The sequence below is a fragment of the Miscanthus floridulus genome, chromosome 12 (assembly GCF_019320115.1).
Source record: "Miscanthus floridulus cultivar M001 chromosome 12, ASM1932011v1, whole genome shotgun sequence".
NCBI classification, from domain to species: Eukaryota; Viridiplantae; Streptophyta; class Magnoliopsida; order Poales; family Poaceae; genus Miscanthus; species Miscanthus floridulus.
Window position 1 is genome coordinate 54,361,546 of NC_089591.1, and position 72,089 is coordinate 54,433,634.

At 46.2% G+C, this 72,089-nt stretch overlaps 3 protein-coding genes and 1 pseudogene across 4 annotated transcripts in view; 3 read left to right on the forward strand and 1 right to left on the reverse strand.

Moving 5' to 3' along the window:
- The first annotated feature begins 24,328 nt into the window (after positions 1–24,328).
- On the forward strand, positions 24,329–36,189 carry LOC136496595 (uncharacterized). Of its 2 annotated transcripts, none has more exons than XM_066492314.1 (14): positions 24,329–24,954; positions 25,954–26,092; positions 26,484–26,703; positions 26,789–26,889; positions 27,379–27,500; positions 27,581–27,672; positions 28,160–28,265; positions 28,723–28,877; positions 30,182–30,300; positions 30,435–30,565; positions 31,089–31,186; positions 31,315–31,529; positions 31,664–32,090; positions 35,425–36,189. In XM_066492314.1, the coding sequence occupies exons 1-14, from the start codon at positions 24,490–24,492 to the stop codon at positions 35,510–35,512; spliced, it is 2,478 nt and encodes an 825-aa protein (XP_066348411.1). In that variant the 5' UTR covers positions 24,329–24,489; the 3' UTR covers positions 35,513–36,189. The 2 variants fall into 2 exon arrangements, with proteins under 2 accessions (XP_066348411.1, XP_066348410.1); XM_066492313.1 differs by having other exon boundaries at positions 24,330–24,954; positions 30,179–30,300.
- Positions 36,190–45,764: 9,575 nt separating this feature from the next.
- Positions 45,765–47,838, forward strand: LOC136496888 (serine/threonine-protein kinase OXI1-like; annotated as a pseudogene).
- Positions 47,839–67,967: 20,129 nt separating this feature from the next.
- On the reverse strand, positions 67,968–71,107 carry LOC136496373 (uncharacterized). The gene is made up of 2 exons (XM_066492034.1): positions 70,805–71,107; positions 67,968–69,196 (listed from the first exon to the last, which is right to left on the reverse strand). Exon 2 carries the CDS (start codon positions 69,181–69,183, stop codon positions 68,716–68,718), a length of 468 nt encoding a protein of 155 aa, XP_066348131.1. The 5' UTR covers positions 69,184–69,196; positions 70,805–71,107; the 3' UTR covers positions 67,968–68,715.
- A 24-nt stretch (positions 71,108–71,131) lies between these two features.
- The window catches only part of LOC136496371 (pentatricopeptide repeat-containing protein At1g06710, mitochondrial-like), a 4,735-nt gene continuing 3,777 nt past the window's right edge, over positions 71,132–72,089 (forward strand). The window contains exon 1 of the mRNA XM_066492032.1: positions 71,132–72,089. This exon is cut by the window's right edge and continues 2,149 nt beyond it. Within this exon, the coding sequence (XP_066348129.1) occupies positions 71,371–72,089 (719 nt within the window). The 5' untranslated portion in view covers positions 71,132–71,370.

Here is a 72,089-nt window from a genome sequence, read left to right on the forward strand (position 1 = left end):
GAAGCTCACGATTCTAAGTACTGTATCCACCCTAGAGGTTCAAAAATGTATCAAGATTTGAACAAACGCTTTTGGTGGAAAGGCATGAAGACAGACATTGTAGGACATGTGGCACGATGTGACACCTATAATAGAGTCAAGGCTAAACATCAATGGCCTGTAGGTTTGCTAAAGCCTCTTGACGTTCCCGAGTGGAAGTGGGAGAGCATATCCATGGATTTCATAGTTGGATTGCCCCGTTCACAGAAAGGCAATGATTCCATCTAGGTGATTGTTGATCGCTTGACCAAGATTGCTCACTTTGTACTAGTAAAGACCAAGACCAATGCTGAAAAATTAGCAGATCTATATATTGAGCATATTCTCAGACTGCATGGAGCTCCCTCTCGTATTGTATCTGATCGTGGTCCTCAATTTGTGTCCTGATTCTGGGAAGCTTTGCACAAGTCCATTGGAACCAAACTTGATTTTAGTACCGCTTACCACCCACAGATAAATGGATAGACAGAATGAGTAAATCTGATCTTAGAGGACATGCTTCACGCTAGTGTACTGAACTATGACTCTGATTGGGAGAAATGCTTACCCTATACTGAGTTCTCTTACAACAACAGCTACCAAGCCAGTATTAAGATGTCACCATTTGAAGCTTTGTATGGCAAACCATGTAAGACACCTCTGATATGGTCCCAACCGGGAGAAAGATCATTCTTTGACTCCGCCAAGATTCAAGATGCCGAAGAAGGAGTTGCTCAAGTGAAGGAGAACTTGAGAATTGCTCAAAGTCGATACAAGAGCTATGCTGACAAAAGGAGAAGAGAACTTGAGTTCAATGTGGGGGACAGCTCACCTACGAACTTGAGCTATCCGAGGAATTGATGGGTGTACATCCTGTATTCCATGTCTCACAGCTACGCAAGTGTTTGAGAGTACCCGATGAAGTAGTTCCAACTGATACACTTGACATTCAAAATACACTTGAGTATAAAGAACATCCTATCAGAATTCTAGGCAGAGATATCAAAGAGACCTGAAGCAAGACTATTCCTATGTGCAAGATCCAATGGAGCAATCACACTGAGAGAGAAGCAACATGGGAGAAAGAGTCTGACCTTTGGCTACGATATCCTTACCTCTTCAAAGAGTACGTTACGCTTTAATCTCGGGGACGAGATTTTGTTAAGGGGGTAGGACTGTAACAACCCAAAAATCCACACATCAAAAATCACAACTACAAAATTTTTCTTAAAAACCCCCATGTAATGATGAGTGATATTGTAGGAGCCAACCCTAAGTGTTGCATTAGAAGTAACCCAACTAGACAATTTCATGAGCATGGCATGCCATTTGTTATCATGATTATTTAAATACTGACTAATGAAACATAGCATACATTGTCAACTTAAATAGAGATTTGGATTTTCATTTGTTTTATGTAATGTCTAACAACACCTTTAAAGAAATAAACCTTAAAGTAATTATTAGTCAAGACCAAGAATAATTGTATACAAAATAGTAAATAAAGTTCCTAATATATATAAATAAAAGTGTTGTGGACCACACATCTAATAATCCAATGGATGAGGTACACCAACCTTGAACTCAAGAATTCCAAAAACCAAATTTGAATTCAAATGAATAAGAAGGAAAATAAAAAGAAAACAGAAAAAGAAAAGGAAGAAGAAGGCCTCGCAGGCTGGCTCAGGCCTGCTCGGCCCAGCTTGCATGCGCGGCAGCTGCCCAGCCCAGCTCACGCGGCTAGCCCAGCAAACCGGCCTAGGATGCCGCTCACGCCCGCGCGCTCGTCAACCCTGCTAGCTGCCGCTGCCACTTGGCCCCGCACATCACCTGCGCGCCCCTTTCTCTTCGCCCATAGACGCTGCCAACAGACCCCACCCATCAGCCTTCCCATGTTCATCTTCTCAATGCCACTGCCAGCCGACCGGAGGCCGACAGCGATGGCAGAGCAGGCCAGGGGGTCATGCTCGGGCCATGGCGTTGCCCCCCCCCCTTGGCGCCACGCCCACGCAAACTCCATGCCAACCACCCACGCCCCGCAATGCCGCTCGATGCGCTCGGCGCAATCCCTAGCCGTCCGCCTTTGGAGCTCAGAGCTCCGGCTATAAAGCCATGGCCTCGGTTGCCCTATCGTTCGTCCCATCGCCCGCCGCCACTTGGTGGCCATCCACTGCGCGCCCGAACCAAGAGAGAAGAGGGAGAAAGGGAAGAAAGGGGGGAGAAAAACGCCAAAGTCGCTGTGGGGGAGGAGGTCATCGGAGTCAAAGACGACGCCAGCGTTGTCATCATGGACGTGGGTCGGCACAGCACGGCTTCCGGAGCTACATGGCTGCAACTCTTCACTGCACCGCTATCCCCTCTTCCACAACACCCACGGTGAGCCCCCTTCTGGTCTCTCTTTGCCCACCACCGCCGAACCTCATCTCGTCGGCCATGGCGCTCCACCCTGGGAGCGTGAAGGCTAGGGCTGTCTCCGGTCCGTGGGAACACTTGCACCCATGCGCACACCCGTGACCACACCGTGACCACCCCACCAGAGCCCCATAGCGCACCCGCATACCTCGCCATCGTCTTCATGATTGTCGTGGCCACCGGGGAGCCCCTAACGGCCACCTTGAAGACGAAGCCCTGCCTTGAGCCGTGGATGCCTTCGCCGTGCACCCACAGATCTGCTAAAGCCCCTATCTGCCCAGTCGAGCCACCGGTGTAACAACCCAGAAAATCCACACACCAAAAGTCACAACTACAAAATTTTCTCAAGGATCCCATGTGATGATGAGTGACATGGTAGAACCCAACCTAGAGTTGCATTAGAAGTAACTCAACCCAGATTAACACATAAGCATGGCATATCATTTGTTGATTATGATTAATAAATTTCCTTCAAATAACATGTTGCATACAATGTTAACTTAAATTGTGATTTGGGATTTCATTTGCTTTATGCTATGTTTAACAATTCCATTAAAGTAATAAACCATAAAGTTATTATTAAACAAAACTCCCAAAAATTCCAATAAGTAAGTCACCTCAGTTTTAAATTCAAATTCTAAACTAAATTTGAAATCAAACAAAGGAAAAGAAATGTAAAACGGAAAAAGGAAAAAAAAAGAGAAGAAGAAGGCATCGCGGGCTCGGCCTGCTCAGCCCACGCTGGCCAGCCACCCTCAGCGCGCGCACGGCCCAGCTAGCGGCCCAGCATCGCCCGCGCGCTCGTCAGCCCGCTTGCGGTCGCTGCCACCTTGGCCCGCGCGTCAGCCGCTCGCCGCTCGCCCGCGCGCTTACCAGCTTCGCCCGCAGCCGCTGCCAACGGACCCCGCCTGTCAGCGCTACTGTGCTTCTTCCCCACGCCGCGCTCAAACCACCGCGCGACAGAGCCCCGACAACGGTGGCAGGGCGGGCCAGGGGTCATGCCCAGGGCATGGTCCTGTCTCCCCCTTGGCGCCGTGCCCACGCAACCCCTCGTGGCCGTAGGATGCAAGCAAGCCCCGCGATTGCCCTTGATTCCAGTCCGCCGATCACCGAGCTCCATGGCCGAGCTCGGCTATAAAGGCCACAGTCCTCGGAGCCCTAGCGCTTGTCCCGTCGCCCGCCGCCACCTCGGTGGCCAACCACAGCCCAACCCAAGCCAAGAGAGAAGAGGGAGAGGAGGGAGAAGAGGAGCACGCCGGAGCCGCTGTGGAGAAGGAGATCGCCGGAGCCAAGCGCGACGCCGTCGTCCACATCACCGACGCGGTTCGGCATGGCACTGCACGGCTTCCGGAGCTACACGGCCTCGAGTCGACACGGCATCACTATCCTTTCTTCCACGCCACCCACGGTGAGCCCTTCCGGTCTCTTCTTGCCTGTCGTCGCCGGACCTTGCCGTTCGGCCATGGCGCTCCATACCAGGAGCGTGTAGGCCAAGGCCGTCGCCGGCTACTGGGAACACAAGCACCCACACACACGTCCGTAGCCATGCCGTGACCACCCCGCTGGAGCCCCATGGTCCACCCGTGCGCCTCGCCGTCGTCTTCATGACCGCCGTGGCCACCGGGAAGCCCCTAACGGCCACATGAGAATCCGAGCCCCGCCATTTAGCCTGAACGCCCTTGCTGTGACCCCAAGAACCCGTAGAGACCTACACGCCTCCACTGTGACGCTTCTCCGAGGACGTAGCCGCCTCATCGACACCGCCGTCATGCTCGGGAAGCCGCCGCCGTGGCCAAAGCCACCGGAGCCCCTGGAGGACCCCTCGCCCTGCCAAACATACCCGTTGGAACGTTGTGTCGCCCACGTGCACCACAGAATCAGTCTATGCCGCAGCCCAGCGCCGTTTCCCGCACGCCGGTGGAGCTCGAGCCGCCGCTCGCCGTGGCCAGCACCTTGGGGAGCCTTGGCCGCCACCTTGACCCCACAGACATAGTCGCCGTGGCCCAGGGAAGTTTTTCCCCTCCCCAATCGAACACCGGCGCCACCGCGGAGGCTCGCAGCGAGCTCGCCGCCGGCCGGAGCACCGCCACGGGAGAAGCAGAGGGCTTCTTCCCTCACCGGCCAACTATGGGTGAGCTCGGTGCACGTGAGCCGAGCCAGGGAGAAGGGACGGTGGACTTGGTCCACTATGGACCAGTCTGCGGTCTATGGACCAGCCCCCTTGGTCCACCGTGAGCCACACCCACACGACCACAGCTGTGGACGCAGCCCGATATGAGCCCATGACTGTGACGTGGCAGAACCACAGCGTGCCACGTGTCTGGACCGGTCCAGCCCAGACCGGCCCAACCCAAATCCCAATTCGAGTCGGCCCGTGTTGACCGTTGATCGGTCAACGCTGACCGTTGACCTGGCCCACCTGTCAGAGACACAGACACCATGGACCCACGCGTCAGATGCTGACGTCATGGTGACATCACGCGAGACCCACGTGTCAAAGGCCAGCACAGCCGAGATGACGTTATGCTGACGTCAGCTGGGCCCCACCTGTTAGCTCGGATCCGTGACGATGGCGTCATGATGACATCATGCTGACGTAAGCGTGTCGCGTGGACCAACCACATTGTGACACGTGTCAGCCCAAGAATAATACAGCCTTTTTCATTTTCAAAAATGGATTTAAACTTCGGAAATTCATAACAAATTCATACGACCTCAGAAAAATATGAAACCAGGACCAAAATTCATCTAAAATCGAGCTCTACGCAATGAACCCACGTTTGAGTGCATTTGGCTCTTTTGAATTTTCATTGCTTCTTTGTGCTATTCTATAGACGTCGCTGACGCGGCTGTAATACGATCGTTGCAGACTCGGAGGAGAACCTGACGGACGAGGATCATGAGTACCGAGAGGAGTACGGAGATGACTACACTGAAGGTGCCACATCCCACCCAACTTCGTAGCACCTATTACGCATGGCTAATATAGAACTGCTAGTGCCTTACTATGTGGATATATTCACACTGTGATAGGACTTGCATGGTAGTATGCTTTCTTGATGGCCTTTACCTTGACGCAACCTTGTCCCTGCTCACCCAACTGTTAGGCTAGTCACACGCTTGCTACTATATTTCATTACTTATTACTTCTACTATGCTTACACTACATTGATGCGTGATGGAAACTAGTATTATCTGGACTATGGGGAGAGTGCTGCGTGTGTGACTTGGGTGCGTGGAGGGTGAGGGTTGTGTCGACCAAGTTGGAGTATACGACGAGCCTAGGGCAAGTCTTGCCGTAGGGTGCTACCTGGGCACCCCTGGAATGGATACCTGTGGTGGGTAAATGGATACCTGTAGTGGGTAAATGGTATACGAGGTGGCCTTGGGTGTGAACCTATGGTGGGTGGAGCCCCGGGTGGAGGTGCTGTGGTGGCACGGTAAATGGAAACCCTGATGGAGACATTCTGGCTTGGTCATCCCTAAGGACTTACTAGTACTCAGATTCACCGGGAAGCCTTACGTACCACTCGCCCTATATGGTGCGGGACAACCGGACTACTTGGTAGGATATTGCCACTACTGCTAGGTTGTTAGCGGACAGTGTAAGGAGGTACGGGGTACGGAGGATCTCCCCCACACCCTTTCGAGACTTCATGGAGACCTTGTGGACCCGGCTCATGACTCACAGTTTCAGCCACCCCAGACCAGACTTGGGGTGAACCAGGGCTGAATGGTAGAGTGGCACTATCCTAGGCAAGCAAGCGGCCGGAATCAGCCCAGTTGACGACGGTCAGCGAGGAAGGCGGATCTTGTGGTTATGTAAAACCTCTGCAGAGTGTATGGTTAATCGATCGATACATGTGCCGACTTGTCGGCCATGGACCTTTCCTGGGTTTCGCTTAAACTAGATATGAGATGAGTCCTTCTCTTCTTCCCCCAGGGAGTGAGTGTTCGGTTGTAGCCAGGGGCTACAGGTCTTGAGACAGTGCCGAGAGGGAGTTGGCCTGTCGACTGAGCGATGGTATGGGTGTGGTATGGTGAAGGTGTGGAGATGGTGGTATATCGGTCCTAGGGTCGAAACCTGGCTTTGGAATGGGAATGGGTGTGGTAACGGTGTTAAAACCTGACTATACTATTATATACTTGATATGCTAATACATAGGAAACCCCAGCCTTATAGGTTCCTTTTGAATATATCCGACTTGCATCCAAATTACCACAAAGCAATGCTCATAGGGTTGGGAGTGGCCAGTACAAATCGTATTGATAAATTTTGGCATACAGGTTCTGCTGAGGAGTATAGCTCCGAGGAGTTTGATGGTTGAGGGATTCGTTCCTACGCTCGAGTTTGGCGATCTTATCTTCAAGCTGTTCTGAATGAATGCTACTTTTGATTCCGCCAATGCGGCGATGTAATAATTTATGTAATTCCGCACTATTTGTACTCTGATATTATCGATGTATGGATGTGATCATCGACTGGAATTTGGGTAATATGATCTACCACGGTCTTATTACGCTTTGACTCTATGGATTTCCCATCGTGGAAATCGGGGTTGTTTCAGTTGGTATCAGAGCCATACTTGACCTTAGGACGAAACCCTTAGAAATGGACGATAGAATAGGACGTGAACAGCCCCTCTTTCGGTTATATACCGACCCTGCATTTACTTTTATGCAAGGCTTATCTATTATTGACCTGCTAACGCATGTCCCCTTGAAACATGCAGATGGAAACGAACGTCGACTGGCCGCCTCTAGGACCGCTACCTCTGGACCACGCCAAGCTTACCTTTGACCTACGTGAGCTCGGGGGTTTTGCACAGACCCTCTGCCGAGTTCTCGTCACGTTAGGTGTTCCCAAGGAGCTTGTCAAGGTCACCTGCACCGGGAAGCCAGCTAAGGAAGGGGGAATCGAAGGACCGATTGTCACCTCAGTGGAGTTTCCAGCTAGCACTACCTTACCTTCTATCCTAGCTTTCACCGAGTTGACTATAGAGGACACAGTCGAGGAGGGACTACTGGCTATCTCACACAAGGCACTTCGCAGAGTGATGAGGGACCACTATGAGCACCTAATGACGACAGAGTTTCGTCTACTTCCCCAGGCCCTCGACCTTAGCCTTACCCCCAGTGAGCAGAGTTTCGCAGCAGGCAGAGTTATCCTTGCAGAGGAGGACAGATGCCTTCGAGTCTCAGCTATTCACCTACTAGAGCAGGACAGGTACGTGACCCAGCTTGAGCAGAAGAGACGACAGTACCAGGCCCTTCTGTGGGAGCACCAGGAGCGAGACTCGCAGGGAGCACAGGAGCGGGCTAATCTACTTGAGATAGTGGCCAAGCTATAGGACGAGCTCAACCATCATGATGAAGTCCACAGAGCTAAGGTCGCTGACCTACAGGACAAAGCCGCCGACCTAGGCAACAGGAACTGCTACCTCGACAGCAAGGTCTTGGAGTTGTAGAGAGAGTTGGACGACAAGAAGGCCGAGTTCAACCGTAGAGGGGACAGAGAGAGATCCAAGGGGATTGACATGCTGAAGATCCAATCTCGGAACAAGACCCTGACTCAGGAGCTAGAGGAGTCCAGGAAGAAGGCCGTTCACAACCAGGGTCACCTGATTGAGGCACTCAGGCAGACTGAGTACCTACAGGACAAGTGTGAGAGGACTTGGCAGGCTTGGCAGAAGTCTGACAGGAAGCGCCTCAGGGAGATGAAGGGTATGTGGGATCAGCTACCCAAGGAGATTCGCAGCAAGACGAAGCCTAGGATAGAGGAGTTTGAGCTAGCCCCGACTCGCCTCAACCTAGACGCCTGCCCTACCCTACCAGGAGCCAAGCCTACTGAGGAGCTTGCCGAGGCCTTGAAGTACGTGTCCCGACTTCACAAGTCTGATGGGGAGATCGAGATCGAGAACAGTCGTATCCCAGCTGCGGTATACGAGTTGGAGTAGATGACCCTGCGTGGTCATGAGTCATGTCAGTAGCTTCCATGAGTTGTACCCCTTATGAGATGTATTATGAGACAGTATGCGTAGAATGATTCTCGCACGTCTTCAAGTGTAGCTACTGGAGATGATGCTATGTAATAAAAACCATGTAATGAATGCTTCGGATCTTATTGCATCTTTATGAATCTTACTGCTTCTTTTGTAATGAGTGTTGGATAGCATAAATGTTTTTCTTTAAATCGTTGAAATCATGTAATCATATTGAATTATAAGCACATATGGCACAAGCACTAAACTCTCTATGATCCGTGTTGCAGATGCTGAATCGCCGTTCTATTCGCTTAAGGTAGCGAGGACGTGCGCCCACCCCTGGACCAGTTGAACCCAATGGGGGACGTGGTGGCAACAACCATGGTCGTGGCCGAGGTCATGGACGTGGAGGGATACCCTTCCACCTGGAGAATACCCCGCCGCCTGAGGAGAACGTTCCTCCACCACCACCACTGAACCTGGCGGAAGTGATGGCACAACAGACCCAGCTTCTTGCAGCTCTTGTTGAAGGAGCAAACCGTCGCCAGGGAGGACAACAGAATGACTTCCAAAGGAAGCTAGAAGGATTCCTGAAGCTACGGCCACCTTCCTATGATGGCACCGATCCTGACCCACTGGTAGCCGATGACTGGCTCAAGGAAATGAAGAAGAAGCTTGACCTCACTACTTTCACCGATGATGAGTGTGTTGGGGCTGCCACACACCAGCTCACGGGTGCAGCACGCGCCTGGTGGGACAGTTTCAGTGACTCCCATGAGGACCCTGCCCACATCTCGTGGGATGAGTTCGTTGAAGCATTCACTGAGTATCACATTCCCAAGGGTGTCATGGAGGCCAAAGCCGAGGAGTTCCGCAACATCAAGATGGGAAAGGACAGGGTGACTAAGTACACTACCCGTTTCACCAACCTTCTGCGCTATGCACCTTCTTGTGTTGTGAACTCTGAGAAGGAGAAGCTGTACTATTACCGCAAGGGACTTAACCCGCACATCAAGCTGAAGTTTGGCGGTATTGAGAGCAACACATTGCGTGCTCTGGTGGATCGCTGCATCCAGATTGAGAAAGACCGTGCTGAAGCTAGAGAAGAGTACAGGAAGAGAAAGCGTAAGCCTGAGGAGTCCTTCCATGGCCGTGATCGCAAGAGGTTCCGCAGAGATGCACCAACCAGGGAACGCTATCGCCACAACAGGGAGGACAACCCTGGATCGAGTAGAGGTAGTGGAGGCTACACCACCAAATACTCCCGCCCTGCTCAGGATCGTTACACCCGGGACCGTTATGCTCAGGACCGCAACACTCAGGATCGTTCCAACCGCCCCCGCACAGCGAATGAACGCCCAGCACAGAATCGCTCCGCAACAGGCACTGGAAACTGGAAGGCACCCACGCCAACCCCTACAGGCGGTGCGCCTTTCACCTGCTTCGCTTGTGGCCAACCAGGTCACAAAGCCGCTGAGTGCCCTCAGAACTCAGCTACACAGAAGTCTCAGTTCAAGGGATCTGCTACTCGTGGACGTCTCAACCATCTGGACGCCGAGGAAGCACAAGCTGCCCCTGACGTGGTATATGGTATGTTTTTAGTTAATGGCAATACTACATCAGTTCTATTTGATTCTGGAGCAACTTGTTCATACATATCATCCAAGTTTGCACGAGCGCATGACCTGCCTGTAACCCCACGTGAAAAGCCTATCATCACCAGCTCACCCTTAGGAGATCTAAAGTGCACCCACATATGTAAAGGAGTGAGTTTTACCATAGAGGGTCTTACCTTTGAAGCCGACCTAACCCTATTACCTTCCACTAACCTAGATGTCATCTTAGGCATGGATTGGTTAACTATTCACCGAGGTATCATATCATGTTCACCTAGATACGTCCAAGTGACCCATCCATCAGGCCAAGTTGTTAGATGTGAACCCCAGTCTAGAAAATCCACCTCTATCCTATGTGCCCTGAAAGCAAGTTCAGAATCTCAAAAGGAGGAGGAGATAGTTCATGATGTGCCAGTAGTCAGAGACTATCCCGATGTATTCCCTGAAGAATTACCGGGTATGCCACCAGACCGTGATGTAGAGTTCATCATTGATCTGTTACCAGGAACGGGACCCATTGCCAAGAGACCCTATCGCATGTCAGTTGATGAACTGGCCGAGCTCAAGAATCAACTTAATGAGCTCATCTCAAAGGGATATATCAGACCCAGTGCTTCACCCTGGGGATCCCCTGTTCTGTTTGTTAGGAAGAAAGATGGCTCAATGAGAATGTGCATTGATTACCGGAACTTGAACGCAGTCACCATCAAGAACAAGTATCCCCTGCCAAGGATTGATGATTTGCTTGATCAGCTCAGAGGTGCCAAGTATTTCTCTAAGATTGATCTCAGATCTGGCTATCATCAGATGAAGATTCGAGAGAGTGATATCCCGAAGACAGCCTTCGTGACTAGGTATGGGCAATTTGAGTTCACTGTGGTGTCCTTTGGACTCACGAATGCTCCCGCATACTTCATGAACATGATGAATAAGGTTTTCATGGATGAACTGGATAAGTTTGTGGTAGTATTCATTGATGACATCCTTGTTTATTCACCCACCGCTGAAGAACATGAACATCATCTAAGAACTGTGCTTGAGAAACTAGCCCAACATCAGCTCTATGCAAAGTTCAGCAAATGTGAGTTTTGGCTACAGGAAGTTGCCTTCCTAGGCCATGTACTATCAGCTGAAGGTGTTGCAGTTGACCCAGCCAAGATTGAAGCTGTAAAAGAATGGGAACAACCCCGTAATGTAACAGAAGTCAGAAGTTTCTTGGGATTGGCTGGATATTACCGCCGATTCATCGAAAACTTCTCCAAGATAGCCCGTCCAATGACCAACCTTCTGAAGAAGACCAAGGAGTTTGAATGGATGCCCGAGTGCGAACAAAGCTTCCAGGAATTGAAACAGAAGCTTACCACAACTCCTGTGTTAGCATTGCCTGATATCAGCAAAGACTTCGTGGTCTATTGTGATGCATCCCGTCAAGGACTTGGCTGTGTATTGATGCAAGATGGAAATGTGATAGCATATGCTTCTCGACAGTTGAAAGAACATGAGAACCGTTACCCTACTCATGATCTTGAGTTAGCAGCAGTTGTGCATGCTTTGAAGATTTGGAGGCACTACTTGATAGGCAACAAGTGTGACATCTACACCGATCACAAGAGCTTGAAGTACTTTTTCACTCAAGAAGATTTGAACATGAGGCAATGCCGTTGGCTGGAGTTGATCAAGGACTATGACCTGGAAATTCACTATCATCCGGGGAAAGCTAATGTAGTCGCAGATGCTCTCAGTCGCAAGAGCTACTGTCACACTTTGATCACTAAATCCGTACCACCCGAGCTCAAGGAAGAGATTGATGATTTTCAACTTGAGATACTACCGCACGGCTTGTTGAATGAGCTCCGCATACAGTACAATCTCACAGATCGCATCCGTCAAGCTCAGAAGAATTGTGAAGAGATCGAATATCTCCGTGGTCTGATGAAACTAGGCTACAAGACCAACCACCATGAAGATGTACAAGGAACCATCTGGTTCAAGGATAGAATTTGTGTACCTTCCGATCCAGCACTACGAGAGGAAATTCTGTTAGAAGCTCATGATTCTAAGTACTGTATTCACCCTGGAGGATCAAAGATGTATCAAGATTTGAAGAAACATTTTTGGTGGAAAGGTATGAAGACGGACATTGCAGGACATGTGGCGCGATGTGACACCTGCAATAGAGTCAAAGCTGAACATCAAAGGCCTGCAGGATTGTTAAAGCCTCTTGACGTTCCCGAATGTAAATGGGAGAGCATATCCATGGATTTCATAGTTGGATTACCCCGTTCACAGAAAGGCAATGATTCCATCTGGGTGATTGTTGATCGTTTGACCAAGATTGCTCACTTTGTACCAGTAAAGACCAAGACCAATGCAGAAAAATTAGCGGATCTGTATATTGAGCATATTCTCAGACTGCATGGAGCACCCTCTAGTATTGTATCTGATCGTGGTCCTCAGTTTGTGTCCCGATTCTAGGAAGCTCTGCATAAGTCTATTGGAACTAAACTCGATTTCAGTACCGCTTACCACCCGCAGACAGATGGACAGACAGAACAAGTAAATCAGATCTTAGAAGACATGCTTCGCGCTAGTGTACTGAATTATGGCTCTGATTGGGAGAAATGCTTACCCTATGCAGAGTTCTCTTACAACAACAGCTACCAAGCCAGCATTAAGATGTCACCGTTTGAAGCTCTATATGGCAGACCTTGTAAGACACCGTTGATGTGGTCCCAACCTGGAGAAAGATCGTTCTTTGACTCTGCTAAGATTCAAGATGCCGAAGAAGGAGTTGCCCAAGTAAGAGAGAATTTGAGGATTACTCAAAGTCGATACAAGAGCTATGCTGACAAAAGGAGAAGAAGACTTGAGTTTAACGTGGGAGACTTTGTCTATCTCAAGGTATCCCCGCTACGTGGGACTGTCAGGTTCCATGTGAAAGGGAAGCTTGCCCCTAGATTTGTTGGCCCATATAAGATTTGCAAGAGGATTGGGAAACTCACCTACAAACTCGAATTACCTGAAGAATTGACAGGAGTACATCCCGTATTCCATGTCTCACAGCTACGTAAGTGTTTGAGAGTGCCCGATGAAGTGATCCCGACTGATACACTTGACATTCAAGACACTCTTGAGTACAAAGAACATCCTATCAGAATTCTGGGCAGAGATACCAAAGAAACCCGAAGCAAGACTATTCCTATGTGCAAGATCCAATGGAGTAACCACACTGAGAGAGAAGCAACGTGGGAGAAAGAGTCTGATCTCCGGCTACAATATCCTTACCTCTTTGAAGAGTACGTTACACTTTAATCTCGAGGACGAGATTCTGTTAAGGGGGTAGGACTGTAACAACCCAGAAAATCCACACACCAAAAGTCACAACTACAAAATTTTTCTCAAGGATCCCATGTGATGATGAGTGACATGGTAGAACCCAACCTAGAGTTGCATTAGAAGTAACTCAACCCAGATTAACACATAAGCATGGCATATCATTTGTTGATTATGATTAATAAATTTCCTTCAAATAACATGTTGCATACAATGTTAACTTAAATTGTGATTTGGGATTTCATTTGCTTTATGCTATGTTTAACAATTCCATTAAAGTAATAAACCATAAAGTTATTATTAAACAAAACTCCCAAAAATTCCAATAAGTAAGTCACCTCAGTTTTAAATTCAAATTCTAAACTAAATTTGAAATCAAACAAAGGAAAAGAAATGTAAAACGGAAAAAGGAAAAAAAAAGAGAAGAAGAAGGCCTCGCGGGCTCGGCCTGCTCAGCCCACGCCGGCCAGCCACCCTCAGCGCGCGCACAGCCCAGCTAGCGGCCCAGCATCGCCCGCGCGCTCGTCAGCCCACTTGCGGTCGCTGCCACCTTGGCCCGCGCGTCAGCCGCTCGCCGCTCGCCCGCGCGCTTACCAGCTTCGCCCGTAGCCGCTGCCAACGGACCCCGCCTGTCAGCGCTACTGTGCTTCTTCCCCACGCCACGCTCAAACCACCGCGCGACAGAGCCCCGACAACGGTGGCAGGGCGGGCCAGGGGTCATGCCCGGGGCATGGTCCTGTCTCCCCCTTGGCGCCGCGCCCACGCAACCCCTCGTGGCCGTAGGATGCAAGCAAGCCCCGCGATTGCCCTTGATTCCAGTCCGCCGATCACCGAGCTCCATGGCCAAGCTCGGCTATAAAGGCCACGGTCCTCAGAGCCCTAGCGCTCGTCCCGTCGCCTGCCGCCACCTCGGTGGCCAACCACAGCCCACCCAAGCCAAGAGAGAAGAGGGAGAGGAGGGAGAAGAGGAGCACGCCGGAGCCGCTGTGGAGAAGGAGATCACCGGAGCCAAGCGCGACGCCGTCGTCCACATCACCGACGCGGTTCGGCACGGCACTGCACGGCTTCCGGAGCTACACGGCCTCGAGTCGACACGGCATCACTATCCTTTCTTCCACGCCACCCACGGTGAGCCCTTCCGGTCTCTTCTTGCCTGTCGTCGCCGGACCTTGCCGTTCGGCCATGGCGCTCCATACCAGGAGCGTGTAGGCCAAGGCCGTCGCCGGCTACTGGGAACACAAGCACCCACGCACACGTCCGTAGCCATGCCGTGACCACCCCGCTGGAGCCCCATGGTCCACCCGTGCGCCTCGCCGTTGTCTTCATGACCGCCGTGGCCACCGGGAAGCCCCTAACGGCCACATGAGAATTCGAGCCCCGCCATTTAGCCTGAACGCCCTTGTCGTGACCCCAAGAACCCGTAGAGACCTACACGCCTCCACTGTGATGCTTCTCCGAGGACGTAGCCGCCTCATTGACACCGTCGTCGTGCTCGGGAAGCCGCCGCCGTGGCCAAAGCCACCGGAGCCCCTGGAGGACCCCTCGCCCTGCCAAACATACCCATTGGAACGTTGTGTCGCCCACGCGCACCATAGAATCAGTCTATGCCGCAGCCCAGCGCCGTTTCCCGCACGCCGGTGGAGCTCGAGCCGCCGCTCGCCGTGGCCAGCACCTTGGGGAGCCTTGGCCGCCACCTTGACCCCACAGACATAGTCGCCGTGGCCCAGGGAAGTTTTTCCCCTCCCCAATCGAACACCGGCGCCACCGCGGAGGCTCGCAGCGAGCTCGCCGCCGGCCGGAGCACCGCCGCGGGAGAAGCAGAGGGCTTCTTCCCTCACCGGCCAACTATGGGTGAGCTCGGTGCACGTGAGCCAAGCCAGGGAGAAGGGACGGTGGACTTGGTCCACTATGGACCAGTCTGCGGTCTATGGACCAGCCCCCTTGGTCCACCGTGAGCCACACCCACACGACCACAGCTGTGGACGCAGCCCGGTATGAGCCCATGACCGTGACGTGGCAGAACCACAGCGTGCCACGTGTCTGGACCGGTCCAGCCCAGACCGGCCCAACCCAAATCCCAATTCGAGTCGGCTTGTGTTGACCGTTGACCGGTCAACGCTGACCGTTGACCTGGCCCACCTGTCAGAGACACAGACACCATGGACCCACGCGTCAGATGCTGACGTCATGGTGACGTCACGCGAGACCCACGTGTCAAAGGCCAGCACAGCCGAGATGACGTCATGCTGACGTCAGCTGGGCCCCACCTGTCAGCTCGGATCCGTGACGATGGCGTCATGATGACGTCATGCTGACGTAAGCATGTCGCGTGGACCAACCACATTGTGACACGTGTCAGCCCAAGAATAATACAACCTTTTTCATTTTCAGAAATGGATTTAAACTTCGGAAATTCATAACAAATTCATACGACCTCAAAAAAATATGAAACCAGGACCAAAATTCATCTAAAATCGAGCTCTACGCAATGAACCCACGTTTGAGTGCATTTGGCTCTTTTGAATTTTCATTGCTTCTTTGTGCTATTCTATAGACGTCGCTGACGCGGCTGTAATACGATCGTTGCAGACTCGGAGGAGAACCTGACGGACGAGGATCGTGAGTACCGAGAGGAGTACAGAGACGACTACACTGAAGGTGCCACATCCCACCCAACTTCGTAGCACCTATTACGCATGGCTAATATAGAACTGCTAGTGCCTTACTATGTGGATATATTCACACTGTGATAGGACTTGCATGGTAGTATGCTTTCTTGATGGCCTTTACCTTGACGCAACCTTGTCCCTGCTCACCCAACTGTTAGGCTAGTCACACGCTTGCTACTATATTTCATTACTTATTACTTCTACTACGCTTGCACTACATTGATGCGTGATGGAAACTAGTATTATCTGGACTATGGGGAGAGTGCTGCGTGTGTGACTTGGGTGCGTGGAGGGTGAGGGTTGTGTCAACCAAGTTGGAGTATACAACGAGCCTAGGGCAAGTCTTGCCGTAGGGTGCTACCTGGGCACCCCTGGAATGGATACCTGTGGTGGGTAAATGGATACCTGTAGTGGGTAAATGGTATACGAGGTGGCCTTGGGTGTGAACCTATGGTGGGTGGAGCCCCGGGTGGAGGTGCTGTGGTGGCACGGTAAATGGAAACCCTGATGGAGACATTCTGGCTTGGTCATCCCTAAGGACTTACTAGTACTTAGATTCACCGGGAAGCCTTACGTACCACTCGCCCTATATGGTGCGGGACGACCGGACTACTTGGTAGGATATTGCCACTACTGCTAGGTTGTTAGCGGACAGTGTAAGGAGGTACGGGGTACAGAGGATCTCCCCCACACCCTTCCGAGACTTCATGGAGACCTTGTGGACCCGGCTCATGACTCACAGTTTCAGCCACCCCAGACCGGACTTGGGGTGAACCAGGGCTGAATGGTAGAGTGGCACTATCCTAGGCAAGCAAGCGGCCGGAATCAGCCCAGTTGACGACGGTCAGCGAGGAAGGCGGATCTTGTGGTTATGTAAAACCTCTGCAGAGTGTATGGTTAATCGATCGATACATGTGCCGACTTGTCGGCCATGGACCTTTCCTGGGTTTCGCTTAAACTAGATATGAGATGAGTCCTTCTCTTCTTCCCCCAGGGAGTGAGTGTTCGGTCGTAGCCAGGGGCTACGGGTCTTGAGACAGTGCCGAGAGGGAGTTGGCCTGTCGACTGAGCGATGGTATGGGTGTGGTATGGTGAAGGTGTGGAGATGGTGGTATATCGGTCCCAGGGTCGAAACCTGGCTTTGGAATGGGAATGGGTGTGGTAACGGTGTTAAAACCTGACTATACTATTATATACTTGATATGCTAATACATAGGAAACCCCAGCCTTATAGGTTCCTTTTGAATATATCCGACTTGCATCCAAATTACCACAAAGCAATGCTCATAGGGTTGGGAGTGGCCAGTACAAATCATACTGATAAATTTTGGCATACAGGTTCTGCTGAGGAGTATAGCTCCGAGGAGTTTGACGGTTGAGGGATTCGTTCCTACGCTCGAGTTTGGCGATCTTATCTTCAAGCTGTTCTGAATGAATGCTACTTTTGATTCCGCCAATGCGGCGATGTAATAATTTATGTAATTCCGCACTATTTGTACTCTGATATTATCGATGTATGGATGTGATCATCGACTGGAATTTGGGTAATATGATCTACCACGGTCTTATTACGCTTTGACTCTATGGATTTCCCATCGTGGAAATCGGGGTTGTTTCAACCGGAGAGCCTGCAAATGCGACCTCACCACCAGCGAGCACTGCTGAGCCGCCATTCGCCATGGCCAGCGCCTTGGTGAGCCCCGGCCGCCACCTAGACCCCACCATCGCAGTCACCGTAGCCTGGGGAAGCCTTTCCCCTCCCCAATTGGACACCAACACCACCACGGAGGCTCACCAGCGAGCTCGCCGTCGGTAGGAGCACCGCCGTGGGAGAAACAGGGGAACACCCCCTTGCTAGCCACCCGTGCATGAGCCCGGTGCACGTGAACCATAGATAGAGAAGAGAGGGGTGGACGCGGCTCACTGGAAGAAGACGTGGTCCACCGTAGACCGGCGCATCTGTCCATCATGGACTGTGAGCCGTGGACCATGGCCCAGTGGAGGCCCGTGGCCATGACATGGCTGCGTCACAGCATGCCACGTGTCCGGCCTGGCCCAGCCCAGACCGGCCCAACCCGAAGCCCGTTTGAGACCCGGCCGTATTGACCGTTGACTAGTCATCATTGACCGTTGACCTAGCCCCACATGTTAGTGACACGGACACTCTGGACCCACACGTCAGGCGCTGATGTCACACGGGATCCACATGTCAGAAGCCCACGCAGCCAGGGTGACGTCATGCTGATGTCACGATGACATCAGCAGCCCAGGCCCACATGTCAAAGACCCTGACTGATGACCATTGACCATTGACCGTTGACCCACTGTTGACTGACGTTGACTTTGACCGGACCCACCTGTCAGTGACCAATAGCCTCTGGCCCCACCGGTCAGAAATGACGACGTTGATGATGTCATGCTGACGTCAGCTGGACCCCGCCTATCAACTCGGAACTGAGATGATGACGTCATGCTGACATCAGCATGCCATGTGGACCAGTCGCTGCGTGACACGTGTCAGCCCAGGATTAATTCAGCCCTATTTCCATTTTCAAAAATGATTTAAACTTCGAAAATTCATAACTAATGCATATGACCTCAGAAAAATACGAAACTAGGACCAAAATTCATCTAAAATCAAGCTCTATGCAATGAACCTATGTTTGAGTGCAATTGACTCTTTTGAATTTTCATTACTCCTTTGTGCTATTCTATAGACGTCGCTAACGCGACTACAATGCGATCGTTTGCAGACTTAGAGGAGCACCAGACCGACGAGGATCGTGAGTACCATGAGGAGTATAGAGATGACTACACTGAAGGTGCCACATCCCACCCAACCTCGTAGTACCTATTACGCATGGCTAATATAGAACTGCTATTGCTTTACTTTACTGCTGTAGTCATATTATGATAGGAATTGCATGGTAGTATGCTTACTTGAAGGCCTTTACCTTGACGCAACCTTACCCCTACATACCCTGCTATTAGGCTAGACACACGCTTACTGCTATATATTTCATTACTTATACTTCTACAACGCTTATACTACATGCATGGTAGAAACTGGTGTTATCTGGACTATGGGGAGAGTGCTGCGTGTGTGACTTGGGTGTGTGGAGGGTGAGGGTTGTGTCGACCAAGTTGGAGTATACAACGAGCCTGGGGCAAGTCTTGCCATGGGGTGCTACCTGGGCACCCTCTAGAAATGGATACCTGTGGTGGGTAAAATGGTATATGAGGTGGTCCTGGGTGTGAACCTGTGATGAGAGGAGCCCGAGATGGAGGTACTGTGGTGGCACGGTAAATGGAAACCCTGATGGAGACATTATGGCTTGGTCACCCCTAAGGACTTACTAGTACTCAGATTCACCAAGAAGCCTTACATACCACTCGCCCTATATGGTGCGGGATGGCCGGACTACTTGGTAGGATATTGCCACTACTGCTAGGTTGATAGCGGACAGTGTAAGGAGGTATGGGGCGTGGAGGATTTCCCTCACGCCCTTCCGAGACTTCATGGAGACCTTGTGGACCCGGCTCATGACTCACAGTTTCAGCCACCCCAGACTAGACTTGGGGTGTACTAGGGCTGAATGGTAGAGTGGCATTATCATAGGCTAGCAAGCGGCCAGAATCAGCCCAGTTGACGACGATCAGTGAGGAAGGCGGATCTTGTGGTTATGTAAAACCTCTATAGAGTGTATGGTTGATCGATCGATACATGTGTTGACTTGTCGGCTATGGACCTTTCCTAGGTTTTGCTTAAACTAGATAGAGAGATGAGTCCTTCTCTTATTCCCCTGTGAGAGAGTGTCGGTCGTAGCCAAGGGCTACGGGCCTTGAGACAGTGCCGAGAGGGAGTTGGCCTATCGACTGAGCGATGGTATGGTATGGTGTGGAGATGGTGGTATGTCGATCCCTGGAATCAAAACCTGGCTCTGGAATGGGAATGGGTGGAATATGTGTGGGAATGCTGTTAAAACTTGACTATACTGTTATATACTTGATATGCTAAAATACATAGGAAACCCCAGCCTTATAGGTTCCTTTTGACTATATCCAACTTGCATTCAATTTTCACAAAGCAATGCTCATAGGGTTGGAAGTGGCCAGTACAAATCGTACTGATAAATTTTGGCATACAGGTTCTGTTGAGGAGTATAGCTCCGAGGAGTTTGACGGTTAAGGGGTTCATGCCTACGCTCGAGTTTGGCGATCTTATCTTCAAGTTGTTCTGAATGAATGCTACTTTTGATTCCGCCAATGCGGCGATGTAATAATTTATATAATTCTGCACTATTTGTACTCTGATATTATCGTTGTATGGATGTGATATTCGACTGGAATTTGGGTAATATGATCTACCACGGTCTTATTACACTTCAACTCTGTGGATTTCCCTTCGCGGAAATTGGGGTTGTTTCAGTACCAGCCTGAACATCCAGTGCCATCACACTGAAATTAAAACAAAAAATTAGAACTTTAATTACAATCATCAAGAAAATAAGTATAAATTAACCATAATCATCAAATGCGATAAAATAACTCACATTGCGATCCGGACACTTGAAGAAGATACGACCATTGTTGGGACACTCCTTCCTGACTCGGTACTCCATCACAATCTTCTCCTCACACTTGCCGCATACAATGAGAGGGAGGTCCGGCCTTAGTCACTTTGTAACCCGATGAGAGGCCAAGGACCCGAAAGCAGTTGCCATCTACTCTCTATACTCATTTTTAATATAATATAAATTTTTCATTTTATAAACAAATAAAATTAAAAAAAACTTTAAAATTCTCTATATCTCTAAAGCATGAAGTGGGCTATGCATGCTAGAAATGAAAGCTCAATACTAGTTTTGAATAACTACTTTAACCTTCCTTCATCCAAATATGCAAACTTTAAAGTGATTTTAAGCTTAAATGGCTCACAAATAAAAAAAATCTACCATAAAAAAACCACATATATCTAGCCCACAAAATAAAATAAGCTACTGATGAAACATAAGAGTATAAAGTTGGTAACCTTTAGAACCGAAGAATCGATGGAGGAATGGAAGAAATCTTGTGATCACCGAAGAAGAGAAACCGGCGATGAAGCAAGAACACTGATCTCGAAGTGGCTCGGGCTCGGAGAGGAACAAGGGGTATATAGGAGGAAAACTGTAGTCCCGGTTGTATACAGAAACCGGGACTAAATGTTCCTTTCTAGTCCTGGACGGAGCCTCCAGCCGGGAGTAGACTTTTACTCCCGGTTGGAGGTACAAACCGGGAGTAAAAGTGAACCTTTAGTCCTGGTTGGTAGCTTCAACCGGGACTAAAGGTCTCCTGCAGCAAAAGCCTGCCGCAGTAGCCGTTGGGCAGGGACCTTTAGTCCCGGTTGGAGCTATAAACCGGGACTAAAGGTCTGTCTACTTCTGAGCGCGAAAAATACCGGGACTAAAGCCAAATTTCAAGATGGGATCAAAGGTCGTTTCTCTACTAGTGTAAGTATCCACTAATGAGCGGTTGATCAATCTGAAACCTGACCCAGCCATTATGTGAGAGTCAAAAGCTAGAAGTGGGCTACTTTAACAGGGGAATGAAATACTTTTCTCTCCATGCTTAATTTATCCTAAAATACTTACAAACTAATTCTTTTTTTATTGGTATACATCAACAAATAATTCTTTTGTAGAACCTTTCCATTTGCCGGTGTAGCATTGCTTCTCTCTAACACATGGGACAATGAAGAATACGTGTGAGATATCACAGGTCTAGGGTGCTAGCTGTTAAAACTTTAAAGTTGAAGGGGTAATGGCGTGGCATAGTCACCTAATTTTTTCAGAAGTGTTTCACTTAGAAAACCATTTCTAACTAGTCCTGAAAGCAATGTAGCTTACAAACTATCCATAGAAATATATTTTTAGGATGGTTCTGTTAAGTAAACCACGTCTAGAAATATAGATATTTTTAGAGGTGGTTGTCTTAAGATAGTCGTCCCTAAAAATATGATTTCTATGTGTTGTTGCTTATTTCAACCATCATTAAAAATGGGTGATTTTGTAGAGATGGTTGACTCCTTAAAAATAGCTACAAAACAAATAAATTCATTTTTTCTCAAATAAAGCCAGACAAAGACAAAATTCATATGAAAGTTGTAGAGAATTGTGAGATCTAAAACTTTGTAGTTGAAGACTTTTTATTTGAAATCATTTAAGATCACATATATATACTAAGTTATTAAATTTCATTCAAATTTTTATTTTTTTTCAAATGATCTCGGATAGAGACACACCCTTTTGTAAAAGTTGTAGTGATCGACAAGATTTGAACCTTTGTAGTTGAAATATTTTTCATTTAAGATCGTTTAGAAGCCAAAGCCAAAATATTTAATATCAAACTCGCTAGTATATGTTAATAAAAAGATAGCCTCATAATCTTGTGCACAACCTCCTCTACCACCACACCACATAGTCACCTATGACCAAAATAGGCATGCGATAGCTATACTAGTTGCGGCGGCACTTGGACACTATAACATACTTTTTTTTATCTTTTAAATAAATTTTAAAAATCCTAAAAATATTTTTTGGAGGCTGTTGACTGAGGCAACTGCTATCAAAAACCCTTTTTAGGGACTGTTAGCTTAATAAAACCACTTTTGAAAATTAAATTTTGAGTGGGGTTGACTTAACAAAACCACCCTTAAAAATGCCTAATTTTTCAAAGTCAATGTCGTAACGGTTTGAAAATCGGCCCTAAATCGATTTTAGCCATCTTAAAAAGGAACTTTTATGTGGTAGTGACTTGATGTCTACAAAAGGTGCATCACATAAGTTTGAGATTGCGAGGGATCGGTAGTTGGCCGACCCTCTTTGACAAGGTTTAATTTCAAGCAACTCCAGCTTACTACTATAATGCCGCGAGGAACTGTAGCCAATCAAGAAAAAAGAAGAAGATTGGTTTCATCACCTCCCACAGTTTGTCGTGCAGGAGAGAGATCTTCTGTCGTCAATAGTGCTGGAGCTACTTTCAGTTCTACTTAAGGCTAATCTTAGTTGGGTTTTCATGTCCTTGTTTCCAGGACTGACAGGTGTTGGAAACAATGTAAATAAGTTTCATCCCATAAAACTCATTTCATCCCATGAAACTTTTATGATCTCTTTTTTCGTTTAAACTATGCCATGTTAGTTTATTTAATGTCTATAAAACTTCATTAAGACTGACATAATAACAAAAAGGACCCTTTATTGTATTGGAGTGACAATGAGGCTAGAGCATGGTAGGATTTAGGAAAGCTCCTCCTTTCTTTCAGAAAAAATACATCAAAGTTGTTTCATGGGTAGTTGTGGCCAAATGGCTATGCTTTCTTTTTGGCAACAGTTACGGCTCTGTTTGAACCGGTAACAGAAGCGGACGTATCATATCACATGTTCTAACCCTAAACACTTATATATTTTCGTTTTCATAATCTCTTAAAAATTATACTATACAAGTCGTGATTAACCCCCTACAAGAAAAATCTCCATGGTACATATATAGATAATAACATATTTTAAAGTTCACAAATCTACATGACACGTGCATCACTATTACAATAAGTAGTAACCACTACTACACTCCTTTCATTCTAAATTATAAGATGTTTTGACTTTTCTAAATATATTGTTTTTACCATTTTATTTAGACATATTGTATATCTAAGTGCATAACAAAAATAATATATTTAGAAAGCCAAAACATATGGTGTAGTAGATACAAATAATATTTATCTTCTAGCGCATGGGCGGATCCATATTCATGGTTGTGGGTGCGGCCGCACCCACAAAAAATTAGAAAAACAGTGATGATGTTTATTTTTTTCATCATATATGCACCCATACAATAAAAAGCTATGCACCCCTTAAATTTGTTCTAGCTCCGCCACTTTTCTAGCGTGTGTATATGCAATGTCTAAATCCACTACCATTGGGGCGACACTTCGTACAAAAAATATTGACCAATGAATTAACAAAAAATTGTGCAACCCTTACATGTCTGGTAATTAATCCAAGTTTCCACTATTTTGTAATCCCTCTATTTTAAATTACAAGACGTTTTAACTTTTCTAGATTAAAGTGTAAAGTTTTTATGCATATTCGTGCTTTGAACGAAGGCCAGGTGGCTCTCATCTCACCCCAACAACAATAGTCTCAGATCTACCAGAACGAATTCCAGAAGAAAGAAGATTAATTAAAGTGGAAAAGGAAATTTAAACCAGCTGCGCCTGCAATTGCCAATCAGCAAAACAGGTCAACCTCGGAAACGTCCTCAGTCCAGGCAGCTCGTTCTCCCTCCGACGTCTGACCGCATCGACGGACCCTCACCGTCTTCCCGGTTTCTATTTCCGTCCCCGTCCCCAACCACCCGCTCCCCCGCTTTCCGTGGCCATGGCCGCCGCGCGGGCGCAACCACCGCCGCCGCGCCCGGATGCCTAGAAAGCCCCTCCTCCCCACCCGCGGGTCCACCACCCCTCCCCCGCTCCTTCTCCTCCGCCGCCTCCTCCCCCGCCGCCGCGCGACCTCCTCTCCCCCGCCGCCGCCCCCCCGGCGGAGGACCGCCGCCATGGCCCCCCGCTCCGGCGACTCCGCGGCCGCGGCGGCGGCGGCGGCCTCCTTCCGTATCGGGATGGTGCGGGTGGTCTCCTTCCTTGTAGGCGGGCTCAACCTCGCGGTGCTGCTGCTCGGGCTCTACCTCATCGACGCCGTGCTCCCGTCGGGGTGCGGCGGGGCGCTCGCTTTCGCCGCCGCGCCCGCTATGGCCGGGGTCCGCGTGCTCGCCATGATCGGCGCGGCGCGCGCGCAGCACGCCACGGCGGACGCCATAGCTAAGCGCCACCTCCACGAGGGCGACACCTCTGTCGCAGCTGATGCCGTAGCTCGCCACGAGATTAGGGTGAGCTCTACTTTCTGCCTCGGTTAGATTGGATTTGGTCGGCGCAAGCTGGGTTTGGTCAACGGGATTTTAGCTTAGACTGTGCTTAAACAAGCTCGTGACCCAATAGCTCGAGCTGCTGCTGTCTAAGTTTTCTCGTTGATGCGTTTTAACTTAGTTTTCAGGTGAATTTGATGCAAACACGGTGTAATTGATGTGTCTATGGCTTAAGATGTGACTACAACAAATTTCCCTAGCATTGAAAATGAGTGTGTGTATAAAAAAAATGAGCTGGGGAGCTTATATGATCCACATGAGCAGACAGTGGACTTATGTGGTTAAACACATTGAGCCTATTGAGGCAGGAAGCTTATGCATAGGTTGGTTTTACTGTGAGCTCAAGGCAGGAAGCTTCTTCTGACCAAAGAATCTTTTGTTTGGTGTGGTATACGAGCTATGACTGGAAACCTGATTTCATATTTATATATGGGTCTATGGCTACCATTTGCATCGATTTGGTTTTGTTGGTATAGTCTAGGAGGTAGTTGCCTATCTAATTTGGAAGCACTCCATTTTACTGTCCGCTTGTTCATGCAGTCCAATTCCATCCCTGAGCTATGAGACACCTCAATTGCCAAAGTGTGTGGATAACCCCTTCTTGCTGTACTGTGAATTGACCTTATCTTTCCATCTATTTGAGCGTCATTCGTGTTTGCATTTTTAACCATGTATATGCCTGCCCAATATTCAAAACCAATGCTAACATAGCAGCACTCTGTTTAGAGTTCAGACATGTCAAGGAATCCTTGAAGAAGTAAACATTCATGGTTGCATTTTGCGAAGGTAGTAAGGCATATAGGAAGAGAGGAAACAGAAAAGATGAAAAAAATATGAAGTGAACAATAAAGTAAGGGGATAATAATGGAAACATTTTTAAATGCAGTTATTGCATTTCTACTTTAATTTTTCTTAGGAATTCCTGCTAACTTAACAGATTGCTTCGTTCATCTTGCTGGACAGGTGAGGTACAAACGCTGGTTGTGGTGGACCAGATTTGGTATGGCAGTTGGTGCATTGCAGTTGGTTGCAGCAACTTATCTCATGTTTGTCATTGTAAGAGATCTCTCGAAAGAAAGAAGATCCACTTCCTGCTTCTTTGGTATGTTGGTTGCCATTATGAGCCATTTATTTCTTAACTTTGGACATAATCCTTTACAAGAAGTTTTCGTTTGCTGGTAGTTTACAGTCACATGAGCTTCATACATACACAACGACACAAATAAAGGGGGAATAACTTGTGAGCACATTTTTCTTGAGGTTCCATATGGATTTTTTGAGTGAATGGTACCACAAACATTATAACTACTCTTGCTTTGAACAGCTTTTGCCTCACAATAAATGTACTGAAAAATAGTTAATCAATAGAATCTAGGAGCAACTCTTAAGAGTACGCGGATTTCATTATACTATCCTAAGGTTTTATTTTCTGCTGTACTAATCCACTCATTTACTTGGGCTTGAATAATTGGTTTGCATGGTTTATAATCTAGGACAGGATGAAGCTGATCAGGTCTCAGGACGAGCACTTATTGCTTTATTTCTTATCCTTTCCTGGGTTGTGGTCATTGTTCAATGCTTCACGGGTTCTGACATATTGAGGTGGCGATCATTTTATGCAACACATGATATGGCATGGAAAGCTCATTACAGGGAAGTGTTCGACCACGGAATTCGAGAAGCTTTGTGCTGCCTAGGACGTGCAAAATATTTGTAGGTGGCAGTCCAGTGATTTTACACTTTGGAACTCCAATTTTCGTATAATTAGTTGAGCTGATTGTTTTATTTACTAATTTAGAACCGTATTGGAAGAAGATGAGGTTTATTCTGTTGCAAGACTCCTTGGTGATTTGGTTGCATATCGTGCTTCTGGGACAGGACATTTGGAGCTCTTAGCAGGTTGGCTCTTTGACACTGTGCTTTCATATAACAAATCTCAGTGCTATACCTGGTTTTTCTTTTAATTCATTTGACTAGCAATTAGTCAACAAACATTCTGCAGTTTGCTGTATAACTGTCAAATCATGTATATAGCTATGTCAGGACTTCATGCTCACAGATATCAACAAGTAATTTCTATTAGGTTTAAAGTTCGAGTGTTTGACATATAAATAACATAATGGATTCACCAGTGTGTGTGATATGTTGTGTTCCTTTTCGCATAGACAGGTTATTTTAGTTAAAGAAAATCGTGCGTATGAATATTGATAAAAGAAGGGAGCATTGGTAGTTGGTACCCTACCTAGATAATAGTTACATTTTTTTGTGAATGTATCAAAAACATATGATTTCTACAAATCTATGTATTATGTTTCAATTGAATTGTTTTTTGTTATTACTGGTGTATCTAGAGGATACTGAATATCTCCTTTATTGTACATGGCATAGGGCTTGCTCTATTGCAGAAGCATGGGAATTTACCTGAATCGCAGACTGACCTTGTGGAGGCATCCCATGAGCTTATGCAAGAAGCTGCTTTCCTCCATCCATTTGCGGAAGCATGTTACACGGTACTGATACCTGTTGGTTGGGACATCATTTCTGCTCTTGCTAACCTACTGTGATCGCACCTGACATGGTTGTAATGCAGGGACCACTTCTTGATGTTGGACGAAATCCTATTCTGTTTCCCTGTGCATGGGTTTATAGACAAGGTGTGTTAACTCCATGGGCACGCAGAAGGTATCTCATAAGCTTTGATGCTTCTATTGCATGCTAATTTTTTAAAGTTTTATGTTTATGTTTATGGTTCAGACCTTCAGCGCAGTTCAGCTTGGCGTCTGTCTTTAAACTAGCTAAATGAATTAAGCTAGCCTCAGTATTATTCTGCTTAATCTTCCCTGTAGTGAAGTCGAATCTTGTTATATTTTCAATCTAAAACCATTCCGTCCTCGTGACATGTTAACCTGCATTATTGCACTGAGAAAAGGTAGAATACCTTATTAATGTGTTGCTATGTAACAAAAAAAAGGGCAGACCCAGTGCCGGAGGCTCCCACATGAGTGGGGTCTGGGGAAGGGAAAAACCGAGGCAAGCCTTCCCCCCCGCAAAATCTGCGGAGAGGCTGCTTCGAACCCATGACCTGGTGACTCAGTGAGATAGCTCTCACCACTGCACCAGGCCTGCCCTTCTGTGTTGCTATGTAACAACTATATTTATTTTTGTGCAGACGCCCTGCACTTGATGGTGATAATTGTTGGCGAGGCCATGCGGCAGCCTTCCTTAGATTTGCTAATATACCACCTAAAGCACTTCTGAGAGGGCGTGTTTGCCAGGTAATATCATGTGTTTAGTGCCATCAGGGTTTATGAATACCGACTTAAGTGGGATGATGTGGTTATTTCAACCAGTTACACATAACATTCTAAAGTTCATTTAGCTGCTTTGTCCTTTATTTTTTTTCCTTCATTTAGTTGATCCTTAGCTGGTTCTGGATTCTGCTTATAACCTTATGACGGCCTTTTCTATAAATTATTTTGAGTTGGTTAAAGAATATCATGCTTTTGAGGGTCCATGGATATAACTGATCAATCTAAAGTAGCTTTGAACCTGACTTTGGCATGTTTATCCGTTAAGCTGAACCCTATTTTTTGTGCACACTTCGCTTGCATTCTGTTCATTGAAGGTATTATTGCACAATTGAGCAAACCAAAGTTGGTAGCGAGCATATACCTGTTGATGTTTCTTTGTAAACATTGAACTTAGGATGATCTGTTTTACTCATCAATGCAGAGCAAGCGTGAAGCTGCTTATTTTGTTGTAGTTCTCCATGACAAAAGAACTGTTGTTATTGGGGTTCGTGGAACAGAGACACCAGAGGATCTTATAACTGACGGATTATGCAGAGAATGTGCTTTTACTTTTGAAGATTTGGATGGACTAGTAAAGTAACTCCCTCTTATTTCTGCCTCTTCTGTTCTTATGTATCCTCCCTCTTTGTGTGGTTGACATTAATTGTTTCCCATTTTAAAAAGAAGAAATTAATTGTTTACACTAGGACCACCTGAGCTCAGTTTTTCCTTTACTAGATTCCTTTAGGACAGAATTAACATATGAACTTTCAGAAAATGATAGTTCAACAATAGGATCTGAATTTCTTTTTTGTTATGACCCTCAAAGTTCTGCTCTTTTGAACATTTTTTTAAAAACATTCTTACTTATTGGATTTGCTTATTTTTATAATCATTACCAGCTTCTTCAATAGAACCTTGTTCATGGCAAGGTGTTTTGCACACTGAAGGACTTGAATATTGCAATGTAATATGGCTTTCTATCATTCAGAGTTTATTGTGAATATTTTTTTATCGAACACGCAGAAGAACTGCATATCATTATATTAAGAAGAAGAAAGGAATCTAGATGACTCGTACAACCCCTGTAGGGGCAAAGAAGTTACAAAAAGGATTCACCAACAAACCTCAACCGCAACCAATGACCGTGAGCAAAACAATTATGGTCATATGCTTTGGAGCCCTTTGGCTCCCGCCATAAACCATAACGTTGCCTCATCTCTTATATCCCGCAAGATGGCAGCAAGATTAGGAGAAAACCCTTCGAAAATATAGCCATTCCTATTTCTATGTTTCCAAATCCACCATGCCACCAAAACAACCAAGGAGTTGAAGCTGTTTATTGTGAATATGAGTACTACAGCAGTGAGAATATTGTTGAAAGGTTCACATGAAAGTTCATCTGAACTATTGTTGTACAACTAACTGTGTGGCAACAAAATTCTTATCGTACTCATGATATCAGATCTTTTGTCATACAGCGTGTTTTTCAACTCAAACAAGCAAGACCTGCATGCCATTTCATCATTAAAGAAGAACACTTCCACAGACAACACTGTCCCACTCACCACATTATAAAACAAACATGCTGCAAACAGAGAGAAAAAGAAAAATGGCCTAAATAGGAATTAGGAAGGGCTCCCTAGGTTACTGAGGTGGCAGACTCCGGAGATCCTTAGCTCAGCCATCGCACTACAGTGTGTTTTAATTGATGAACTGATAAAAAAATGATGATTAACCAAGTCAATGACCTGAGGGGATCAAATCAACAAATTTTAGAGGATGGAGACCAATTTGCAGAATAATCCTCTATTTTTGCTCGTCTTTTCTTATTAAATGTTATTGTGCTATGTGTTATCCACAACCCTTGTTTTTGATACTATGTTCTGTTTCTTCAGTAGTGAACAATTACCTGCAACTACAAGAGAGAGAGTTATTTCAACATTTCCACATTATGGGCATGGTGGAATTGTAGAGTCTGCGAGGGAGCTTTTTATGCAACTAAATGAATGCGCAGGAGGTTTGATTTTCTTCTTTTCATACCAACCACTATTGCACTGATTAGAAGATTAGGTGCTACACATGAATTACGCTGATTGATTATATATACGTAAAATGACTAATTTGGTCTCTCTTTCCGAAATGGCAACCCAGAAAACACATCATCTGGAAGACTTGGATTCCTTTCTACACTGCTGGGGAAGGGCAGTGGGTGTCATGGATATAAAGTTTGTCTTGTTGGGCATTCTTTAGGAGGCGCTGTTGCTACAGTCCTAGGAATGATGGTAAAGATGTAGAACCTTCAGTTTTATTTCAAGAATGCTCTTTGTTAAGTGTCATCCTTATGCAACCTCTATTACCGGTTTCTAATGTCTTTTCACCTAAATTTGGTGTGTTGCTGTAACATTTGGCCTAATTAGCTAGGTATGAAGTACGTGCATGTGTATGTATGTATCAGGAATACTTTTGGATCTGTAATCGCACAGATTCCAAAGCAACAAAACTGTGAGATGGACCAATCTGTCTAATATATTTATGTCTTTTTAGGTGAAACATCTTTTTTGTTACTTCTCTCATATGACTTTGTAGCACATAACTACTATATATGTTATACCCTATGAGCTTGAAATGCAAATCGGTACCATTTCAGCTCACATGGTCATTTTGCATGTTTTCAAACTAACTAGACCAATATAGGAGGTATATTATGTTTTCTGTCAATGCACTTTATCTTTTCTGCTCGTTAGTACTTTACCTTTTCTGTTTCCTTATGATTGTTGATTGGTTTTTAACTTTGTTGTTGACCAGCTTTTTGGCAAATACCCAGACGTGCATGTATATGCATATGGACCACTTCCTTGTGTGGACTTTGTAATAGCGGAAGCATGTTCGCATTTTGTCACAACGTACGAATAAACTGAGATCTTACTGTGGCTACTATTTTCAATGGAACTTCAGTTTTGGTGTGCTGTTCTCTTATCTAGGTTCATTAACTTCTGACTTCTGAGGTTACTTTTGCTCTGTTTCCTTGCAGCATTGTTTGCAATGATGAATTTTCCTCTCGCCTTTCAATCAATTCGATCCTTAGGCTACGATCTGCTGCAATAAGTGCTCTTTCAGATAACTCTCCAGCTGATACAGCAATGATACAAAAGCTCGCTCGAAGAATTTTGCATGTGAACAGGTATCATGATAATGGTCCTGATGATGGTATAATCCTGGGCTATGCTGATCATACAAGAACATCAGGTCGGCATAAATTTGTAGAAGTTTCTTTTACCTTCTCTTTGTGCAGTCTTAAATATGTATGGAGTCTGGTTTTGCATGCGTTTCACCCATCTTTTCTGTAATCATTTAACATATTACCTTTCCTCCTGTTACAGGTACGGCAGTACCAAATGAAAGACAAATTTCTAATCAGGTTCCATTATGCAATACTGAGCCAGACCTCCAAAATACGCAAAATGGCTTTGTTGGGTATAATGGATCCAATGCATCCATAGATGAGCATCTGAGCTGTGAAGGCATAAACAGTGGCCATGATGTGCAAATAATTCCACTTGATGGGGCTGATTCTAGTTTCAAAGAGCACCCGACATCTTACAGAGAAATACCAGTGGAGCCTCCTGAGATGTTTCTTGCAGGCTTAATTGTTCACATAGTGCGGCAAAGAAGAAGTCTCTTTCCTCTTTGGAAATGCTGGAGCATTCAGGAAACTGAACCACCATACAAAGCTGTTTTAGCGAAAAGGGAGAACTTCAGGGATATAGTGGTTACTCCTTCCATGTTTACAGATCACTTACCATGGAGGTAATATTTAACTTTATGTTTACCTAAATAAACTAGTATGGTGGCAAACTCAGCATTTGACCAAGATCAGGGGCAAAAACTAAGGTCGTAAAACTACCTATACCAGCCACACATTTTGAAATGGCAAAATAAAGGACAAAGTCTCAGTTGAGATGATAATTGAACTCCATGCACCATGCTTAACTATGCAACAATAAGATAAATTGTCCATACAATAGCAAGTACCTAATTAGTGAAAACTTGGGGCATTCAAGCCGATTTCTAATGTTTCTTGTTCTGGAGTAGTTGAAGTCTGTTCAATTGTGCAGAACCAATATTCTACTTTGTAATCCTATTAAAGATGCAGTAAAATATATTTTGGATTATGGAGTAGTTCACTGAGTATGCTCTTCAAGAGCTGCTCCTTCAGTCGCTAATCACATAGCCTTGTGCCTCTGTGCGTTTCCTTGGCCCTGGTCGTGTAGTCCTTGTTCACGGTAATTCTTGTACTAGGAGTGGACTCTTGACCCTCCTATGTATTATTTTTCTTCTTAATGAAATGACATGCAGTTCTCCTGCGTTGTTCAAGGGAAGAAAGTTCACTAAGTATGTGTTTCTTTGTTGGGAGGGTGGGGGATGGGATGGGGTGATCCCAAATTGGAGTCTGTTTGGTTCCGGGACAAAGGGATGGAACCGTCCCCGGAGGTATGCCTGCTAATGGTGCTAAAGCCACCCCGACCCACAATAAATAAGATAGCTCTTCTAATCTAACCCTACCCAAAAAAATAACTCATGAACCCAACCCAACCCGCCCCACCGCCGCTGGCAAACCCACCACAACCCGCCCACCTCATCCGGCGGAAGCTTCACCTTCAGAAACCCCCGGCGGAGGGAGGCGGATGCGGCGGCGGCGACCTCCAGCAGCCTGGCCACGGCGACGACGCCGGTGTCTGGCAGCAAGGGTGGCGGTAGGAGCAGCGTCCTGAGTTGCTCCTTCGCAGTGTACGTCGGCGAGGAGATATGCGGCGGTTCATGATCCCCACCGAGTACCTAGGCCACTCGGCGTTCACGGAGCTTCTCCAGGAGGCCGAGTAGGAGTGCGGGTTCCGGCATGAGGACATGATCTGGATCCCTGCATCGTCGAGGCCTTCGAGTCTTCGAGGGCATCCTCCGGTTCGTGTAGGGCAGGAAGTAGGAACCCGCCATGTGTTCGTCTGAATGCTCTACTCTGAATTTCTTTATTTAATTTTTTTTCCTGTTGCCATGTGCTGGACTGAATGCTATTCATTGCTCTAAATTTCTATTGGAAATGCTATTCATTGCTCTAAATTTCTGTTGGAAATGACGACAAAGTGGCGAGGAGGCTGGGATGGGTATAACCCGTCCAACCCGCCCCAACCCTTATTTCCTGTTAACCCAACCCGCCCCGACCCACGTGGTGCTAAAACCCAACTCCACCCATCCAAATGAACTCCACAGCAACACCCAACCCATAAAACCTATTTCCACCCGCCCCATTAGCAGGCTTACCCGGAGGAGAATATTCGGCTCAGATGCGGGTTCACTCCATCCCCAGGAAACGAAGGGATGGAGGCATCCCCTATGGTTCCCATCACGCGCGCCGTTCGCATCCATGATGGGCAGGTAGGGCTGCACGGATTGGGGCGGCGAGGTGACGGCAGGCAGGACGGAGCAGGTTGGGGTGCCGTGGGTCAGGGTGGTGGGTGCAGGGAGGCATGCCGGCCGAACCCCCGGTGGCGCATGCGCAGGGCGAACTCTTCGGGAGCAGCAGCACACAAAGATGGAAGAAAAAAATTGAGGGGGAAGAGAGGTGATGTGAGGATGAGTGTGCCCCGCAGATAAAAGTGATTGACGGTGTAAAACCCCATCCATGCCATTTTGCTCAACCACCCCAACCAAATAGAAAACAGGGATGGATCCATCCCTCGCAACCAAACACGTAATGGGACCGTTCCACCACCAACATCAACTCATCAAGGGTGGTTCCACCCCAGGACGCCCCCAAACAAAACACATGCTAAATGTCTAGAATCTGGATGAATGTGCAAGGCACTTTTGAATGGGAAAATAGCCATATGAGTGAAAATTGCCTAAAAAGATCAATATGCTCGCTGTTCACTTGCTTGCTCCTTGGGAAGGTCATGGCACAAGGAGCTGCGTAAGAGAGAAGCATGAAGGACTGAGCCACCAAGGATAGGAAGTTGGGAGCTATCGTCCCTGTCTGCCAAACTGGGAGGAATGAGCCTGGGAGTGGCAGCTGCAGCACCAGGCAACGGGTTATGGATGGGTTAGGAAGCAGGTGTGCAGCCACACGGGCAACCTGTCGAGGTGTGATCATAAGGATGCTGGCAGCAGGTTGGGGCAGCCAATTTGCTTCTGCTATTGGTCCTTTTCCATCTAGGGTATGGATTTTGAATCCTCAGCGGCGGTGGAAGCACCTCTACTTGATGCGAATGAACAAAAGAGGGGGCGGGGGCGAGGAATGACAGGAAAGAGCCATGCGGGCATGGGATCAATGGTTCTGGAAGAGTCCAGATGGTCAAGTGGATTGAGTAGGTTTTATGGTGGAGAATGAGGACCATTAGCTTGGACAGGCTAAAATATAGGGGAAGTATCCCTTTTGGACCTAAGACTAAAGTCGTGACCCTAGTGGCCTAGCGGCCCAAGTGTTTGGTCGATCCTGCTAGTGCGCATGGTGAAATGCATTTAATAAAGTCCCTGAACCGAGGTTCTTACAAGCCATTATCCCCCAAAAGGAAAATATAACCAACAGCTATCACATTTTATTCAGTGCATGCATGCCCAATCCTTTTAAACAGAAAACACGTCAAATTCACGTTCCTGAAAAGCACCAGCATGATTGAGCAAACTTTTTTAAGGGCTTGTTTGGATGCATTTGTATCCGCCTCAATCCACATTTGTTGAGGTGGATTATGGTCTAAGTTTAATTCCCACCCCAACACATGTGGGTTGAGATGAATACGAGTGCATCCAAACAAGCCCTAAAGTGGAAAAGCGTGCAGCATTTTTCCTACCGTATCGTTGTTCTTATAATCCATTAGTCTGTCACAAATCCAACATTTTGCTGTTTTGCAGTTTTGTCTTGTCTAATGTCGAGTATAACATCTGTTCTTCCAGTGCTGTGGTTATAGCATTTTCCATGTCAAGCCATTGCACTTCCGCTTCTAATATAGCATTTGCTTGTAGTATAACATCAGTACAGAACATGCCCTTAGCTGAATCTAAAGCAGCAAATTCAGTTGCCAGGCATTTTTTTTAAAACTGATTTCATCATCTGCAGTTATCCTGACACCCTATGCCTTGGCGATTTCAGGTGCCACTTTGCTATGCAGAAAATTCTTGAAGCTCAAACGCCTATGAGACGTGCAAATTCCGATTCACCCATACAGCATTTGGTCTGATCAGGACAAAACTGTTGGCCCATGTACAGAATGACGTGAAGACAGAAATTATGAATGTCACATTTTGCAGCATGGTTTATTCCAGGCTGGAGGCATATTTCAGTCCTTCAGGCAGCCATATCTTGTATACAGAAGATATCAGTGACAGGGCCAAAATTGTGATGAGCTTATTGACAGTTAGAGGCGAATGCTTGAAGGCAGGCACAGACCACTGAGATCTGATCTCTGGCACAATAGAAATCTGGTTACTGTACAACAATGTATAATCAGTTACTCACCCTGGCGACCTGCGCGTGTACATTGGTTCCTGACGCAGCCGCCAGCCAGAACACACACCCCAGTTAGCTCCCGTTTATTCTCTCTTATTCATTGATTGAATCATTGTTCTGCAGCTGCGTCTGCTTGTCCATACCCATTTTTTATTCATGGCAAGTTATGGTGTACATAATTCAACACAGCGGAATTAGCTAGACTGACTGGCTGACAAGTGGCAAGTGGCGATCAAGATGTGATTGTTCACCAAAGCTGAATACTGAATGGAAGTTGTGAGTTAAGTCGGTACCTTAGCAGAACCATACTACCTTGAATTAACTGAATACTCCCACATGCTGCAACTATTTGATTTCCTATATTTACGTTCTGGCAAGGCTCATGAACGCCAGGCTACCGCGTATTTATTGGCTGTCATTATCGTCTTTGTTTCATTCGTAAGTACTTTAAACACCAAATTCTGACTTACATGTTACAGAGCCTATGTATACGATAGCCTCTTGTACACACTGTTCCCTTCGTTCACTTGACTGCATATTTAGAGGGTGTTTGGTTCCATGGACTAAATTTTAGTCCACGTCACATCGGACGTTCCGATGTTAATTAGAAGGATTAAACATGAGTTAAATACAAAACTAATTACACACATGGAGACTAACTTACGAGACGAATTTATTAAGCCTAATTAACCCGTCATTAGCATATATTTACTGTAGCACTGCATTGTCAAATCATGGACTAATTAGGCTTAAAAATTTCGTCTCGTAAATTAGTCGTAATCTGTGTAATTAGTTATTTTTTTAGTCTATATTTAATACTCCATGCATGTGTCCAAACATTCGATGGGACATGGACTAAAATTTAGTCTAAGAAACCAAACAGGCTCTTAGGCTACTAGGCTTGTAATGAAAAAGCTTCTGGTGCTAACCGCAATTGTGGCCAGTCTCCCTTGCTTCAAGGGACAAACCTAATTGGACCAGTCTCCCTTGCTTCAAGGGTCAAACCTACCTGGAAAAACATGGAGCGTGCGATGAGCCTCCAGTAAATGCGTGGCGCCAATGACAGCGCACCGGCACTGCAAACCAACAGAACGGCACTTGAGCATTTTCTTCTCGGGAATAATGGTACTTGAGCATTGATGATCCCCAGCTGGACGCTGCCCTTGCAAGTGCGTAAACGTCCGTCCTTGGTGCGTTCGGTTACGTGCACAGCCACTTGTGCGGTTCTTACTCCACGTACAGCACGGTCAGTCAGGGGTGGCTGGGGCGCACGAGGAGGCCGTGCCCAAGTCCCCCCACCACACCCAGGACGCGCGTCGCGAGCGCACGTACACCACCACCTTCCCGTGAGCCAACCCGATCCTCCTCCAGCACCAGGCACCAGCAGCCGTCCTCGCTCACGGAATGCGCGAGGACCACAGCCCCGGCTAATCGCAAAGCAGCAAAGGTGATTGTGTTGTGCCCGACGGGGAGTTGTTGCTCTCGCCAATTAACACCTCCAAAGTTGGAGGTGGGGAGAGCGGGGCAATGAATGGAACAGGGCACACACACCACCCCCATCATCTCCAGAATTCCCCGGCTAATTAATCATGGTACAGTAGCCTGGACTCGAGAGCCCTTGATCTGCTGATGACACGACCGCGTCCGCCGCCGCTCGCCAACGACCGATCCGACCGGCCGACGAGCCGTGGAACCCGGCGCGTGACGCGACGCGACGCGACGCGAGCCCGGCCGGGCCAACGATCGGCGCGCGCGCTGCCGTGCGGGTGCCAGTGCCAGTGGGCGCGCGAGCCGCGCGGGGCATGGGTCACAGGGTCAAGACCGCCGCGCGCGATCGACGGCGTACCCCCTTGCTGGTCGCTTGGTTGATTTCCTCCAGCTCGCACGATATTCCCCGGTTCGAGCCACACCGATCAGCCGCGTCGACGCGATTCCCCGCCCTAGCGGGCGCCTGGCGGACCAGCTAGCATTTCACGTGAGGTCGTTCTTCCTGCCTGCCCAGGAGGCCGTCCTTGTTACCCTTTGCCTTTTCATATTTGGCGACGCACGCTCGCTCGTGTCTGTCGGGAGGCAAGTCCGTCGGAAATAAACAAGCACCATCTGTTCCAAAGTGACTCTAACGGCAAAACTTCGCTCACAAGGTGTTGGCGTCGTAGCTCGTGACCGCATGCATTCCGTGTCGTCGTCCCGTGTAGAGTCTGCATGCCATTCTTCGCCCCACGAGCACGGGAGAAGCTAGCAGGGCCCCAGGATGCATGGCCCTCCTTGCCTGTGGGCGTGAACATTTCTGAACAGTCCTTGTCGAGTTGTCGTGCATGGGAGGGGTCGGCGGTGGTGGCCGCGCTAGCTGCGCCCAACAACTGGAGCCTCAAAGGTCGCTTTCCCGTCCACTGTGTCTGTGATCTATGCGACGGGCGACGCCCATCCCACTGGCCACTGGCCACTGGCCACCGGGGCTGCAACGAATTTTGCAAGATCATCTCCTCTTTTTTCGCTTTATTACGTTCGGTTTTTATCAGCTGTCACGAGTGAGTTCCCCACGCCGTGGGACGTGGGGGAGGCACAAAAGGTTTAACTGCCCTGTTCGTTTTGGCTTGTTTGGCTTATAAGTAGTATTTTTTCAGTTAACGAACATTATTTTTCTCTCACACCAAATCAGTCAACTGTACTTTCAGCCATGACTTATCAGTCAAAAAGCCCAAACGAACAGCGACTTCCGAATCCGGCCGCCTTTGCTTTGCTTTCTTTCTCCTAGCACTACTCGATGTCGATCGCTCGCTTCTGTAAATCACTAATGCTGAATTATCCTTGTGGGGTTTGTCCCAATGGTTTCAATTTCAGAGGAAAAAAAGGTTGTCTTCGAACGGAAAAGCATCGAGACGAAGTAAGAAAATTCTCGCGCCAGACACCTACTACGAGCCATCTCTTTCTCAGACCAAACCTAGGGACGGCATGTAACAAAGATCAACTGCGACTTGCATTGCCCGACATTCTGCGTCACAACATGTAGTGGCTTAGCGTATCAGGCATTATTACCGTCGAAAAGAGTTGAGAAGAATTTTCCAACGATTCTCCCTGCATGCATGCTTTGTGAAAGAATCACCAAGCGCATCCACTATGGTCTAGTGTGCTACGGTAGTGCATCAGGACATCACTCCAGTAATCCAGTGCATCCAATTAGTGGCTCGACTACTAGCAGCCTGTTCGTTTCAACTGAATTGGCTTATAAACCATGGCTGAAAGTACTGCTGACTAGTTTGGTGGAAGAGAAAAACACTGCTCAGGCTGTGAATTATAAGCCAGATACGAGCGAATAAGCCGAAACGAACAGACCGTAGGCCATGGAGGCGGACCGGATAGGCTGCTTGCTTTTCTCCCGAGCGCGATGCGTAGCGAAAGCCGAAAGCAACGCAGAAATCGTGGGCGAAAGGGCGCACAAACATGACGCCAAGCGAGGCTTTTAGGACGCAACTACCACTCTAACAGAGGAAACATAGAATAGAATCTGAATATATATATGTACCTTTTGCTAGTGCGGCTAGCGAGTGGCTAAAGTTGGCTGGCCCTTCTCCACTTATGAGCATAGTTGTAGTAGTAGTAGTAGTAGTATATGATTTGTTTTCAGATACATATGCATGTGTCGGTTTTGGTGCTCCAAGGAATAATTTGACCAGCCGATAAAAAGGTCCCCGATATTGTAAAGAAATTAAAAGCCATGCGTTTGGATCCTATATCACCTTAGTTATTGAGAAAAGAAGGTGGTTCAGTGATTTTTAGTCATCATGTACTAGTGTCCAAGTCAATCGGTGAGTTGGCCCTTAAACAACTCCGATTTCTCTTGCTCGTTTCTTGTGGGGCCATGCATTATAGTTCAGTGACTGTTTTTTTTTTTTGTTAGGAAAAAAAGGTTCAGTGACCATACAAAATCAGAACAGACAGTTCGATCGCGAGGTAGGGCAGCACATCTTGATTTGATTTTCGCGTGACTTTCGTTGTGGGAACATTGATCACTTTTCTTTTAGCTAAAGCATCAGCAGTAGCACTCGACTGTACTGTAGCGGATCAGAGTTTTGGAATTGACAAGCAGCGCCCACCACCAACCCTCACGTAGCCGCAGCTTTTGCGCTGGCAGCGAAGAGCGCGCAGGTCGGTCGTGCTGCCTCCTGCGCCGCACAAAATCGTTGTCCGTGTTGTACGAGCCTTTTCCCTTCGACTTTTCTCAAGGCGAGCCGACGGTTGGCACAAGAGCTACGAGCGTGCCTCAAAGCCTAAGCTGAATCAGAGAATGCGTTTACGGTTTTACATGCTTGATTCTAGCGCTTGCGTGCTAATAAGAGTAAGAATCCTAATTGGTGATGTTCACGTGATGAAGTTTCGGTCCATGTATAATACTCCATATGTTGCAAATTATAAGTCGTTGTAGTTGTCTCAAATCAAAATCCTCTAGTTTTGATCAAGTTTATGGAATGGTGCATAAGTGTATCTATAAGTCTATAACACCAAGCAAAATTCATTGCATACATTATGTTTGTTAGTTGTCTTTTTCTGAAGTGGTGCCGTTCTTTTCTGTGTTAGACTCTCGCTGCCCTTTCTTTTGGCGTCTTGGTTCCGTCGGTAGGCTAAGATGTTCTTAGTTTTGCTGTTGGTTCGTCAGGTATAACCCTTTTTCTGGTAGCACCGTAGTTTCCTCTTGTGCAGGAGGTTAATTAAGTGCATTCTGTAATCTTCTCTGGTCTTCTATATTTTGTTAAACTCTACGTATTTTCGTTCAGTGAATGGAAATGGAGAATCTCCCCGTATCAAAAAAAAAAAATCATTTGATAGTAATGTACCTGTTGATCAATATGAGTCAAGTTTGATTTAGAATAAAATTATAAAACGATTTACAATTTCAAACAATAATATAACAGATAAACATGCATTGACAACCAGAGGTGTGGGTTTGGAAAAATCGGCTTAGCCAAGTTACTAACCTGGCTTATCCATTTTTCGCTAGCATCCTTAAATTATAGAATGGATCTTACTGCTGCATTAAAACAATCAAAGTACATATATGGAATGTTCAGTTTAGACTCTGCATGAGAGACTTACTATGGGTAAGTCTACAGCTACGAAAACCGTTCAGCCCGTTTTGAATGAAAAAAAAAAGCATTCAGCCCATTTTATCGGCTAATCTGGGTTTCGAGTAATTTCAACTCGGTTTTGTGAGGGATACAACCCTACATAGATATATAAAAAAAATGATTACGGTCAATAGAAGGTATCCAATAGATTCCATCAAACATGTTCTTTTTTTTTTTTTTTTGCCTTTTTATCTTTTATAAACTCTACCTCTTCAACCCCATGCACTGTTCTCCTCTCGTCTACACAACACGAGAATGTATATTGACATCGGTTTTGCCTTTGCCTTTGATGCAATTTCTTGTGGCAGCAGTTCGATGGATATACCGACGAGTTGTATGTCAAATCTGGCTAAGCAAGTTCATTAACACTAAGGCCTACAAGCTACTCTTCCATGATTTCTGGTATACTACGAGACAAGTCAGGGGAAGACTGTTCTGGTGTTAAAACGCAACATGGACCAATAATGCCTCCGATCTCCGAATCTTTGGCGCGCAAAGCCAGCAAGCCACCTTTTTCTGTGCCGGCGGCCTAGCTGGCGTGAAGGTGAAACCCATCCCGTCTCGCGTTGTCGAAACCACGAGTTGCCGACCTAAAGCTAGCGGCCGTACCCGTGCCTGCCATCCGCCCATCCGTCCAGTCGCTCGGGTCCTCGGCCAACAGCCCCGACGGCGACCGCTTCCCAACCGCCTCGCTCCCTCGCGTGCGCGGACCCGCGCCGATCGGAGTCGCGGTCACGGAATCCGTCGTCACGCAGATGGGAGCGACGACGACGATGATTATCAGTACGTCCTGATACGCTCACAATGATGTGAGGTTTCGACACTGATCAGAGGCGGGGAACGAGATTAAGCAGGGCGGGCCGTGGGGTGGGCGTGTGCGCACCGGCGCCACTTATCGGTCGTTATTGCGTACGGTCCCAACGCCGACCTGTACGAATAAATTTAGGGGCCGTCCAGTCAGGGCCGGCCAATCAGCGTCGCCACTTTGACATCTGGTTCAGTTCAGGTCTGAAAAAGGTCTCCTGGGGAAGAGTAGCTAGGCTGCGACTATCGGTTGTGACTCACTAGTTGTGAGCCTGATCGGCCCAACTGCTCCACTCCAATCAGGGTAACGACAGAAAATTCAAAGCACTTCCCCTGTACGGGGGTGCTTTTGTGATGAAATTAAATAAAACGGAGAAGAAGCTCGAGCTCGTGCAACATGTGAGCTGTGACGCTTCAAGTTCAAGATGGGGTGCTCGTATCTAAACTGATTTCATTATTCTCCAGGCATATCCGAATACTGTCGCTAGAGATCGATAAGTTCCTGTGCGGGATCATCCTAACTAATGATCCATGACAGCTGACAAGCGGAACACGGAGCATTTGCCAACGACTTTCAAGGCATGGGCGAAGCTCACCGCCCCCCAAATTCAAAGGATCAGAATTCAACTATACCATCCTCTCATGTAACGTCCAACTATCAAATCATCTTTTACATAGTCTGTGTGAGTGAGTTCAGTTACATGTAATTGGTGGAGAGAGGGTGAGAGTTTAATTTATGGGTAATACTTGGTTGAGGGCGGGCGTCCGGCATGCCCGCGCTGCGCGTCGCGTGCCCTTGCCTACCTAGATTCGTGCCTCCCGCCCCGGCCGTGCTCTATCCACCTGTCGAGGCCATTGTCGAGGTCTGTGCCGCCGATGAGCTCCACACCGACGACCTCTGCGTTTCAGATGTACGTTTCATAGGTATGTTGCAAGTGTTTTATCTGAATATTGTAAAAGTAGATCTGGTGTTGCATATGTTGCAATGGATATACACGTATGTTGCAAATGTATGTTCAAAATGTTTCAGCTGTTTCAGACATATGTTGCAAGTGTTTTATCTAGATGTTGTAGTGTCTATACACATATGTTGCAAGTATATGCTCCAAATGTTTCATCTATTTCGGACGTATGTTGCAGCAAGTGCTTCATGTTACAATTGTTTCATGCGCAAGTGCGGGAAGTGGTCGCAGGTGGAGGCAGTCGCAGGCGGTCCCCACGTGCACGCGGGAAGCGAGGTGGGCATAGGCAGTCCCCAAGAGCAGTACGCGCAGCAGCAGGCGCGGGCGAGCGAGCATGTGGGCAGACAAGCGAGCGAGCAGGCACAACAGGCAGGAGGCAGGTGAGCGAGCGGGCGCGGGAGGCGGGCGAGTGAGCAGGCGGGCAAACAAGCGAGCGAGCAGGCACAACAGGTGCCTATCCGGACGTCCGGATGCTAGCCAGACCTTTAATTTATAATATAAGTGTTTGTTTTTAGGTAACAAATGAAATTCCCTCCTTCAAGGATGCACTAGACCATAGTCTCATGGGAGTTTCAATTATCGCTGATGTATAAATGAGATATCTATACTTATATATGTATCTATATTTATACCTAGATCATATCTATACATATACCTATATTTGTACCTATATCTGTACCTATATACTCCCTCTATCCCTAATTAGATGACGTTGTAGGAGTTCTCACATAAACCACAATGCCGAACCACACTGTATAGAGAGCATCGATACATCGTTATTTGCTTTTTAATTCAGGCTCAGGCAAGTGGACGACAGGAACTGACATTTGGATGGTACGTTGAGTATGATCAGACACGTACGCAGAGCTATAACGTCAACTAATGAGACAATTTTTGAATCTTACACGACTTGCATTTTGAGACGGAGTGAGTATATTATTAAAGAGATAATTTTATTTTATTTTTTTCGTCCACGTCTCCTTAACAAAAAAAATTCCTTCTATCCCAACTTTTTACATCTGAAACTACACCTGCGCATTTCTGGTCATGTACGTGATCCAGACTCATGAGCCATGGTGATATACAAGCTAGAACAACTTGTGTCTAGCAACGATCGATACCGAGTCCGATTCTAAGTTGTATTGGATCGCACCTCCTGTACCTCGTATGTGACCTACACTCATGACCGAGACAGCCTGTTTGGTTGGCTGGTCCGTATCGTTGCTAGTTTGTGAAGAAGTACTGCTGATTGTTTGTGTGAGAGAAAAATACTGTTCCGGCTGGAAATTTACGATCGTTTACGATAAGCCACAGCCAAACAAACATGTTGTAGAATAGCATTGATACGGAATCCAGTTCTGACACGTATTTGGGTTCCGCTGCTACCCACAAGTACGTTTGCTAGTCATCATGTGTGGCTTGTTCTGTAAAATGGGTTGCTACTGATCCATCTTCACACCAATTATGGCAAGAGCAGAAGAGCAAAATCAAAGGTGAAGCCAATTCCAACCAAGGCCTTGTTTAGATCACCTCCAAATTCTAAGTTTTTTCACTCTCTCTCCATCACATTAATTTTTAGTCGCTTGCATGAAGCATTAAATGTAGGTAAAAAAATAACTAATTGTACAGTTTAGTTGGAAATCACGAGATGAATCTTTTGAGCTTAGTTGATCCACGATTGGACAATATTTATCAAATAAGACGAAAATGTTACTATTCATCGGGTTGAAAATTTTTGCAATCTAAACATGGCCCAATAAGAAAAGTTACTTCATGAGCTAGTTAATGTAACTGGATCATGAAACCAACGTATCACCACTCTCGGTAGACAATAAAACATTGACCGCACCTATCACGTAACTGAGAAGGCCTGCAAAAGGCGATTCCTCAAAGGAGGGTACAACACTACTTGGAGTTTAGACGTAGGAGTTTACAAATCAGCTGTTTGGTTGAGTGGTGTGTGAGTCATGGTAAAATGTATATAGATACATAGTAGAATATATGAATAAAAAAATTAAAGCGACTTATAATTTAGAACGGAAAGAGTAGAGTACAAGTTTACGAGTCAACCCCCCACCGATCACTTTGCTAGCTAGGGGAAATAGGTGAGAAGTATGGTTTCTAGTGAAAGATGATGCATCTATGATGTTCAGTAATGATCGATTTATGATACAGTTTTCACTCACAAACCCCCACAGTAAACGAAGAATAGAAATTCGTTCATCACACTCTCTAAATTTTCTCGATAGTCAAAAACAGAAGAGGGGTGCTGGAATCAACTACCATACCCAACCCATCGGGTTGCCAAGCGCACAGATAACGCGTGGCCTCTCGGGCGCTCGGCCATACTTTTGCTACCACCTCCCCAGATTCAGCTCGTCGTTTCTCTTGTCAGCTCCTGCTATTGAATCGTCAACATGCTCCAAAATGGCTGGCAAGTGGCAACAATCAACATGCTCATCAACAATTACGGGCGTGGTACCACCATCGAAATTTGTCATCTGTTCGTTTGGTCGTAAACGATCGTGGATTATAAGCCAGAACAGTATTTTTATCTCACACCAAACCAGTCAACCATAATAATCCAGGATGGTTTCAGCCGAAACATGCTGCTGAGCTAATTTACTCGAACCACTAGCAGACATTCCATGGCCCCCATCGGAGATCAGAGGGTGCATGTTCATGTTGCCAACCCTACAGTAAAAGCGCACGACTACCTTTTAATTGTACCTTGTACTTTATTTTTCCCCTACGCAGAGGGTCGTGCCACCAGGCACCAGCCACCTTCTAGAAGCCCTACAAGAGCAACAAAATCTCCCTCGAAGAAAAGTTAAAGGAAACCGGCGCAGGCCGAAGCAGAGGACTATGGGCCGTAACGACCCGCAGTAGCGTCGCATCGCATCGCAGGCAGACCCGACCAAATGCACTCGAATTCGCCCACATTTTCTGCCCTTTTTTCTACCTCGGCACACGACACGATACGCCATATATACCCGGATAAAATACTGCCCCGGGACGTTTCAAAACTCCCACGGCTGGCTTCGCGCAAGGCAAGACCGTCCCGCAACTCCCCCCCACCCCCACCAGGCCACCACAGAGGTGGAGCGGTCCGCGGTGCGCGCTCGCCGCTCGGCGCTTCGTCCCCAAGGCACCGCGGACGCCGAGCCCCCCGCATAAATCCCCCGCTCCCAACTTGTTGCTCCACCGAATCCTCGAATCGAATCACGGCCAAATCCCCCGCCCCCATCAGGCCATCACCCCCCCTGCGCTCACGCACCAAACCCCACTCCGTTCCTCACTGCAATCCACCGCCCAACCGATCCCGCCCGCCCCACCGACCTCTTCGGCGCAATGACGGCCGTCGCGGCGCCGCCGCCGAGGCAGCTGAGCCTGGAGGACCTCAAGGCGGTGTCCGTGCTCGGGCGCGGCGCCAAGGGCGTCGTGTTCCACGTCGTGCACGCCCCCGGCGGGGAATCGGGCGGCGACGGCGAGAGCGGCGCCGCGGCCGCGGCTATGGCGCTCAAGGCGGTCTCGCGGGAGGCCGCGCGGCACAAGAAGGCGGCCAGCGAGGGCGGGGACGGCCACCGCCGGATCTGGTTCGAGCGGGACGTGCTCCTGGCGCTGCGCCACCCGCTGCTCCCCTCCCTGCGCGGCATCCTCGCCACCGACGCCGTCGTCGGCTTCGCCATCGACCGCTGCGGCGGCGGGGACCTCAACTCGCTCCGGCGGCGGCAGACCGAGAAGATGTTCTCCGACTCCGTCATACGGTACGTCTCCGTCCAACGGTTCATCAACGGCCTAACGAAACCACGCGTCTCGCGCGCGCACCCGCACGAGACGAAGGAGCCAGGAGCTGCCTCACAATTTGGTCGCTAATTGGGCGCAGGTTCTACGCGGCGGAGCTGGTGCTGGCGCTCGAGTACCTGCACAGCCTCGGCATCGTGTACCGGGACCTCAAGCCGGAGAACGTCCTCATCCAGGACAGCGGCCACATCATGCTCGTCGATTTCGACCTCTCCACGCGGCTCCCGGCGCCGCCGCAGGAGCCGGACGCGCCGGTCACCAGTCCCAAGCCGGCGCCTCCGGTCACCGCGCCGTCGCCGAGCCGCGGGAGAACAAGGAAGCCGGCGGGCGCCGCCCTGTGCTTCCCATTCCGCACCGGCAGCGCCGCGAAGCCTGCCGCGAAGCCAGCCGCGGACTCGCCGTCGCCGCTGTCCACCTCGCGGACGGCCTCCTCCTCGTCGTCGTCCTCGACGGCGACCACGGCCTCCTCCTCAGCGGCCTCGGCCGGCGCGCGGACTCCCGCGAAGTCCAACTCGTTCGTGGGGACGGAGGACTACGTGGCGCCCGAGATCATCGCCGGGCGCGGCCACGACTTCGCCGTGGACTGGTGGGGCCTGGGCGTGGTGCTCTACGAGATGCTCTACGGCCGCACGCCGTTCCGGGGGCAGAACCGTAAGGAGACCTTCTACCGCGTCCTCGCCAAGCAGCCGGAGCTCGTCGGCGAGCAGACGCCGCTGCGGGACCTCATCGCCCGCCTCCTCGAGAAGGACCCCGAGAAGCGCATCGGCGCGCGCGGCGTCAAGGCCCACCCCTTCTTCCGCGGCGTCGACTGGGACCGCATCCTGCAGGTTGCGCGCCCGCCGTTCATCCCGACGCCGCCGCCGCAGGACGAGGACGGCGACGAGGCGCTTGACGTCGAGAAGGTCGTCCGCGAGGTGTTCGCGTCCAATGACGCCGAGGCCGCAAAGGCGGGCGAGGGCGGGAAGGCCTCGCCTGTGGCAGACGGAGGCCGTGTCGGCGGCGACGGCGACGGCGACGGGGGAGAGATCAGTCCAAAGATGGTGATTTCTCCGTGTTTTTCTGAGCTATTTCTTTTATTTTGATTTGTTCTTTCTTTTTCTTTTTTCTTTTAAAAAATAGCTACTGCTAGTAGTTGTTTATGGAGTATTTCTTCTCCTTAAGGATTGTAGTATGAACATGATGGGATTTAGCAGCTGGGTTAGAACTTAGGAGTGAGTACGGCGCAATGGCCGGTGGAGTACATAAATTAAAGAGGTGCTCCTGTTCAATGGAGTATAGCCACTATAGTTTTTTTTTCCTTTTGTTGCATACTTTGCTTGGAACATAATGAATAATGATAGCGCAATTATCTGCTCAAATGTAAATACTTTTCTCTATAGCGTGCAGCCAGATTCGAGCTGTTGAATTTTTATACTTGTAGTACTAAAAGCATTTGATTTTATTATTTCTAAAGATTGATGCTAAAGCATACCATCGGTCTTTTCTCTCACAGCAAATCAGCCAACAGTACTTTCACCTATGGCTTATCAGCCAAACAAACGAGACAAATGATCAGAAGCGAATGTAATTCTTCTTCTCGTGGAAGTATGGTACAATAATTTCTCGTTTCTATTTCTACTAGAGTTCCATAAGTAAGGCCCTGTTTAGTTTTCAAAAAAAATTTTGCCTCCTACAGTAAATGAGCATGTTTAGACATATGCATGGAGTACTAAATGTAGACGAAAAAAAACTAATTGCACAATTCTCGGCAAAATCATGAAACGAATCTTTTAAGCCTAAGTAGTTCATGAAAAGCCTTAAGTGCTACAGTAACCCGCATGTGCTAATGACCGATTATTAGTATCATTAGATTCGTCTCGCAGTTTCCTGATGGGTTCTGTAATTTATTTTTTTATTAGTATCAAAAAACCCCTCCCGACATCCTTCCAACACATCCGATGTGACACCTAAAAATTTTCACCTCCCCAACTAAACACACCCTAATTCCTAGTAGTATGAAGTTTGTGCATTCTAAACAGTGTCAAACTAGGCAGCTGAGAAATCTACGCAATCGAATTCCAAACACAGCATCCATTGGCCATTGGCAGTCAGTGGCTTCAATAACTGTAGAGTACAGACCAAGACCTGCCAAGTTGCCAGGAATGGCGAGGCACCAGCTCGGTAGTCTACTGGCATTTCAAGAGCACTAGAAATTACCGCAAGCACTGAACTGACTGAAGCACACACATGCGGATGCTGCTGCCTTCCGGGGTCCGGGCTCTCTCGGTGGTGCAGCAGGTTCGAACACCAATTGGCTGCCTGCCTGGCTCTGCTCATCGGCACGCGGTTTGGTTAGTGCCAGGCACCACCATGCTGCTCTGCACCCCCTGCCGCGCGCGCACCGCAACGGCTCGCCGATGCAATGCAAAACGCAAGAAGACCAAGGTGGCCGGAGTCGCAACTCCCTGAAGCCCTCGGCGTCAGACTTGTCGATGCCCAAACCGCGTAAACCAGCCCAGGTGCCGTCCTTCAGCGGCGGTGTCAAGAATAGACGACGGAATTGTAGATCGCCACGCCACCTGCTCCCCTAGGCTAGCCCGGAATATTAGCACGGCAGCAGAGAGCAGCAAGTGCATGCCATGACAATGGCGTGATGCCCCTGAATCGTATCGAATCGAATATATCGTCGTCCCGAGGTCACCAACTATTCCTTCGCCACAGCCACAGCCCACAGGGTGGTGACTGGTGACGCCGCCGTGGCGATTGATGGCATTGTGCCACCGGCCACCGCCCATTGTCCCACGACCTGCGCGTGTGTCGTCGATCGTCATGGAGTGCGTGCGTTATCCTATTCGGCGTCCCGTGCCGTGACTCCACCCCGACCGATTCGGCGTCCCTGCGCGCACGGCCGGCGATCCTTCTCTGCCTGCCACGGATTTGGAAAGGTGGCAAACCTCTGCGCGGACGCCGCCTGCCATGCCAAGGAGTGCGTGCACGCCAGGACATGTTGCTCCCATTTCTCATGGGCCCTGCAATAATCTATGATAGCTCGATTGACGGTTCTTGCTCCCTCCGTCCTAAAACAGGAGTTGTTAACATGTGCAAGTTAAATTTTCTCAATTTTAACTAGATTTGTACAAAATACGTGTAACATTTATATCTTCAAATAAGTTTATTATGAAAATATATTCGACGATCTATCTAATGGTACTAATTATGTATTACAAATATTAATATTTTTTTAATATATTTGGTCAAAGTTAAACGTGTTTTATTTTTCAGAAAATGAGTGACATCTATTTTGGACGGAGGGAGCGGTACATATACTTCCGGTTCTTGCTTCTACTCTTCATTCAGATCTGGCGATGCTAAGTTTCCATTTATTTATTCTGAATTTTGCATTCTTTTGATGTGTATGTATATATTTGGATGTAACATAGGAGGAGTACTCCTTATAAAACTGCTCCACTTCCAGCTCGCTCCTGCTCTTTTAGAGCAACTCCAACAGATGGTGTATATTTTGTCTCGAGTCTAAATTTAGATTGTTTTAGGAAAAATAGGACTCCAACAAGTATTGTATCCGGTAATCCAAAATAAGAAGCCATGTATCCCGCACTTCTCGCTATCTAGAAATAGAATGCCGTGGCCGCTCGCTATTCCTCTTCCTTGCGTCAATTTCTGTTCAGCGCTCTCCTTCTTGCATGAATTTCTGTTCTCGCTATCCAGAAATAGCATGTTTTCAAAAATACAAGAGGCAAAATAGCTAGGTTGTTGTAGAGTCATCTTTTTTTAGACTTTTCTATTTTACACAATGGCTAAAACAAATAATTTGGCTATTAGTTTTAGACGAACCCTTAGAGTTACTCTTATTATATACGCAGCAAGTTAGCAACAGAGCATTATTAGCAAGTTGACTGCGACATGCCTATACGTACGTAGTACAATACCCGTACGTTACGTAGCACGTAGCTGTAGTAGCCTATTCGGAACGGAGCATCTCGGCTGGATCATTCTCTTCTCCAGGTCTCGTCGCCGTCCCCTGACGTCAGATGGGCTCGTCGGTTACCGCTGCGTCAAACGAGCCATACTTATCAACGATATAGTATTTTTTTCTCATAATAACCATATCAGCTAAGGCCGCGTTTAGATGATGATTTTTTTTGTTTTGGCTACTGTAGCACGTTCGTTTGTATTTGGCAATTAGTGTCTAATTATGGACTAATTAGGTTTGAAAGTTTCGTCTCGCGATTTCTCACCCAACTGTGTAATTAGTTTTTTTTTTACATTTAGTACTTTATGCATACACCGCAAGATTTGATGTGACATTTTAAGATGAAAAATTTTGAGAACTAAATAGACCCTAACTTATAAGAAAAAACGATCAAGAAAAAAGGTGCAGGACTCCAGGTAGAGGAGAGGGGACACCGTTCTACATCGCCTCGAAGACCCCGATTCTGCGCGCCTAGATGCTGCTACCACACCCTGCTACCGTCCAAGGCGATGGTGATGCCACTCCCGTGCACGTACGCGTCCGACAAACGTCGGAGTGGACCGTGGGTAGAGCCTAGAGCGGCGCTGCGTGCTGCGCCGCCGCGGTGGTACCGTGCTAGAGATGTGGTTTTTTTTTTAAATAAATAATGAATAATTTTAAGTTACTCCCCCTCCCCTAAAAATATAACTATAAAAAATATGTCAGTTAAACTAATTTAAGTTGACCAAATCTATAATGAATAGTTTTGGCATTTATATCTTCAATAAAATTTAATATAATATATTTTATAAATAACATACGGATACTTATTAGTACCATGAATGTTCGTACTTTTTTAATATAACTTTAGTTAAAATTTAAATTATTCCACTTTTCGAAAAACAAGAATTGCTTCTTTTTTGACGAGACGAAGGTAGTGCACATTACCATGATTTTCAACGTCAAATTTTAAAAATCTAGTTTCATCAATAAAAATAATAAAATTTAAAACTAATAATAGTTTTATCTTGAAATGTTATATATACGCTGGTGCTTTATTTAGAATCATTTGGATCTTATTTGTTTTATAAATAAAAATGAGCACAACTACGAGATGCAATAAAGCCATACCAATAGAAAGTCAATCTATACATATTAATAAAGAGGCAAAATTTTTGGCCATTGTTTTTCATCCATCCATTTTTTTTGTCCACCTCCCCCTTAACTACCGGTAGCAGAGAGTTTCTTCCGTCCAGACTTATATGACCCTAGATAGTTAGAACAAATAGATCTCTCAGAGCCTTAATAAACTGAATAGGAATAGTAATCCTAATCTTTCTATACCTCTACACCTATACCTAATACTAAACAGGCAAAAATTCTGCCTAAATCAAAACTTTGTCCAATCCAATTGCCGGGTGACACCCTGCTCAGTTTCCATGTCCGAGTAAATTTTGTTTCCATCCTCTATCCGACCTTCTTTTTCTAGACTCCAGTTTTTCTTTTTTATATAGTCCGACCTTCCGTTTTCTTTTTTCTTCAACTCTCGTACGTCTCTCCCCTCAAAAGAAAAAAAAACTCTCCCGCACGTCTTTTTTCTTCAACTCCTGCACGTCCACTTCCTTTTTGAATGGGTCTTTTTTCCTTTTCTAGAATATCTCCTTTTCTCTTATAAATCTCTCACTACTAATTTATATATGTATATGTACCTAATACTAAAAAAGCAAAATTTCTTGCACAATTTTTGTTTCGTCCAACCTAATAATCACCCGGAGTCGGAGTAGACTACCTGTAACCTGTTAAATATCCTTTCCGTGTTTTTTTCTTTTTCCTTTTCTACCTATCCTTTCCGTGTTTTTGTTTTTTCTTTTCCTTTTCTACCAGTTGATTTTCTGCCGGACTGTTCTTTGCGTAGGTTCCCGTCTTTACCGTGCTTGCCGTGCTGCATGTTCTCTGGCTTTCTCCTTTTGTTTCCTATTTGTCCTATATATAAACATAAAAAAATAAATAATAAATATAGTATTGGATATTTGAACCCTTGACCTTTCCCTATTAAGTGCATGTTTGCTTTTATCAAATCCCCTCCAATCCACTTGAATTGAGATTAAAACGATCAGGCCCTAAATAAAATTTTCCACCATTAGCTTGTTCATGTAGTTTTGATTACAAATAAAACTTATTACTATTAAAATCTAGATCATGGTCCAATTAGTCAAACTTTGGACTGAAATCTTGACAGTTTTCATCCAATCTAATTAAAATAAATGCATTAAAAATAAACAATATAATCAAAAGAAATATACTTTCAAGATGTATACATATATCATTGCAATTCTCGACAAGGGCTACCATGCGAAAATCGAGAGAAGTTTCCATCATAATCATGAACAACAGACCAATCCTTGACACGACGAGGACGACTAACTCCTTGTCAATATTAACCAAATATTATAATTAATACATTATAACAAAAAAAACATATCATCGATCTTTACACATGTATCACTACAATCCTCGACGAGAGCTGCCACATGAAAATCGAGTGAAGTCTCTGTCATAATCATATGACATCAACGGACAGTCCAATCCTTAACACGACTGCGACTATCTCCTTGCCGATTTTAATCAGTAGAGTTCCATACTTTTACATGTCACTAAAAGAAGTCACAAAATTCAATATCTAACCCTACCAACACATGAATAATATAAAAAATAAAGTTACAATATATGTAGGAGTAAACATTGTTGTGCTTAAATGAAACAAAAGAAACTATTAAAATTGCATTTTAATTTGATACAAACTTAATAGGATATGTAATGTTTTGGCCAATATTAACTTATATTATGAGTATCATGGACGTTCCCATTCTCGTTTCGCATTAACACTTGGATAATATAAAAATAAATTATACTTTTAAATTTGATAGAAAGGAAAAATTCGATATGTAACATTCCCATTTTTGTTTCCTATTAATATTTGATAGTTTTTTAACCCGTAGCAACGCACAAGCATATTTGCTAGTTCTAAATAATATGTAGATCCTAAATAGGCAGGTAATATTTTTTAGAAAAATAGTTACTAGCTTCATTTTTCTGATTAAAATAATTTATTTATGATTTGTAATAGTATAGTAAATCATATTTTCCTTATTTTGCTATATAGGAAACTAGAGAACTAAGTTTGTTCCGTTTTGAGATTTGGAGGATGTCTATTATCCTATTTTGTAATTTGAGATTGAAAATAGGTTATAGGTTTTGAAAAATAGTAATACTTATTTTATTTTTTACTTGTCAAGGATGTCACTGCGGCGCGCCTCCTCTTCTGCCGCTGCATACGGCCCTACCCAACAAGGCAACACCAGCAGTTAGTTCGTGGTGGCTGACCACGTTCCGGCGATCGATACTGTATCCGTTCTCTTCGAAGACGCGCACAAGAAACGCGACGATTTCCAGGTACTTGAGGCTACTTGCCGTGCACTTGCCATGTGAATCATGTGGCTTTTCTGCCGTACGTGTGGACTAGCTAGTGCTAATATTTTTCTCTCCAATATAATGCTTTCTTAAACCGTTATTAATCGTCACAGCTGACAGTTTAAAGAATAGTCAAGTGCATATGCATTGGTCGTCGTAGTATAATAACTAACACAACAACGTGGCGGCAAGGCATATCATTACATTACTCCCTGGACGTACTTTCCTCTCAACCTCCTCCTTTTTCTTGCTTGCACAGCAAGGTGTACGTACGTACGCTACGCACGTCGCTAGCTGCTGCCGTGGCCGTGCGTTTCCTTAGCGACCAAGGCCATGCATGCGACGGAGGTCAAACCCTACGAATCTGCAATGCATGCAGTGATGCGATGTCTAGAAGGTCAAACTACGGGGGCGATTATTGAAGTAGTACGTACAGCCACTTCTGGAAGGTCCGCGCGGTACGTGTATATATATATACATATTACATACACACATATACACGTACTCTACATATGTACGCGGCTTGATGGCGACGCCGTACTGCAGCTGACCTGATTTTATTTTAATTAATTATTAAATTAATCTGGCCGGCTATTAGCTTGTGTCATCTGATCATGCGTCTTCTTGATAAAATATCTTTAACACTGGATCGCTCGTCGGAATTGCACTAGATAGCGCTAGCGCTACCTGTGCCTCAAGGCGTCAGCGAGGGATCAAACGTCAAGCCATTAGCTGTTTTTTCTTTGAAATTGAAACAAAAGACCAAGCCAGCGGCGGCTTCGATCTGGATGTTAGGGGTGTTATGTTCGAGCTACTAAACTTTAGTAGCTATTAAATAGTTTAGTCACTTTTAGTAACTCTAGAGTTACTAGAGAGGACTAAAACTCTTTTAGTAGCTTTTAGTCATAGCGTTTGGTTGAAAAGTTACTAAAGTGACTAAAAGCTATTAAATTTAGTAGCTACTAGACGAACCAAACAGACCCTTAGTCATATAGTATGATTAGGAGTATAGATCTAACCGGTAGAATGGTTCTATTCGGAATAAAAGATGTAGTGCATCCTAATACATGTAGACTAGAGAGACAGAGAGGGAAGGGAGAGAGAGATGAGACGTCACCGGTCATCGGAGGGTTTGGCGGTGGAGCTAGAGCCGTCCATAGCGATGTCGGTGATGCTGTGAAGTCCGAAATGGTGAAGGCAGTGGTGCGGAGGCGGTGCAATCTCGGCGACGACGAGGCAGTGGGTCTTCCCGTCGCTGGCAGCACCGCTCCCTCTAGATCGGGTTAGGGTTTCTCTATAGGCGGGTTGTGGCGGCTCAGGTCAACCCCGTACCTTGTGCCTTGGCCCCCACCTCCCTTTTATGGTGCTTTGCGACGGGGCCCCACCAACCAAGGAGCGGTTGACCGCCCCCGATCAGGGCACAGATCCAAGGGCCCAATTGGTGGAGATCAAACTAACATTCTCCCATTGATCTCATCTTATTCCTTAAACTTAACTTACTTACTTTATCCTGTTCTCATTCCATCACAGATCAGTGCATACAGCGTGCCTCATCGTCACGGTCTATTGCCATTTGATTAAATAGCTACAATGCACCTTTCTGTTTTGAAACAGATACTCAACTAGGCCCTTAGTATTCAGAAATTATAGACTTTCCCATAAACCCATGTCGACTGTGTATTCTCTGAACGCACTGGGTGGTTAGCCTTTGGTAAGCGGATCCGCAAGTACTTACTCGGTACTTATGTGCTCAATGCTTTCAAAATGATTTTGGATTTTTCTTCTTTACAACATATAACTTAGTGTCAATATGTTTGGCAGCAAACTTGACCTGTTGTCTTAGGAGTTAACTTACTTTAAATGGTTATTGATGTTGTCTACCATTGTTAAATCTGGGTGAAAATTCTCTTAACCTTCTTTTGTCTATTCCTTAAGCCTCATGTCAAGCTATACTATGGTATGCATCACTGATGACACCATAACTATTTCTTTAGAGCTTTTCTACAATAATACTCCAACTGCGAGTGTTAGCAACTGCTGTGGATTTCACTATGCATCTCGCCAAGACTTAATATTTGTACCCTCAACTATTTGAGAGTGCTTGTTCTTTCTTACTCAGCATGAGGCCTATGACACTTTGCAAAATTGCAAGGCATTCTCAACTCAATTCCACTGATCTATATCTGAACAGGACTTCTACCAAAATATTCCGGATACATAAACTACGTCAGGGTAAGTTCTTACTTGTACTTGTACACACATCAAGTTTTTAACAGCTGAAGCATATGGAGCCATATTCTTTTGATCGATCTCATATCGGTTCCTAGAACACTTAAAGTTTCCAAAACTATTACCCTTGACCAGTGGCGAATCTAGGATTTTATCTCAGGGTATGCCATCTAAATTTTTTTCATTATGATTCAGTAAAACCGTTTTTATGATTCGGTAACAATTTGTAAAATTTGCTATGTAGTTCGGTATATATATACACTAAATAACATGATAAAGCTTAATTCGACGATCAAGTTAAAAACAACCACAAATCATTATAATATAAATAGTTCAAAATATAGACATAAAAGAGAGTAAGCTACTTACAGTACTACTTATCTGACTTAAAAAAAAATTGCTCAACACTAAAAAAGATGCATGCTTCAGAAAAAGAGCTACAATGTCCCTGCTTCTCTTCATAGCTGCACAAATATAAAAAACACAATGCCAAATAATTAAATAAATTGTGCTTTGTGGGGATTGAATTATCACATGAGATTACAGAAACACTCACACGCTGATGAATCTTAACTTCTCAAGCGTCCTGATGTTGGGACAATCCCAGTCTCGCTACATGATGGTGATTATAGATAGCAACGAAAATAGGCAGGAATTTTCTAAGGGATGACACGATGAGTAGAAGAGGCCGAATAGCATAGATCGAACCTCACCCTGGTGGAATCAATTGTGTAGATGTGTATTCGGCTATTCGTGGCCTAAGCCAATCCAGGCAGGCATGCGGCGAGTCGAGAGTCGGGAGCCCCCGTGCCTCTATCGCCGGCGTGGCCATAGGGTCAGTGTGGGCGTCTGGTCGTGCGGACGTGCAGTTAGGTTTCGGTCGCTGATGATTGGATCTCAGGTCGTCAGTCATCCGCGGCATGGAGAGTCGAAGATCAGAGGCGTCGCGCGCATACTCGCGTGTCCGCTTGGGCCCTTCTGACTCCCTCCTATCGCAGCCTCTCCACTTGCGTCGCGTGGTCGTTCGGTTTCTGCTATTCTCCAGCCTCCAGGTAGTTTTCTTTTACAAACACATAGTATATACTGTGTATATAGTCCCGGGAACGTAGGGTATGCCAGGGCATACCTGGCATACCCTATAGCTCCGTCCCTGCCCTTGATTATAGGAGCAGACGTAGGTTTACTCGCATGCATACTTTATTTCTTTAGAATCTTTTCTAAGTATGCATTTGCGATAGTCCTAATACCCTATTTTTTTCTATCTCGATGAATTTTGATTCCTAGAACCAATGACACTTCACCAAGATCATTCACATTGAAACTTGAGGACAAAACTTCTTCTCCAATGACAGATTAATATCACTACTAAGGAGTATAATGTCATCTATTCACAGGATGTGAAAAATGAATTTTCCATTCTTGATCCTCGCATAAACGCTATCGTCCTTCTCATTTTCTTTAAAACCTAAACTTTCTTATTGTTTTCATCAACTTCAAATACTATTGTCTAGAGACTTACATTTAATCCATACATGGATTTCTATAGGCGGCATCCTATATGTTCTTTTCTTCCACGACAAAACCTTTTGGGTTGTGCCATGTAATCGTTTTCATATAAATCCCCGTTGAGGAATGCCATCTTTACATCTATCTGATGTAACTCTAAATCGTAATGTGTCATTAACACTATTATGATTCTAAAAGAATCCTTACATAAGATTGGAGAGAAAACTCTCATTGTAATCTATATATTCTCTTTGCTTAAAGCATATTGCCATAAGTCGTGCTTTATATCTTCCTACATTCTCTTTGGAGTCATATTTTGTCTTGTAGACCCATTAACAGCCTACTGTTTTGGTTCAATTAGGAATTACTTTTAAGTCCCAAACATCGTTGGTATTCATCGAATTTATTTCAACTTTCATAGCTTCTTGTTATTTAAATGAGTAAACGCTTCTCATGGCTTCTTTAAATGAGATGGAATCACCCTCCATTTGAATTTCTTTACTAACATAGACTTCATAGTCATTGGAAAAACTGCTTTACTAATTCTTTGAGATCTTCTGGGGCCTCATCTACTGGCACTTTCATATGGGGCTATTGTTGCTCTTCATTGCCAAGAGGCAATTGATTCTACAAGCTCATGTATTACAAGATCCTTGTTTACATTATTTATCTTCTTCGAAAAGCCAACAACAGGTGTTGTATAAGTCATACAACATCAACAGGTATTGGGAGATTTGTTGTTTTTGAATCACTGAAGTGGGCATGCAGTCTCGCTTCTCTTCAAGTCTTAGGTCTCTACATACCTCTACATACCATGCTCTCCCAGATCTTTCCATCTTTTCTAAAGATAGTGTATCTTCAAATATCTTATTTTGGGTTTAATCCGTTAAAATCTCATATGGCGCTTTAAGCACCACCTCAACATCTTTGAGACTGACTACGCTATTTTTCTGTCGAAACTTTAAAAGGTCTAGGAATTTAGATATATCTCTGCTTAGGGGTATCATTGTTATAACTGTTGTACTCCTCCAACGGTCTTTATCTCACTCTTAATAAAGAGTATCTTTCTTAATTGATCTTTGTCTCACTCTTAATGAATAGTATTTTTCTTAATTGATTTTAATATTCCTCCCCTTGAAATATGGCATGAACTTTACTGCCATAATTTCGATAACTATTCAGAAAGCCTGTAACCGTGGAGACACTTATAACTTACTTCATTCACATGATTGTGTCATGTAAACAAAGTTATTTCTTGATCCATTTAGGAGTACACTTTTCTTAATTCACTTTAAGAACTCAACAAGGTCTTTCATTAGCAGTACTTTTGTAAGTCACGCTTGCATCTTTTTCTTATCCTTTGGTTAGTATTGACCATAATAATGCATTTCTATTGTGCCATGGTCAATATTAGGATAGCATAAGAGCTACCCAAACTTCTCTCGCTATACGGTATACAAAAACGTATGAGTCATCACAAAACTTCTCCTGCTATGCTGGATGGACTAGCATAATTACTATGCTAAAACTTCTCCCCATGCGGGATATATCTATACGAAAACTTAGTCATGATGACTAAAACATTCACTTATACTTCATTTTCCAATTAAATCTTCCCATTGGTTCTAATTTAATCAGAAAATTAGTAAACTAATAAAAACTGTCCTGAACTGGCTTGACTCAAGCCTTTTTGTTCACATACCCCAGCGTTGCAGTCCGTTGGCATGCAGCCGAGTGATCTCATCGGTTAAAATAAAACATACAATATGCTTCTACATCAATTCTACATCACCGTTGGACAGAAAATAGAATTAATGCATAAAACTCATAAATTAACTTAAAATCCATATAACTACTCTTCAAAATTAAATTCTCCCGTTGGTTCAAATTTAATTAGAAGATAATCAACATCATTGCAGCGGAAACTTAATATTGAAATACATTCTTTCAGTTCAGGAGCATTTCTTGGTCCTTATCTACTCTCTGAAAAATTCACCACGTTGGTGTAAAATTTTCCAGAGATTTAAACTTCAAACTTAAATTCGTTATAATATTGTCATCATCAATGTTGGTCAGAAAATGATAATACCATAATCTTACTTAAACAAAATGGACTACTCCTCTGATTAAATTTTCCCGTTGGTTCTAATTTAATTAGAGGATAAGTATAATCATAATTTACTAAATATAACTGTTCTTCAAATCAAATTCTTCCGTTGGTTCGAATTTAATTAGAAGATAATCAACATTAAACTTTACAGCGAAAACATGAAAAAATTCTTTATCTACTTTTCAGAATCATTTTACTTTACTCATCTACTCTCTGAAAAATTATCCCGTTGGTTCAAATTTTGACAGAGATTCAAACACATGACAAAATTCATCGAAATTTGCTTATAAAAATAATAAAACAAAAAACTCAGAGTTCACTGTTCATTATGCCCGGCCTTGTGAAACAGTCCGCGGCCCATGAAAACTGTGCGTCCGCGTGCGCGGCCCAGTGGCCTGCTAAACAACAAGTTGAAGAAAGTGCCATTGCTATGTGACAATAAAAGTGCAATCAAGATGACCAACAATATGGTTCAACATGCAAAAACAAAGCACATTGATGTCCGCCACCATTTTATAAGAGATCATCAACAAAAAGAGGACATTTGCATTAAGAGTGTAGGCACCAAAGATCAACTTACCGATATATTCACCAAGGCATTGGATGAGAAAAGGTTTTGCAAGCTAAGGAATGAGTTGAACATATTGGAATTATTAAATATGCGTTGATACACCCCACTCATATGACATGCCTCTCCTTCGAGCCATCCAAGGTAAAAGTTGATTGGTATGACATATATCCTTGCTAAAGACTTGTTTAGTGCATCTAGACATCTTTCACGTTTAATAGACACATTCATGAAAATCAAATTAATTTGATGATTATATGGTACCACTATTGCTTCTATGCTCATTTTGATCTAATGGTAGCATATGATATGTTTGTGGGCTTGTAAACCTAGTGTTTGATCTAGAAAATGAGCTCTAAGTGTTTAACTCAACATGGTACAAGATAACCCTTATTTGGAGGTGTGAAGAAGCTTATCCTTGGATCAAACCGAGTTAAATATCTTTGGTAAATGATCTAAATTGGACTAAATTTGGGAAAATAGTCCTGACCCCATTGATTGACATTGATAATCTCAACCTATCTATAATTTAAGCATTTGTGGTCATTGATGACAAAGGGGGAGAAATAGTGCATAAAGATAGTGAAAAGACAACACAAAGAGGAGAGAAATAAAGATACAAGTGATAGGGAGATAACTTGACATAAGGGGAGAAATATGACAAAGGAAAGGGATCAATTAAAATTTTGAGCACACAAGTAGGGGGAGCAAGCTCATGAACTTGTATGGTGCATTTGAATGTGCATTTCATATGTTTGCTTGCATGACACAAGTTTTAAATTTTAATATTCATGCTTGTGTGGTGTATGCTAGTTATAGGTTTGAATGATGAAATGAAAATCTAGCATGCATAGGTTATCTAGTAATTTTATTTTTAAGTGTTTCCAAGTAGTATCGAGCTAACCATGGTGCTAAGGATGGTATAATGGTGCACTCCGATTGATATCACGCTTCAAAAGTCCATCCTTTGTACCTTAGCATCATTGGGTAGACATTGTCTCCTATATTGCCTATCTAAGCATAGCACATATGTAGGAGGAGCAATTGCTATCATTTGGGGTTCATAAAACTTATCCATATCCTTTTACACATGGTAAATATGCTTGGACAAGCAACATGGATTCAATTAAATTTTAATTCATATCTTTATGAAAGGATTGTTATCAATTATCAAAAAGAGGGGGATTGAAAGCTCTAGTTTGATTTTGGTGAATTGATGAAACCATAAGTGCTAACCTAGTTTATCAAGTGATCATGAGATAGGTAGCATATTTCAAGTGGTGAAGCAAATGAAGATCATGACATGATGATGGTGACGCCATGGTGATGATCAAGTGCCTGGACTTGAAAAGAAGAAAGAGAAAAACAAAAGGCTCAAGGCAAAGGTATAAATGGTAGGAGCTATTTTGTTTTGGTGATCGAGACACTTAGTGAGTGTGATCACATTTAGGTTCGATAGCCATACTATTAAGAGGGGTGAAACTCGTATTGGAATGCGGTTATCAAAGTGCTACTAGATGCTCTAACTCATTGCATATACATTTAGGATCTAGTGAAGTGCTAACACCTTTAAAAATATTTGTGAAAATATGCTAACACATGTGCACAAGGTGATACACTTTGTGGTTGGCACATTTGAGTAAGGGTTAGGAACTTCACCGGCGCCCTAGACAGAAAAGATGGAGGTCACTGTAAGTGACCGAACGCTGGTCTAGGTTGTACTGGTGCGTCCGGTCAGTGATAGCAGAGGGCGTGCAGCGTCGGTCTCTGATCGGACGCTGACAGAGTGTGTCTGGTCCTGCTGACGTGGCAGCACATAGGGGAGTCACCGTGTGACCGGACGCTGGGTGTGTCCGGTCGAGCATGACCGGACGCGTCCGATCGTGAAAACTCGTCTCTAGATGCTTACTAGAAATGACCGGACGCTGAGGTCTAGTGTACGTTCACTTCACAGCAGCGCGTCCGATCATCACTTGACTGTTGAGATCAGGCGATCAACATTTGAAGAGAGGGGACACGTGACACGCATCGCGTGACCGAACGCTGAGGTCCAGCGTTTGGTCAATATGACCGGAGCGTCTGGTCACCCCGTGTTGTGCCCAGTGAAGGGGTACAATGGCTCTATTTTATGGGGGCTTCTATTTAAGCCCCATGGCCAGCTCTAGCTCACTCTCTTGGCCATTTTTGCATTGACATAGCAACCTTGTGAGCTTAGCCAAAACCCTCCCACTCATCTTCATCATTGATTCTTCATCTTTGTGAGATTAAGAGAGAATCCAAGTGCATTGCTTGAGTGTTTACATCTAGAGGCACTTGGTGTTCGTGTTTCGCTGCGGGATTCGCTTGTTACTCTTGGTGGTTGCCGCCACCTAGACGGCTTGGAGCAGCGAGGATTGTCGAGCGGAGGTTGGTGATTATCTCCGGCTCCGATTGTAGTGATTGTGAGGGGTTCTTGACCTTTCCCCGGTGGAGAGCCAAAAGGTACTCTAGTGGATTGCTCGTGGCTTGTGTGATTCTCATCTTGTGTTGGTTGTGCGGCATCCTATTGAGGGTTTGGCATGTGATGCCAATTAGCGCATGAACCTCCAAGTGAGTAAATCGCCACAATAAGGACTAGCTTGCCGGCAAGCAAGTGAACCTCGGTAAAAAATCATTGTGTCATCATTTGATTCTAAGGTGATTGGTCTTCATTGTTATTCATTCTTGTGATTGATTGACTTCTTCCTCGACTCGGCGGTATAACCTTCTTGCTCACTCTCATTACATTACTGCAAACTAGTTGCCAAGCTCTTTAGTGTAGCTAGTTGTGAGAGCTTGTTAGTTTAGTTAGTGTGGCTCTTTAGTTAGCTTTTGAGAGCACACTAACTTAGTGTAGTGTTGAAAGGTCCTTGTTTGGTTTTGGTAATTGAGTGACAACTTAGGTGGACTAATTGTGTTTATGTGAGATACACAGGTGATTAGTCCACAGGTACATGTGTGTGAGCAACATATGCCATGAAGGTGAAAATGGCTTGGAGATATTGCAAAGCTCACACATATGATGATGAAGGAGCTTAAATGCACATGAGACATGACATTGAGTCATGTGATCAAGGTGGAGAAGATCAAGACAAGACTTGGCTTGATGGACCGGTTGCAAGCGTGAAGGGCAAGTCGAAGGCTTTGGAGTGATGGACCACGTGGCGGTGAAGCTTGAGCAAGACTTGGCGCCAATGGACGATGGCAACGGTGAAGAGCAAGTAGAGTCAAGATCGATGAACCATTATGATCATGTGATGATATGAAGTGGATCATATCATTGTTGATCGTGTTGGTGCATGTGTTGCATCGACATTGAAGGAGATGGAATGGAATGCGCAAGGCAAAGGTATAACCTAGGGCATTTCATTTCACCGGTCATAGGTGTGTAGAGAAGTTTATGACCGGGTTTAGGATAGATGGCCGTACTATCAAGAGGGGCAAACTTGTTTGCATATCGGTCATCTAGTGCCACTCGAGTGATCTAACTTTGCATTGTCGCTAGGAACGAGTGGCGTGGCAAGTTGAGTGGCTAACATCCTTTGGGAAATGATTATGAAAATGCTAACACACATACACATGGTGGTGTACACTTGGTGGTGTTGGCACATTTACAAAGGAGGTGGTGTTTGCAGGGGTGAGATGGGTTTGGGTCCCTCTCTCCCTCCCGCCGAGCTTGTGAGGCGGGATTCGGCGCTTTCGGGAGAATGGAATGTCTATTTTCTATTGCGCCGGATGCAAATTCTGGTGGTTAGCACATTGGTGCAAGGGTGAAGAAGTTAGAAGTGAAAACGAGTTGGTCGCGAAGATGCCGGCGTCGGTCAACTGACCGGACGCTGGATCTGAATGCACCGGACGCTGGAAGGCTGCGTCCGGTCAGGCTGACGTACAGTGACGCAGTAGCTGGAGTGTGACCGGACGCTGGCTGCGTCCGATCGCGTTCGACCGGACGCGTCCGGTCATGCTCGGGAGCTTACTGGAAACGACCGGACGCTGGGGGTTCAGCGTCCGATCAGTTGAGTGCTGCTGCGTCCGGTCAGGTCAAGTGACCGTTGGAACCGGGACACGTGGTCGTCTGTGGGCGACCGGACGCTGAGGTCCAGCGTCCGGTCAACTCGACCGGAGCGTCCGGTCGGCCCGACCGTTGCCCAGTGAAGGGGTAACGGCTAGTTTAGCCCTTGGGGCTATAAATAGAAGTGGCCCTCGGCCATGGCTGGTGTGGAGCACCTCAAGGGACTTAGTGTCCATGCTTGTGAGTGTTTGGGAGCCCTCCATCATACATATACTTGATAGTGATCATTCGATTGTGTGAGTGAGTGATTCTAGTGCGATTGCATCGTGAGGTTGCATCGAGTGGCACTAGGTGATCGAGTTGCAAGCCGGTGGTGCTTGTTACTCTTGGAGGTTGCCACCTTCTAGATGGCTTGGTGGTGGTCTCCGTCGAAGCGCGCAAGAAGCTTGTGTGGCGCTCCGGAGAAGTGCTTGTGAGGGGCATTGTGCTCGCCCCGCGGGAGCCGCGAAGAGCAACTCTAGTAAAGCGTGTCATTGAGCTACCCTCACTCAAGGGGTAGGTTCTTGCGGCGCCCGACGTGTGGGCTTAGCGGGTGATGCTAATTAGCCGCCGAACCACCAAGTGAGCGGTCGACACAACGGGGACTAGCGTGTTGGCAAACACGTGAACCTCGGGAGAAAAATCATCGTGTCAACCTTGTTCTTCCCGTTGGTTTGCATCCCCATTACACAAGCTTGCCATTACTTTTATACATATTAAGCTTGTATAGTTGCTCTTGTAATTAGATAGCTTGTGTAGCTTGCTAATTACCTTCTTGCTTGTGTAGCATAGAAGTAGCTCCCTTGCGTGGCTAATTTGGTTTTAGTAACCTTGTTAGTCACATTGCTTAGTTTGTGTAACTAAGTATTTGCGCTCTCTAATTAGGCATTGATTGCCTTGTTATTGAGCATTGCTAGTGAGCTTAGTTAGCTTTGTGCTTTTTGCTTACTAACATGTGTAGGAACTCCCTTGTCGCTTAAAGTACTAGTGGCCTAGGTTTGTGTAACCTTGCTCCTAGAATTGTTTAGGAGAGCTCTATCTAGCCCGGCACCTTTGTTGCATAATTGTTATCCTTGCAAGGTGCTAGTGAACATATATAGTGGAGTATAGGCTTGGCTAGACCGATAGTTTTAATTCCGCATTTGTATCGGTTAGCCGACGAGATTAAGTTTTAGAAAAGACTATTCACCCCCCCTCTAGTCGCCATCTCGACCCTTCAAGTGTCATTGCTATTGTGTGGATAGAAACTATATAAACTAGAATTGTGGTAGGTGGCTTGCTATTTTAGTAGGCTAGCGCAACACTTGCTTCGCCTCATAATTATCTTACCGGTTTGTTAAGTATTGTTGTAGAAATTTTTAATAGGCTATTCACCCCCCTCTAGCCATTATGATCTTTCATGCGCCCAGGCCGTAACCTAGGCCTGGGCCGGGAAACTCCAACCCCGCCTGGGCTGAAAGAAGCCCAAGCTACGCTGACCGTTCATCGCGATCGGACGGTCAGCCATCATTTGAGCGAGATAAAAAATGCCGCCGCGGCCGTCTCACCCAAAACCCTAGTTTCATTTAAAAAACACCGCCGCGGCCGTCTCACCCAAAACCCTAGTTTCATTTCCTCGTTCCCTTTCTCTCTCTTCCTCAGCGCCGCAGTCAGAAGAGAGAAGGAGCAGCGCATCAGTGCCGCCGCCGGTCCTCTTACACTTGAGAAAAAACGCGACGACGCGGAAGGTGATGGTGCAACCGTGGTACCCCTTGTCGGCGCACGCGTACGACCGGAGCCGCGCGCGGCGCCATCGAGCGGCTCCGCGGTGGTGCCCTATGGCCCGAGGCGAAAAAGCACGCCGGCGGCGAGACCTCGCTCCCCCGGACAACTCGAGTTTTCTTCCCGCGCGGCGTCCAGACGACGGCCGGCGGTGGCGATGGGACGACCGTGCCCCAGGTAGGAACCCCTTCTATCTGTCCTTGCTTCTCTCTCTAGGGTTAGGTCTTAGGGTTTGGGTTTGGCCGGACCCACTGTTCATCTTCCCCGCCTACTCTACACGGGCTAGGGTTAGAGTTACGTATTCATGGGGATTCCTAGGGTTCATCTGAATCACCTCATTCTAAAAGCTTCTTGCTTTCTACCCCAAAGACTAGATCTATACTTAGACCGGTTCTGGTACCATTGTTAGTCATATAGGATCATTAGGAGCATAGATCTAGCCGGTAGAATGGTTCTATTCGTGATAAAAGATGTAGTGCATCCTAATACATGTAGAACTAGAGAGACAGAGAGGGAAGGGAGAGAGAGATGAGACGTCACCGGTCATGAGGGTTTGGCGGTGGAGCTGGAGCCATCCATAGCAATGTCGGTGATGCTGTGAAGTCCGAAATGGTGAAGGCGGTGGTGCGGATGCGGTGCTATCTCGGCGACGACGAGGCAGTGGGTCTTCCCGTCGCTGGCAGCACCGCTCCCTCTAGATCGGGTTAGGGTTTCTCTGTAAGTGGGTTGCGGCGGCTCAGGTCAACCTCGTACCTTGTGCCCCGGCCCCCACCTCCCTTTATGGTGCCGTGCGACGGGGGGCCACCAACTATAGAGCGGTTGGACGCCTCTGATCAGGGCGCGGATCCAAGGGCCCAATTGGCCGTGGTGGAGATCAAACTAACACTGGATGCATGGACAGATCTGATGTCATTGCATCTGTCACCACTCTCCTGCCGGGCAGTTCGGTGCAGCGCACAGTGAACATGGCTTGCTTACTTGTCGTCCTCGTGTACCTGGCCCATGCACGACCTGTCCATTTCAAGAGAAAACGCCGGCAAAAGGCCCATATGCCAAAGCGGGCCATGGACACATCGGCCTCCACATTGGACTTGTTTGATGCGATCTCTCAGGACACGGGATAAACTAGAGGCAGCAGATCCGCAGACGGGACACTGCGAGAATGCAGTGCTTTACCGGAGCACTCACCTGCGACTGCGAGGCATCATCATGCTTGCAGCATCGCATTCCATTTACCCTGCCTGACGTTGGAGAACCTGTCTGTGTTCAGTGGAGGCTGCGCTAGCTAACATGTTTTCCATCTTTCCTGATTCCTTCCTTCCCACTTGTGAAACATATTTTTAATTTGTCGGAGTCTTTTTCCTTCCTCGTTTTAGTGGAACCTTTTTGTTTGCATGTAACTGCATAACCATTTGCTGACACTCACGGGTGCTTTATATGCACTTTCTCATAGAAAAATAGATGGAGGAAAGAGCTCACATAGTCACATGTGTGACAAGAGCTTCGCAACAATAGAAAATGCCATACCCGTTCACACAATGTACAGAAGAGCCTAGCTGACGCCCGACACGGCGTCACTGAATCACCAACACATGGTTGCAAGCCTAGCTGACGCCCGACACGGCGTCACTGAATCACCAACACATGGTTGCATGCGCCTTTAAACGTGTATAAAATGTAGCTAGCATGCAAATTTTGAGCTGAAAACGATACTTGTGCAAGGAGAAGCGCCCCCCCCCCCCCCCCCCCCCCAAAAAAAAATCAGCATGTAAAGACCATGACTATTCACATCGCGTCCCAAAGCAGAACATCATAACTCAGTGAGTGCAATTTTCAAACATAAAATAGCATCCATTCCCATTGCCAGTTCAGTATACTTGGGCCTGGTAGCTTTTCCATTATATCTGTACTCCATACATCAGTAATAATACTACAGTAATGTAATATTGTGTAGCAGTAGCACCCAATGAACAATACATGTCGGGAATACATGAATTAACTTTCTAATTAGATTATCCATTCCAGTATTTTAGTCCAGGCTGGTCTGTATAACCAACTTGGAACACAACTCTTCTCAGTGCACAGCCAGCCATTAGAGATTCAGAAAAACAGCCAAAACAATCAGAAAACAGCATGGTGCCAAGAAACCACCTAAAGCTGTGCACAGACCAAACATTCAAACACGTTTTGATACAGCATCACTGCAATTTCTCAAGTTCGTCGCATCGCTGCTAGCAATCAAGGCACACTGATGTTACTGAAGAACTTTATAAATTTGGCAACAGTAACAGCAGCCAGTAACCCAAGTAGCAACTTTACTGCCGTTCAGTACAGAATTAGCTTGGATTAACCTGAAGTTCGCAAATTTGCACAGCAGAGATGAATTCCATGTAATCTAAAAGGTTATGTATCCTCTGATCCAGCTATCCCAAGACTATAAAACAACTGGGTTCAATCTTCACATACAAGAATGACTGTATGTATTACTTTAAAAAAAAAGAATGACTGTATGTATACAGTCATGTTTGTGGTGATCAAGAAGCGTACAAAGAAACAGCCAAGCAGGACATAGTGCAGTTCAGCTAGCAAGCTTGAAGGCGTCAATAAACAGGCCATATGTGAAACCCATCTTGAAGTTGTTGAGGAGAGCAATAGGGAAGGTAACCTTAGGCCGGCTGTAATAGAACTTTGTCACATACTCAGTCAGCAGGACACAAACAACTGCCGCTAGAACATCATTCACACCCAATGCACCGAAAGAGAGTGAGATTGTCTGTGCAACGTAAAAGCCGCCAAGCAGCGAGATGCCACCAAAAAGAGCTCGCCGCGACCGGCTTCTAAAATAGTCCCTTGAGAGTTCTGGAATGATTCGGATTATGTCAACCAGCCTTCGACGCCCATCATTTCCCTGCACTGCACGGATTCTGAGATACTTGTAAGAGGATTTCTGTGCGAAGTTCCCATAGCTCTGTGAGGGAAACCTTGTCTCTGCATATAGCCCATAGCTAGGAAGACCAGCGGCAATAGAATTTGAAACACCTGACATCGAGATATTTGCGCTGCAATGACAGAAATATTTTCTCTATCAAACTAGCAGCCATAAGAAATGACATTGTCATTGTGCATATATAGTAAAATTAAAAAAAATCCAGAATACAAGTCAAAAAGGAAATAAATTATGCAGAGTACAAAAAAGATGGTATGCACAAGTAATAATAGGACTATAATGAATTAATGACTGGCCGTATTACCAGCAGCATATTCAGAGAAAAAACCTCGACCAGCTGGGGGCATGATCGTCCACCTAGGCAATGCTTTTAAGATAAAAGAACCCAATCTTGCTGGCTGAGAAAATCCCTGAACCCCATCTTTGCTGATAAGAGGATTATTTTAACCAGACTAAATTCGCTACCACAGGGAGTTGAACCTAGGATCTGGAGGTGCTACTAAACCTTTGTAACCACTAGGCTACAAGCCCTTTCACGCATATACAGAGAAGAAAGGTACAAATCCTATTTTAGGCTGTCTATTGCTCCAATGATTTAGATATGCAGTGCGCTTGATGGTACTACTAAATATCACTCTATTAAGCCATCTCTAATAGTTGAAAATGCTTGCACTAAAGGGGTGTATGCATTAGGTAGCTGGAAATTCCTAAATTCTAGCGCACAACAAGAATAATTAAAAACAACATATTGTTAGTCAACAGAAGTATATAGTGGTTCACATCATGCAATTATACGCATAATGTACTTATTTATCCTTTAGTTTCTCTTTATAGTGCAGTACTTTAGTCAGTCAACACAAGCTTACTCTGACTACACACCATCATGATTCACAAAGATCTGGAAGACAATAACAGGAATGCACCATCTAAGGTAGAAAACAGAACAAGCTTAAAGGATTTACAAAAAAGTGACCTTGAAGGCCAAATCTCCAGCTTCTGACCATACCACTAAGTAATATAAATATATAATCAAAGAAAAATGTAGGAAATAAGGAAGAATATCATTGAGTTGCCAAAACTTTGCCTCAGTTCCTCTAAATACCACAACATCTTCCAATTTAATTTCGAACAATACCATTTCCATCACTTTGGGACTAAAGGGTTAAAGTTGGACAAAATTCACACACCAAATACCCTTATTGTCTTCAAATTATTAGGTGCTTCAGAGTTTGAGCAAGCACGTTAACTTTGAGAAACCTCATAGTTTCATCCATATAAGCAAAATGATTCCACAAGGGAAGAATTAAAGGCGGAATTCAAGTGGGACATGGGAGCAGATCCAGAAAATATGCACAGCTATGCACAATCTATGGATGGAAGCACACAAGTTTTCCTGTTATCAATAACATAGTCACTGTACCAACTGTAACAGTTCAATATTTCGTAAGTTCGAAATTATGCCAATTGCAATAGAGCGTTCAAGTCAATCCATCAAACACTCTTACATGGCTGAACATTACATAGTACCTAAAGAAATTTAGAGTGCCAGCCAAATGAATTTTTCTCATACTTTGGAAGTCCTTAAAACTACATATTTCATACAAATGAATGAATGATTCAGCTTGTCTAGTCCAATAGTCTAATTCAAAATGTTCAGATTCCTAATCAGTTAATTGCCAAATTTAAAGGCACATCAAGGAAAGGAAGAGGGGAGGAATACCCAGACGCCCTCTGCTGCTCTGCCGCAGACCTTTTTCTCTTGCCGACCGCGGTCCGTCCCTGCCCGTTGCTAGATCTGGCCGGTGAGAGCTGGCGCCAAGGGGCAGGGACCAAAAATTGGAGTTTGCTAATTCATCACTCAGATCAAGATTACGAGTTTATACAACCAGTGAAGCAGCGAATTAATTCACCAATAGGCAATAGCTTTGCATGGCCATCAACGGAGAAATCAGAGGGAGAGAAAAGGAGATGCGGCGGAGGAGAGGGATGAGGGCGGTGTGGTGTGTGCTGTTGCTAGCAGGTGGACCATGAAGACGGACTCTCCAACTCCATGTTCCTCTGCAGATGGGCCCAGGCCCACTTGCAGAAACAGAATTGCTTTCCAAAATTATTATTTACCGAAATGCCCTGCCCTTCACTAGGGTTTAGGCCGTTAGGCCCCACCTCCGGGCTCCGGCGCCCCAAAACCTCCATGGCCGGTGCTTCAATTCCCGCCGCCTCCTTCTCCTCCTCCTCCCTCCTTTCCACCCCCACCTCCGTAGCCCTTCATCGGACCGCCTCCACCCCATGATTAGCCGCCGCGCGGCGGCCACGGCAGCCCTACGCGCCTCTCTGCGGCGTGCCTGCTCTTCCTCCTCCCACGCCGCCGACCCCGACGACCAACTGCTTGGTCTCGTGGAAGCCCCCGAGCCGCAGCGCGGATCCCGTCTCTCATCCAAGGACTTCGCCTTTCTTCAGGAGCCCACCGCTGCCCTCCACGCCGCGGCCCTCCCGCCGCCGGAGGCCGTCCTTATATCCAAGGCGATCCGAGCCTACGCCGCCGACTTCGACGGCGAGGCGGAGCGGTTCCTGCGTCGGCACCGGGACTTCCTGAACGACGCTGTGGTTGTGGCGGTGCTCCGGTCGGTGCGCACCCCGGAGCTCTGTGTCAGGTTCTTCCTCTGGGCCGAGCGGCAGGTGGGGTACAGCCACACCGGCGCCTGCTACAACGCGCTGGCGGAGGTATTGCATTTTGATGACCGTGCTAGGACCACCGAGAGGCTGCTGAGGGAGATTGGGGAGGATGACCGTGAGGTGCTCGGCAGATTGCTCAATGTGATTGTACGGAAATGCTGCCGCCATGGAGCGTGGGACAAGGCGCTGGAGGAGCTCGGGAGACTCAAGGATTTTGGGTACAGGCCGTCAGGTGCGACCTATAATGCTCTGGTCCAGGTGCTTGCAACCGCGGGGCAGATGGACATGGGTTTTCGTGTGCAGAAGGAGATGTCAGAGTCGGGGTTCTGCAT

What these genes read in the sequence shown, in the direction of transcription:
- LOC136496595 (XM_066492313.1), top strand. Translation starts at nt 24,490, where the DNA reads ATGCCTAGAAAGCCCCTCCTCCCCACCCGCGGGTCCACCACCCCTCCC. An exon ending in CTAGGACGTGCAAAATATTT is followed by an intron (nt 26,704 to 26,788) that starts GTAGGTGGCAGT and finishes TTACTAATTTAG; the next exon opens with AACCGTATTGGAAGAAGATG. An exon ending in TTGCGGAAGCATGTTACACG is followed by an intron (nt 27,501 to 27,580) that starts GTACTGATACCT and finishes GTTGTAATGCAG; the next exon opens with GGACCACTTCTTGATGTTGG.
- LOC136496373 (XM_066492034.1), bottom strand. Translation starts at nt 69,183, where the DNA reads ATGTCAGGTGTTTCAAATTCTATTGCCGCTGGTCTTCCTAGCTATGGG.